We start from the raw sequence: 72,089 nt of genomic DNA on the forward strand, positions 1-72,089 counted from the left end.
CCAATCACATGACTTCCCATGAAGATTGGTTTCGGGAATTACGGAAGCCCGAACATCCCAGATATGTCGAAACAGGCGATGATACGACTCATCCAATACAGCATATCGGGAATGTCCCATTCAGAAACGACGGCGAACAGACCTACCTCAAGAACATACTACATGTTCCCACGATCATGAAAAATCCAGTCTCGGTAGGCCAAATTGTAGAACAAGGAATGCATGTACGCTTCAACGATGGGTGCTTCATTGAAAAAGGTGATCAAATCGTAGCTCACGGCAAACGAGAAGGTTGTATGTTCATTGTCGAGTCGAGCGAAGTAAAGTCGGCCATGTACGCAAAAGGCCAGAAAGTCGAAACCAACTTAAAGTTGTGGCACAAGAGAATCGGCCACATCAATCTCCAGAAGCTTCAGAACATGCAGACAAAAGGAGTCGTAATCGAACTCTCGAACTTTACAGCAAAGGGATCACGGGCGTGTGCGAAGCATGCCAATTCGGAAATCAATGCCGTCATCCATTCCCAAAAGAGAGGAATGTAAGAAAAGGGATCCTGGATGTCATACATTCAGACGTGTGGGGACCAGCCCAAACAGCTTATTTTGGTAGGTGTCGTTACTATGTCACGCTCATCGATGACTTCTCCAGAAATACCTGGATCTATCCGATGAAGCAAAAGAGTGAAGTGTTCAGCCACTTCCAGAAGTTCAAAGCCGAAGTGGAAAAAGCCACGGGCCAGCATGTACGTTGCCTTAGATCAGATGGAGGCAAAGAATATTTTTCGAATGAGTTCTCGGCGTATCTCCACAAGGAAGGAATCCGACGAGAGTTCTCGTGTCGACATACACCTCAACAAAATGGCGTAGCTGAGCGTAAAAACCGCCACATAGTAGAAGTCGCACGAGCCATGATGAATGAGAAGAACCTGCCAAAATTGTACTGGGCAGAAGCGGCGAACACGGCCATATACCTCATGAATAGGTGCACAACATCAGGATTACACGACATAACTCCTCATGAGAAGTTCTTTGGAAAGAAGCCGGACTTATCGCATGTCCGCATTTTCGGTTCTATCACCTACGTACATATTCCTAACGATACGTGGCAAAAGCTTGACCCAAAGTAGGAGAAATGTATCCTCATAGGATACTCAGTCAAACAGAAGGGGTACAAATGCTACAACCCATCTACCCGTAAGGTTCGAACAAGTCGAGATGTAGTCTTTGACGAATACACATCCTGGTACGCACCAGAGAACACTTCGACTCCAACCCCGCTCAACGCGGATGACACCAAAATAAGAATAGAAGCCGAAGATCGTCTCACGCATGTGCACGAAGAAAGTACAAACTCGACATGGCTAAGCGGACCACAAGAGGCCCCAAGTGATCAAAGCACATCTCGGCCAAGTCCACTGCTAGACAAAGGCAAGGCGAAAATGCAGGAGTATGAAGATCATTTCGATCTCGACAGTAGGGTCGAAGGCCTTGACATCCACACAGACGGCGTGAAGAAACCCCGAGAATCCGAAAATGACAAGCCACGCTGATCCACGCGCGAGAAGAACCCCATAAACCGCTACAACTACGACGAGTACATGGTGTATCATTACGTATTCATGATGAAGGTAGCGTCAGTACGGGAACCGGAAACGCCTTCCGAAGCCGCAAAGGATCCGCGATGGGTCAATGCAATGAATGAGGAGATGGAAGCGTTATGCAAAAACGAGACATGGGATCTCGTTCCTCATCCCCCGAACAAGAAACCAATTGGTTGCAGGTGGATTTACAAGGTGAAGCACAATGTTGATGGTTCCGTAAATTGCTTCAAAGCACGGCTCGTTGCAAAAGGCTACGCACAGACACAGCGTAGACTATGAAGAAACCTTTGCCCCGGTGGCAAAGATGATGACAGTATGAACCGTAATCTCGCTAGCAGCAGCAAAAGGGTGGCACCTCCATCAGATGGACGTGAAAAACGCTTTCCTCCAAGGAGAGCTAGAAGAAGAGGTGTATATAACACAACCACCCGGATTCAAATCGCGTACTCATCCGCACGTCGTATGCCGACTCAAGAAGCCACTTTACGGCCTCAAACAAGCATCGTGTGCTTGGCATTCGAAGATCACGCAGTATCTTCATCAAGTCAGATTTCAGATGTCAAAATCCAACACTTCCCTGTACATCCGAAACGAGTTGGATAGCCCGATAATCATCATCTTGTACATGGATGATTTGGTCATCGGAGGAACGGATCTCGCCGAGATTAACAAAGTTAAATCACTTCTTCCTGGTAGATTCGAAATGAAAGACTTGCACGAACTTCATTACTTCCTCTATATTGAAGTAATTCGGACACCAGTTGGGATAATGATATCGCAACGACACTACGTCCTCAACCTACTGTACAAATTCGGAATGACAGAGTGCAAACTTGTGACTACCCCTCTTGATCGCAATATCAAAATTGATGCTAGTTTCGGCACGACCAAGACTGAACCGACTCAGTATCGCCAACTAATCGGTAGCTTGATCTATCTCACCATTACGCGACCCGACCTAAGTTATTCAGTCGGCCTACTTAGCCAATCCATGCAGAATCCTCATAATCTTCATCTCGATTGTGCTAAGAGGATACTACAGTATGTCAATACGACAACGGATCATGGCATCTTGTATAAGTCGAATACGACCATTCGACTTGAAGGGTACACAGACGTGGACCGAGCAGGATACAAAGTGGATAGACGATCCACATCCGGATTTGTCTTCTCCCTCAGCAGCGGAGCGATCTCCTGGAGCAGTAAGAAACAACCAACAGTCGCATTGTCGAGCACGGAAGCCGAATACAGGGGCGCGGTAGTCGCCGCATGCGAAGCTGTATGGCTTAAGCGTATACTAAAAGATCTGGGCATACCCATCAAAGATCCAATACGCATGTACTGCGACAACATGAGCAGTATCTACCTCGTGCGTAACCCCGTATTTCACGCGCAGACTAAACACATCCAAGTGCACTACCACTTCATCCGTGAGCGCGTCCAGGCCAGAGAAATTGACCTCCAACACATCAACATGCACCTACAAGTCTCTGATATCTTTACGAAGGCCTTAGGCATTGACAAGCTCGGGAAATTTGCGTCGGATCTTGGTCTCACGTCATCCACATTGCCGAGCTTGAGGGGGAATAAGCAAAGTACGCATTGATATGCAGATATGTACGCCGAACTTCAAACCGAACAGATGGAAGTTGTGTTCAAAGGGGCGTGTTGAGAATCGAACTCAACTTCCCATAGATAGGTTTGACACTAGCTCGTGGACATTCCAAGCTAGTTTTGTAAATAGTAAAAAGGGTGCTTGCCCTAGCTTAGTTGATATATAAACCAACTCATTGTAACTTAGTCATGATTGGATGTATCTCGTTTTGTTAATATCATATATACTTTTTTCTATATCTGTCTCTCTCTCTCTCTCTCTCTCTCTCTCTCTCTCTCTCTCTCTCTCTCTCTCTCTGTTGTTACACACACACATAGATACGCTCACCTTCCGTTGCATTACAACCACTCTTGCCATTCCATTTCTTCACAGTGGGGTATGGAAGCCGGTGTTGCTTCCCGAGTTGGCAAGCTTCACATATGTGGACCTTCCGGCCACTAAACTTTGGCAAACCGAAAACAACTTGTTTCGTTTGCAGGTCTTGAAGCCTTTGTAATTGACGTGGTCGATCCGCTTGTGCCAGAGATCAATATCCGATTAAATCTTTTCTCCTTTGGCAAACAAAGCAGTGCCGACATCATTGGTTTCGAGGATGAACATCCTCCTATCTCTGCGCCCTTGTGCAATAATCAGGCCCTCTTCCTCGATGAAGCACCCAAGGTGCGTAAACCGCACTTGCATCCCCTGGTCAATGATCTGACCGATTGACACCAAGTTCTTCGTGATAGTCGGAACGTGTAATACGTTCATCAGCTTCCCCCTCTATCCGACATGGCTCAAAGGGACTTCTCCGACATGCACGATTGGGTGAGGAGTGTCATCTCTGGTTTCGACGACTCCCGGTTGTTCCGGTTTCTCGAAGAAAGAGAACCACTCCTTGTGGCTCGTCATGTGATTCGACGCACCGAAATCAAAGTAAACACTTCCTACAATTTGGAAGTGGTCTTCTTCATCGAGTTAGCCTCGTGTTTCATCACCAAGGATGGCCCCTTTACTGGCTTTTCCAATTTTGGATCCTCCCAATCCTTCTACGTAGTGCGAGTATTGCCGGTTCTCTTTGTCGGCCTTGCCACATCCAGATTTGTCCGAATCGGCGCGCTTCTTCTAGCACTCGCTTTCTCTGTGGCCCTTTGTACCACAGTACCAGCATTCTGTGCTAGCTTTTGTTTGTTAGCCTCCGGCGCCGCCTTGACTCCCCCTGCTTGTGGAGGGTCCGAAACTGCTACGGCACGTTCTCTGTGCCTTCGGTCCTGCTCTTGCCAGCCGCTACCATTGCGAGCCGACCCACCTCGTCCACCACACCCATGGGGCCGATCCACCTCCGTGTACAACATTCGGTTGTCGGTGGGTGCACTTGTTGATGAACCGGTGTGGTTCTCCTCTACAAGGAGCATCGATTTTAAGTCGAAAAATGACGACGTATTCTCCCTTATACATACCGCCGTTCAGAACGCTCTGAACTTAGATGCTAGGCCTCCAAGACAGATCTGCACCATCTCATTTTCCTCTACAATGACATTGATAGAGGCAAGTGAGTCACAGATCTCTTTGATTCGGGTTGTGTAATCGTCTACCGACATGTTCTTCTGTCGGACATTGCTCAACTCCTGTCGGAGTTGTAGCTTTCGGGCTGTATTGCTTGCCGCAAAAACCTTCTTCGGGTTTCCCCAAGCTTCTTTTGGCATCTTGGCATCTCGGACATGGCTTAGCAGCTGGTCTCCGACACTGGATGCAAAGCAGTACATCACTCTACTTGCCGCTTGTTCCCACACTAGGAATTCCTTGTGTGCCGCATCAGGTGTTGCATCGTTAGCTCCGTCGACATAGCTCTAGTAACCATGCCCAAGCAGGTACTGGTGCATCTTGTATGACCAACATGCGTAGTTGGATCGGTCGAGCTTCTCCACCGGGAGCGAGCTAGCCATTCCTTTGTCCATCACTTCTCTTTATGTTCTTACCGGGTCTTAGGGTTTGTGTTGAGATGCTGATGTTGGATGTAGAGGTTCTCAACCCTCTCACTCTGATACCATGTAAAACCGAAGGTGTGGAAGCGTTAGACAACCAGCTTAGCCGGATAGCAATAGAGAAAGAGATAGATTAACACACATAAGGTACGCAGAAGAGACAGAGAAAGAGATAGATTAACACACAGAAGAGACAGAGAAAGAGCAAAACAACTTAAATCTATTATCAACAACTTTGTAAAATTCTCTGTTCCTACAACGTGCTCAACAACACTATTTATACGAGTCCTAAGAGGACTAACAGAAGTATGATGTACTTCAATGCTCACACGAGCGTTTAACACTAACTACGTGACATCAACTACCTAGTAGTCTAGGCTGCTACTAGGCTTCTGATTACTGCTTGATCCGGCTAACCGGCTAACCGGCTAACTGGCTCACCGATCCGGCTCATCCTTCCAGATGACGATCCGGCTCAGGCTTATTCAGTCGATCCGGATCCGGTTGAGCTTATCGCTCAACTGTATGCCACAAGGCCCTAGGCTTATTTTTATATCTTGTGTAATGAACACCTAAACACACATCACACGTGCACATTAACGTGCTAACATACATGTGTAACCATCACTCCTTTCATATGTGTCCACATTACACCTTCTCGATTTTCCTTGTTCCACGCGATTTTCACACTATTGCCGAAAATCTTCACGACACCGTTGGTGTTCTAGTTCCCAGTGAGGACCTAACATGGTCGCTCATGTCCATTGGTGTTCCAATTCCCGGTGAGAATCACACATGGTCGATCACATCCGTTGGTGTTCCTATCTTCGGTGAGGACCACACATGGTCACTCACATTGGTGTTCCAGTTTCTGATGAGGACGGTACATGGTCGCTCATGCCCGTTGGTGTTCCAGTTCCCGGTGAGGACCGTACATTGTCGCTCACACTCATGTTGGTGTTCCAGTCTTCGGTGAGGACCAAACATGGTTGCTCACACTCACATTGGTGTTACAGTCTCCGATGAGGACTATACATGGTCGCTCACGCCCGTTGGTGTTCTAGTCTCCGGTGAGGGCCACACATGGTCGCTCATGTTCACCCGTGCTCCTATTTCTGGTGAGCATTTCTCATGGTCACTCACTCAACATACTTTGGTTTTCTCTTTTAGCTCACCCCTGGACCACGCTGTCGTGAAGATTTTCGGGAATGGTGTGAAAATAGCATAAAACATATGAAATCGAGTATTAATCATATAAAAAAATAATAGTGAAAATACTATTTTAAATAAGTTTAATATCTTAGTACAAAAAGATGGAGTTCTTCAAGAGCTTTCGAATGCACTTTACTACATAACAAAATGACATCTAAGTCTCAAGTTATGTGGGTAGGAAGTTTGCAAAGGAAAAGAGAAAGATAAAACTGTGAGATATCCCACATAGATAGGACAAATAAGGATCTCACCATATATAAGGCAGAGCAAAATCTATTATCTTTGTGTTTATGTGTGGATCATAGAGAGTTCAAGGTGACTTGAATTAAGGTAATTGGATGAGTGGTTGTGGCCTAGCTACTTGTAAAGATTTATGCCAACCAAAACCGGCGACAGTGACCGGCATTCGGGGACCTCGAGATGCGGACCAAACCGAATGGATGTAAATCAAATGGATCGGTCGGGTCGGTTGATCGCGGTGCATGGTGTTTTAAAGATATTTGGTCCAAAAGCCTAATAGTATTTTGTGCTTTAAAAGGAATGTAAATAAGACTTGAACCTTGCACCTCCAAGATAGAAGGCAATATACTCACCACTAAGCTATATCATTTCCTTAGAGATTCTTCCTATCATTATAGTTTTACATGTAAATTCTCATATTAGAGCTTGATTGAGTGACATGTGATGCATGAGCGCCAAATGGCAAACATGCATCACATGCATTCTAGGCATTGTATGCATGTCTTGTACCCTCACATGCATCATATGCATAGGAGCATCTATAAAAGGGTGGATGAAAAAGATCAAGGGGGAGCGATGTATTAATCAAGAAATTAAAAGTAAGAAACTCGTTATCCAATTGATGTATCAATCTTGTTCTTCAAATCTAAAGTCAAGAGTTCAATCTTAATCTCTCTCAATCTAAAGTGAAGTGTTCTATCTTATCTCAATATCTCTCTTTCAATCTATCTTAATTCCTTTCTCGCTAAAGCTTGTGCAAACTTCGAGTCCTTCCGGTTCAGAACCCCGGCGGTTCTGCCCCACGATCTGCACGTAGTGACGGATCTTCATGACATAATTAAGCGGTGAACCCGACGTGAAAGAGGTGGCAAGAAGGATCAAGTCGAGGATCAACCGATACTTGGAGATGGCATCCTCAAGCAATCAAGCGGGAGAATTCGAAAGGATGATGTTGATCGTCGAACAAATGATGAGATCTCGAGACAATGATGCGAGCAAGGAGAAGGCCGTTGACTTTGTCGTGGAGCCCGAGGGTCAATTTGACAGAAGGAACATTATGAAGTTCCTTGATGCATATAGAAGGGAGATGAATCAGAGGGACGTGTCTAAAGCGCATCAAATCACAAGTTTCAAGAGACTGGTCGCCAACAACATCCAAAGGCGTGTCATCTAGCTTCAACAAGGGAAGACAACGTGGTCGGAGTTCGAGAAAGCGATATTATCGGAGTTCTTGACGGAAGATTTGTCGAGGATGACTCGACATGCCTTGATGAAGTGGATAGCGAAGAAAAATAAGAAGATGAGCGCCTTGAGGGTGTACGACGAATTCAACCAAATGTTTCGTCATCTCCCTGCCACAGACCAAGTGCTACTTGAGGAGGACAAAACTTTGTACTTCCTAAAAGCTGTGGATATAAAGGATAGACGAGAACTGGGTACTCTCCTCGAAGATGATACCCAAGCAAACGGGCTTGTGGCGGGTTGGGTTACGGTGAAGCAAGCATGCAACAAGATCCACAGGCTTCATCAATGGCTTGATGAAATTTACTTGGTAAGGCCGAGCGTGGGGAAAACAAAACCATCTAAAAAAGTCGAGACACTTAAACAACGCATCCAACAGGAAAAGAAGATTGATGATGACTCAAGGATGATGATGGCCATTTCAAAGGAGGACAAATGTTTCGGAACATGCATCATGTTTGAAACAACGAATGATGGAGCAAGCCAAATCGAAGCTTGCATTAAGGGAGATAAAGAGTGTGAGATCAACATCATGAAGGATCTCGCCACTAAAATCAACATCGAGGAGGCGGGGGTGAGTCAACCGGAGTCAAATCCGGCAGAGCAGCTAATGGAGGAATCACCATAACAACCACCGGTACCGGGAGCCGAACAGACGCCATCTAAGGAGCAAAAGTCGGACGAGTCGAAGCCACAACAACAGCCACAACAACAGCCACAACAACAACAACATATTTCTGAAGAACCATTGGATACCTTGGAGCAGAGTATTCTCGATATCTTGGACAAAGGCTAAGGTCCGGATAGTGGGATTCGACGTACAAGGTATTGTCCCACGGGCGTGCCATGTGTTACCCGGCCGGCAAAGGAGTTAAAGACCAGAATGTGAAAGGGATTGTTATTCGGAATCTATTTTAATTAAGTAGAATAGTGGGACGTGAACGGACGGACCGGAATCGGTATGTTGATACGGATCTGGACCGGTTCCGAACAGGTGTCGGTTGGTACCATTTTGTACTCAACACCGGTGACCTATATAAAGGCCCGGTTACAATGTAAAACTTTGATGGATAATTAATAGAGCTTCTTGTTTTATCTTTAAGTGTTGATTACCATTCTGTAATAATTGTTCTATCATACGCGTGTATCGAATTTAATGCCATATTGCGAAGTAACCAATTAAGTCTGATTAATCATTGTGTCTTAAGTTATCTCGCTGTAACACCCCTTTGGTGAAGTGTCTTCCGTAGACACCCTGTGTTAGGCCATCGTCCGGCCCTAAGGATTAACATAGTTTTTGGCGACCACGATACCTGCACAATTGCAGCAAACATCGGCACGAATGGATGACTAGACCAACGAACGACCTAGTTACAGAGCGAGCAAGGAGACTTTCTGAACGGTTGAGGAAACGAGAGGCTTTCCAACAAGCGGCAGAAGAAATCAGAGTGGATCGCTCATTTTCCAAGGTGATCCGGAGAGTGGCCAAGGAGTCACTTCGGTTACGACAAAACGACTACCCGGACGAAGGAAGCAACCTAAGCAGCCTTCGGGAAGCAGAATCCCTTCTCCAGGCATTGGCAGCGGGCGAAGGTGAATCGAAAGCATTTTCGGCTTTTGAATCGGATTCAGAAGGGGAATACAGCGCGCATACGAACTACCGCAGCAGTAACGACACCCCAAACGGACCGGAGGACGACAAGTCGGATACCTTGCTGACACTGGAGCCAGAATTGACAAGGCTGGAACCTCCGGCACCGGAAGTCGAGCACACTCCAGAACCAGAAGTCGAGGAAGAGAGATCTCCAACACCGAAAGTCGAGGAGGAGAAGCCTCTAACACTGAAAGAGGAGCAAGAAAGACCTCCGACGGTGACAGAGGACCGGGAAAGACCTCTGACACCGACAGAGTAGGAGGAAAGACCACCGACACCACCAGCCCACGTACCGACACCAGATGACGATATGTCGTTCCAATATCCCAGATACCAGGATGATCCGGACGCGGAAGCTCATGTCCATGCGTTTCAGCAGACCTGGGAAGCAAACCATGTGTCCCAACGCTTAAATGCTGCCGAAGAGGAACGCTCAAAAAGGGCAGAGTTCGGCATGATCCTGGAGGGACCGACCGACACATGGCACCGAACACAAGATCCCAGCACCATCCCCATGTTTGAAACATTAAAGACAAAATTCTTGCATTTCTTTCACAAGGAGATGGACCAACGGGAAATGGTAGGCTTATTTTACAGTATCCGGTAGGAACCAACGGAGAACATTCAACAGTTTGTCATCCGGTTCCAGCGGATCCACAGTCAGCTCAGTCGAACAGCACCAGAGGAAGAAACAAAGGCCATATTCTTAGTAGCACTCTGGGAACCCTTACAAACGGTGTGCACCATCATTGATTTCCGCACCAGCAGCATAGATCAAGTGATCGACCTAGTTCGGGAAATGGAAAACTCAAGTTCATGGCTAACCATGGGCGCACTTCAGCGTGCACTACCGATAGATGAGGACCTCTGTTTCCGACAAGCAATTCAATGTACGACATGCCTGAATGCTAGACATTCGGCACTGGAATGCACCATGCGTTCCCAATGCTTGCTCTGCCACTCCAGAAGTCACACAATGGAACGGTGTGAGTATAACTTGTTAAATCGGCAAGCACCACCGGTCCGGCAAATTGAACCACGAAGCAACCGGGAGGAAGAAGAAGAACACTTGCGGCGAGAGGAGCGCTACCGGCCGGCACAAGATGTCCGGTACAACAATTGAAGAGACGCTTATGACCGGTATGACATACAGGATAGATACCGGGACTATAATGGATGGTACGAGAGATACAACCGAGATCACTCCCTTGGTTACAACCAACGACGGGACGACTATGGCAAGTATGATGACCAGCCCCGTCAAGGTTACCGAAACAAAAAGAATTTCAACTAGAAACATCATTTCAACAAAAAGGGGGGTCATCCACGGGAACCGGAAAAGGGTGCTCCAAGCAGCCAACCGGACCAAAACCAAGCACTTACCATAGGACCTCAATCGCGGGCGGGCACAAACGCCAAATCTAGCAACACTCGGAAGGCGTACTGCTATTATTGCCGACAATAAGGCCACTATAGTAACCAATGTTCGGCGAAGAGTGTTTGGCCCGGGGCAGCCCGAAAACCCAACAAGAATGCCAAATAACGCTGCCGTTAGGCCGGCTATTGCAACTGGTACCATGCTTCACGGAAGGACTGAAGACAGGAAGGACGGCAGCCGACACACAACCGGCTCTGGCATTCTTTTCAAATCCGGAGGAAGGATCGGCAGTGGTAGACACGAGCAGTCCGGCAATCACATCCATCGTGAAAGGAAAAGAGCTACCCGGCACGATTATCAATGGAGCATCCGGCGTGAACGTGATCAACCTCCAAACGGGTAACACTCTAGGATTCCATGACTGGGAACCATGCCCATTTTGGCTTTGGATGGCGGACACAAGCTCAGTACGGACGACTGGGTTAATACGTGATCTGGAAGTGACCATCGGGGGTCACACATTTCGCATTTCCGCAGTAGTTCTCCAGCTACAGGCTCAGGGAGCTTACCCTCTATTGTTGGGACGCCCTTGGTTAAAAACAATACACATCAAGCAAAACTGGAGGAAGAATATAATTACGTTCCCGCATGGAAAAGCGAAAGTATGAGTACCGACTCAACCACGGTCTGGTACCGGCAAGGAATTGACGCCGCTATATGAAGAATGTGTCAACATGCTGGAAGGATTGGCGGACGAAGAGGTCGATCAATACTTACAGGAAAATCCGAATATCGTACCGTTGTTCGAAATTGATGTAGCCGAAGCAATATCACCGTACATGCTGCAACCGGACGGAACCAACGAGGAACCGGATAAAGAAGCGATCCGGGAGTTACGGCAAGCACAGGAGGCACTGGAAAGGGAAATGGTGGTGTCACAGCGCGTAAAAGCATCCCAACTAGAAGAGGTAAACCTAGGTACCACAGAGGACACAAGACCGGTTCACATCGCCAAGGAAATGACCCCGGAGAACAAAACGACAATGATCACACTCCTAAAAGAATTTCGCGTTGTGTTCGCCTAGTCCTATGAGGACATGCGGGGACTCGATCCTCAGTTGTATCAACACCAGATACATCTGAGTAAAGACGCCAAACCGGTAGCACAACGACGTTACCGGATGAACCCGAATTACGCAGCAAAAGTCAAAGAAGAAATCGACAAGTTGCTAAGGGTTGGCTTCATCCGACTAGTAAAGAAAGCCACATGGCTCAGTCCGATAGTCGTAGTACCGAAAAAGAACGGTAAGATAAGAGTTTGCATCGACTACCGGAAATTGAATGCGGCTATGGTAACGGACACCTTACCACTTCCATTCACGGATGGAGTCCTGGATGCTGTCGCCGGTCATGAGGTGTACAGTTTTCTGGACGGTTTCAGCGGCTATAATCAGATCCGGATGCACCCCGACGACCAGGAGAAAACCGCTTTTGTCACCGAATGGGGAGTCTTTGTTGCCATAGTGATGATGTTGGGACTGAAAACGGCGTCGGCAACCTTTCAGCAGATCATCATGGAGATTTTCGGAGAATTCATTCCGGCATTCATGCAGGTGTTCTTGGACGACTTCGCTATTTATAGCCGAAAAGGGGATCACCTTCAGCACCTCCGACTATGTTTGGAGAAATGTAGGGTTTACCGACTAAGCCTGAACCCGGCAAACTGCGGGTTCGGAGTGGCCAGCAGAGCGTTACTTGGCCACATCGTGAGCAAGGACGGTATTGTAGTGGATCCGGACAAGGTCAAAGCTATTTTGGAGGCACCGACACCAACCACGGCAAAGGCATTAAGCCGGTTCTTAGAAAAAATCGGTGGCATAGCCGAATGCTCCGGTATCTGGCAGACCTGGCTACACCATTGCATGCCGCAGTACATCGTACACCATTCCAATGGACGGACACAGAAGACCAGGCTTACCGAGCATTAAAAGTACTGTTGTCACAAGCATCGGGGGTGCAACCCCCGGATTGGTCTAAAGAGTTCCATGTGTTCGTTGACGCGTCCAACATCACAATCGGGAGCGCGCTTATGCAACTTACAGGACCGACGTGGTACCGGCCAGTGTATTATGCCAGCCGGAAGTTGTCACAAGCAGAACATAATTATTACACAATGGAAAGGGAGGCCTTGGGGTATGATCTACAGTGTCACCAAGTTTAGACACTATTTGTTGGGAAGGAAATTTTCCTTTCACGTAGATCATTTGGCGCTCCTCTACTTGGTGTCCAAAGCATCACTCACTGGTAAGTTGGCCCGGTGGACGTTACTATTACAAGAATTTGAGTTCGAGATATTCCACCGACCCGGCATACAACATGCGGTAGCAGACTATTTGAGCCGATTAGATTCCGACGAAACTGGTGACGGCGTCCCAGACGACTTCCCGGATGCAGAGCTGTTTAGAGTCACATTAGAAATGGCAACGAATTGTACGATCGTAGAGGAAGACAAGTGGCTCACTAACATGCACCAATTTCTAATCACCAGTTTACCTCCAGAGGAGATGAATAGAGACGAAAGGAAACGCTTAGCGGTTCAAAACTGGCACTTCTATCTATTAAAGGACACCTTGTACCACAAAGGTGCAGATGGCATATGGCAGCGTGTAGTGCGCATCGACGAAAAGGAAATAATATTGCGCGAAGCACACTGCGGAGTGGCTAGAGGACATTATGCCGGAGACGCTACGGCAAGGAAAATATGGCAGAGTGGACTATGGTGGTCGACAACATTGAAGGATGCAGTCTGATACGCTAAAGAATGCGACCTATGTCAGCGAATGGGCCAACCAACTGAACAAGCCAGGATGCCTCACCAGCCTGTGCTACCGTTATAACCATTTCAGAAATGGGGGCTGGATTTTGTCGGTTCATTCAAACCACCGGCAATGAGAACCGGCAACCAGTATGTGATTGTCGCTACGGATTATTGCACAAAATGGGTGGAAGCCAAAGCACTACGCAACAACACCGCGGCATCCACGGCAAAAATTTTATATGAAAACATCTGGTGCCGGTATGGATGTCCGATAGAGCTAATAAGTGACCAAGGTGGGCACTTTTAAGGGAAAGTAGTGGAAAGTTTGACGACATTCTATGCGGTGGTGCACAAACGGAGCACTCCCTATTATCCACAAGCCAACGGATTAGCCGAGTCAACAAATAAAACACTACAGAACATCCTTCGAAAAATCGTCAATGAGAACCGGACGGATTGGGATACAAAGCTACACAATGCACTCTGGGCCTATCGAACGGCATATAAGACAAGTATCCGCACAACACCGTTTCTCCTAGCATTCGGATTGGAAGCAATGATGCCGGTCAAGTTCCAGGTACCGAGTTTACGAATATAGATTCGTGAATGCCTAAATGAGAAGGAATCGGAAGCGATCCGGTTAGCCGCGCTGTGCGAATTGGAAGAACACCAGCTAACCAGCATCATGCACCTAGAACTTGAGCAGCGGCGAAGGAAAGCGTTCGTGGACCGTCACCGAAAAGGGAACGAAAAGATGTTCGGAATCAGTAAGCGGGTATCAGTATTCCAGACCCGGATGGGCAAGATGCCGAGGAAGCTACGGTTTCGGTGGACCGGACCATACTGGATCACGCGTGAGTGCAACGGTTCCTACCAGTTAGGGACACTCGCCGGTGAGGTTCTGGGTAAATGGGTCAATGGGTTCCGACTCATATCATACAATGGACCCATGCCAAGAAACCCATTTGAACAAGTAAAGGCCGACACAGAACTAGACACCGGTAAGTCGGAAGAGACGGCAACACGTTTAGCAATCGGCAAGCGTGAAGCCAGTAAGAGGGAGCACGAGCCGGCAAACGGCAAGAACGTCGCAACGGCAAGCAGTCCAACGGCCGGCAAGTCCCACAATTCGGATAGGGGTCTAGTGGGACTGGATGCAAATTAACCAAACCAAAAATAAATAAAAATTTCAAATCAAATCAAATCAAATCACAGTAAATCATGCAAGGGCGAGGGGTGAACGGACACATGCAAGAACAAGGAGTTAACAGGCACTTTGAAAAGGTACGTAGTGGGCTATTAATAGGATATTAAACCGCCGCCACATGGCATGTCATTCTTTTTTAGTACACGACGTGCACACGTGCGAGTCAAAAAAAAGGTTCCAACATACATCAAGAAAACTCCCACCGCGTGGAAGCCTTCACATTTCACGAACAGAGGAGCACAAATGAGCACAGGGGATTGAAGATCATCAGATGCGAGGCCACGCACACAGAGCCTCCTCAAACACACCCCTCACCAGTGCTCACCGACCTCGAAGAAGCCATGGACTGCCAAGCACTCTCTGAAGGAGCCAAGAAGTGGCTAAGGCAACACGGGTTAGAAGGTTTCCTCACAATCATGGAGGTGCCACCGCACCGGGAGGCGGAGAAGATAGTAAAGGAAATCGACACGGAACTGATCACGGAGGAGGCCATCCATGCTTTGATTGGCCTTCCGGAGGGGGGCATCTTCATTATCGACAACCCTACACCGGAGCAGCTTCGAAAATATTTTGGGGAATACTCTCTGGCCAGCAAGGCTTACCGGACACAGGGCGACGAAGATTCACTATTTCGAGAGATTTGTCCGTGTGATTCATGAATTTGGACATGTATACCCTCGACCCCCGTGCATGCCTCAGAACCGAGCCGTCTTAATCATAGCAACATATGAAGGCGTGAAGGTGGATTGGCCAGTACTGATTGCGGATGGCCCCTATGCGGCCATCGACTCTATAAGAGGCAAGGAGGGTCAGAAGATATGGACGGCAGTGGCGCAATGACTCACCCTATTGCCGCCACCTATCGAGCCCGTCAAGACCACGAAGCGGGGAAGAACAACCGAACGCACCCCGAAAACAACCTCAAAACGGTAGCAGTTGTTGGCCTCTAAGGCAACCAAAGGGAAGGGGTCGACACAGACCAGGCAGCAAAGGAGCGCGCTTATAGGAAGCGGCAGGCGGAAACACAAGAGGAGCCACCGGCATGGCCAATCAAGATCAGACTTCACCGACCAGTTCAACAAGAGCCGGACCCCTTGGCAGCAAAAATCAACATTAGGACCCAAGAGGAGGAAGTAGAGGAGGAACCGTTAGAGCACCTCCAGAGGCGCCAGAAGGCAAGCACCTCCGAACAGGCTAGGGAGCGTTCGGACCCAAAGAAGGATGGAACGCCTCTACCCCGCACTGAGCATCCCGCACCAAGGGTGGAACCGAAATCAGTTCGGACAGAACCGGTCACAAAGCTCCCTGCACAACAAACTATACCGGCGGATCAGGATACGGCAAGCGTCGGAAGTACAGTTGCCTACCCCACCGGCAGGTCAAGAGCAATCAGAGGCGGAGCGGCCAACGGAGCCGCAACCGGAACCAGAACGGCAAAGTGGTCCCCAACCAGAGACAGAGTTGCAGCTCGACGCAACCGGACAAAACCGACCACTGGCCAGCGACACCAACAGCCAACCCTCCGGGCAGACGCAACAACAGGGCACTGGCAACCAATGGCTCGGGTGGATTGGAGAACAGATTACCAGAGTGGTGCACTACATAGAGGCGGAAGAGAAAGCGCAGATGGACCGGTTGCTCGTCACAACCGGAGAACTAGAGACGGCCCGGTCAAGGATCCGGAGCCTAGAACAAGACTTGGACCTGGCCACAGAAGAATTGGCCAAAATGTCCTTAACCGAACCACCGATCCAAGCACTAGTGAATCTGTTAGATGTATAGAATAAAGACACACCAACACATGTACATAGCAATAAGACCCCGGAGACGGAACCAGTCCCGCAGATAGTGGCGGCGCAAGCAAAAGAGCTTGCTGAATTGAAAGATGAACTGGCCGCGCAAGAAGCATTATGCACCCAAGAAAGGGACTTGAAGAAAGTGGCAGAAGAAGAACAAAGGAAGACTGCTAAGAACCTCCGCCGGGCAGAAAACAATCTGCTGAAAGGACATCAAGCATATGACCGGCTTAAGGAGGAGAAAGAGAAAGCGTTGCAAGAAAAGGAGAAGCTACGACGGATGGCAAAACGGAGATTGAAAGACTTAAAGAAGAACTCCATCAACAGAAGGATCGGGAAGACCGCGCTCGTCGGAAACTCAACCAGAAGCTAAAGCAGAAGATCGATGATTTTGAGCACCTGCATCGAGACTACAAGCACCTGGATACAGAGCATAAGAAACAGCAGGAGAAGATGGCAGAGCTCCGACAGGAGGTGCATCAAGCTGAGACGGCGCTAGCGGAGGAACGGGCTGAAAGAACCACGCTACTGAAGGAAGCCACGCAAGAACGTATGGAGCTCCATAAGCAGCATTATGAAGAGAAGGAAAGAGTGACAATGGTATTGCAGAGGTTGCAGAACACCTACCAACACCAATTGTCACATTACCGGGAGCATGAGGCGGACACGGTGGCGCTGATCAAGCAATTGAAGGAAGAACGGCAAGCCACAGAGGACAAATCGAAGATGGGATTGGAGCGGATCTAGTTCATTGTCTAGGCATGGAGGAACAAGACAAAACGCTTGATTGACGAAAGCTCCGCGCAATGGTGGGACAAATGGGCAAAACACACAGCCGAGCTCCAGTTGCTAAGGGCGGACGCGGAAAACTGGCAGAAGGATGGCAGCGACTGCTACATGCTAACAAAGGAGGACTTCACCGCCGTAACAGATGAGTTAGCAGAAGATTTTGTAACTCTGGCGGAGGAACAGTCAGCAGTGGTTTGGCAACTAGTAGCACAGCTGGACGATGATTGACTGGATGCTCAAATCCAGTTTGAAAGCTATGAGCGGACCAGGCTACGGAAAGAAGACACAAAGCAGGCGGCGACCGTCAACCTCAGCGATGAGGAGCCATCGCCGAAGCAAGGACCGGACGGAGACAAGGCCGGGGGTGAGTCAACCGGAGTCAAATCCGACAGAGTAGCTAACGGAGGAATCACCGCCACAAACGCCGGTACCGGGAGCTGAACAGACGCCATCTAAGGAGCAACAGTCGGACGAGCCGGAGCCACAACAGCAGCCACAACAACAACAACAACATATTTCTGAAGAACCATTGGATACCTTGGAGCAGAGTATTCTGGATATCTTGGACGAAAGCTAAGGGCCAGATAGTGGGATTCGATGTACAAGGTACTATCCCACGGACGTGCCATGTGTTACCCGGCCGACAAAGGAGTTAAAGACCAGAATGTGAAAGGGATTGTTATTCGGAATCTATTTTAATTAAGTAGAATAGTGGGACGTGAACGGACGGATCGGAATCGATATGCCGATATGGATCCGGACCGGTTCCGAACAGGTGCCGGTTGGTACCGTTTTGTACTCAGCACTGGTGACCTATATAAAGGCCCGGTTACAATGTAAAACTTTGACGGATAATTAATAGAGCTTCTTGTTTTATCTTTAAGTGTTGATTACTGTTCTGTACTAATTGTTCTATCATACACGTGTATCGAATTTAATGCCATATTGCTAAGTAACCAATTAAGTCTGATTAATCGTTGTGTCTTAAGTTATCTCGCCATAACACCCCTTTGGTGAAGTGTCTTCCATAGACACCCTGTGTTAGGCCATCATCCGGCCCTAAGGATTAACAGGGCAGTTGCATCAAAGAACCAACGTGACACCTAAGAGATGGAAGGTGTCAGCGAGGAGCTAAAGGTCGAAAAGAGTACATGCGATGAAGAGAGAAGGATAATCGAAGCTTGCTCGATCAAGAAAGTCAATGGGTGCGAGGCCCATGAGATTGAAGATATAGACACGAAAAAAAACATCGAGTTAGAGATGGCTATGGACGAGTCAATGGCGGATGGTCATGTGGAGACTTTCCTAACACTTCATCTAGAGACTTGGGCAATTGCGTCCGAGGACCGACATGGGACCCAAGAGATGGATGGTGGCGAAAAGGAAGAGAAGGACCAAGATAATACAGACATTGACAATGGCCAAATTTTCTCCAAACTTGTTCCAGAGACTTGGGCAATTGTGTCAGAGAACCGATGTAAGACCCAAGAGACAGGAGGTAATGGTGAAGAACCGAAGGTGGAAACTAATACATGCGGCGAAGAGAGAAGCATAATAAAGGATTGCTCAATAAAAAGGATCGATGGGTACGATGCCCATGAGTTTGAAGGAATAGCTATGGAAAATTACGTCAAGGTGAAGATAGTGAATGGTCATAAAGAGCTTTTCCCTGCACTAGTTCTAGAGATTTGGGCATTAACCGATGTAAGACACAAGAGATGGAAGCTAGTGTTACCGGCCGGCAAAGGAGTCCAGAGTGGGAAACGAAGAGCTAATTAAGTAGTAGGAATGTGGTTGTAATTAAGCTATGAGTGTGGACGGACGGACCGGAAACGGTATGCCGTTCCGGATCCGGACCGATTCCGAACAGGTGCGGATGGCACCGTTTTGTAATACAGACCGGGAACCTATTTAAAGGCCCGGATACAATGTAATAGTGAGCGATGAATTAATGAAAGCTTAAGTGTGGTTATCTCTCTGTGTTAATTGTCGTTCTGTCTTAATTGTTATATCTTACACGTGTGCTATGAAGACGATCATAATAAGTAACTTAACCAAGTAGGATTAAGCGTTGAAGTCTAATCCGGTGGCCGTAACACCCTTTGGTGAAGTGTCTCCCGTAGACACCCTGTGTTAGGCCATTGTCCGGCCCGAAGAGTTAACACAGTTTTTGGCGACCACGATTCCTGTTTTTGCAGTGAACGACGGCACGGATGGATGTCTAGATCAACGCACGACCTGGTTATAGATCGAACTCGACGCCTTCCCGAAAGGCAAAGGAGACGCGAGGCTTTCCAGCAAGCGGCGCAGGAAATTAGAGCGGATCGCTCGTTTTCCAACGTAATCCGGAGAGTAGCGAAGGACTCCCTCTGGTTACAGCAAACATCGCACCCTGACGACGGCAGCAGCCTAAGCAGCCTCCGGGAAACCGAATCCCTTCTCCACGCGTTGGCAAACGGAGAATGCGAAGCAGAAGCCTTTTCAACATATGAATCAGACTCCGAAGGGGAATACAGCGTGCACACGAACTACCGTAGCAGTAACGAAACCCCGGGCGGACCGGAGGACGAAGGATCGGATACTTTACCGACACCGGAACCGGAAGTGCTAACGCTAGAAACCCCGGAACCAGCTGAGGAAGAACGACCTCCGACACCGGAAGTCGAAGAGGAGAGGCCTCCGTCACCAAAGGAAGACAAAAAACAACCGACGCCGGAAACAAATCGGGAAAGACCACCGACGCCGGAGAAAATTCCGGAACGAGCACCAACATTACCAGCCCACGCACCAATACCGAACGACGACATGTCGTTCCAGTACTCCAAGTATAGAGATGATCCGGACGCGGAAGCTCATGTGCACGCCTTTGAACACACATGGGAAGCCAACCATGTGTCCTAGCGATTGACACCGGAGGAAGAAGAACGCTCTAAGGTAGCGGAATTTGGTGTCACATTGGAGGGACCCGCAGCAAGATGGCGCCGGACGCAGGACCCGTCTACCATCAACACCTTTGCAGATTTAAAAACTAAATTCTTGCATTTTTTTCAAAAGGAGGTGGACCAGACCGTAATGGTAGGCTTATTTTATACCATCCGGCAAGAGGTAGGGGAGAGCATTCCCCAATTTGTCATCCGGTTTCAACGGATGCATAGTCAACTTGCCCGCGCACCTCCGGAAGAGGAATTACGGACTATATTCCTAAACGCGCTCCGGGAACCCCTACGCACGGTTTGCATGGTAATCGACTTCCGCACAAGTACCATCGACCAGGTCATTGACCGGGTGAGAGAGATGGAAAAGACAAGCTCCTGGCTCACACTGGGAGCACTTCAACAGGCGTTACCGTCCGATGAAGACCTCCGGTTTCGGCAAGCAATACAGTGCACAACCTGCTTGAATTCCGGACACTCGGCTCTAGAATGCACTATGAGGACGCAATGTGTAATCTGTCAATCCAAGAGCCATACGACGGATAGGTGCGAGTATAATCTGTTGAATCGGCAAGCACCGCCCGTCCGACCAATTGAGCCACGCAGCAGCCGGGATGAAGAAGACGAACGCTGGCGGCGAATGGACCGTGACCGACCGTCACAGGATGTCCGGTATGGCGAGCGACGGGAAAATGATGTCCGGTATGGCGATCGACGGGAAAATGATGTCCGGTACGGTGATCGGCGGGATAACTATGACCGGCATGATCGGTACCAGGATTACAATAGACGATACGAACATTACGACCGGGAGCACTCCCCCGGGTATCGTCAGCAACGGGAGGAATACGGCAGATATAACGGGCAACCCCATCAAGAGTACCGTAATAAGAAGAGCTATAACAAAAAACGGCATTTTAAAATAGGCGGCTACCCCCGGGATCCGGAACAAGGAGCTCCAAGTAGCCAACCGGTACAAAACCCCGCGCGTGCCGTAGGACCTTCCCCGGGTACAACAGACAATGCCGAATCTAGCAATACCCGGAAGGCCTACTGCTACTACTGCCGACAGGAAGGCCATTATAGTAACCAATGCCCGGTGAAGAGCATGGTAGTCCCTGAGGTGGTAAATATGGTAAATATGGTAGTCCCTGAGGTGGCGGATCTGCAGCAGGTGACCACAAGGTCGAAGGGCATGGCCAAAGAATGGGAGACACAGGAGACCATCCAGAAACAAGCAATGGAATGGGTAAAGAAAGCAAACGAGCAGAATGTCATAGAATTACAGCAGCAAAAGGAGAACACCACAGGGCTTGCCGGCGGTAGTCAGTCCGAGAACGAGACATGGCAGGCGTTGCAAGAATGCCAGATTACGTTACCACTAGGAAGACTCCTACAACTCGTGCCAAGATTCACGGAAGGACTGAAGATGGCCATGACGGCAGGAGAACCATCACCGGCACCGGTACTCTTCTCGAATCCGGAGGAGGGACCAATGGTGGTGGACACCAGCAATCCGGTAATCACTGCCATTGTGAAAGGGAAAGAACTCCCCGGCACAGTTATAGACGGAGGCTCTGGGGTGAATGTAATAAGCCTCCGGATGTGTGATGACCTAGGAATCCACGAGTGGGAGCCGTGTCCGTTTTGGTTGCGGATGGCCGATACAAGCTCAGTGCGGCCGACAGGATTAATACAGAAATTAGAAGTCACCGTCGGCGGTCATACATTTCACATCTCGGCCGGAGTGCTACAATTACAGGCACAAGGCGCATACCCGCTATTGCTGGGGCGGCCATGGTTGAAAACGGCACATATCAAACAGAATTGGCGAAAACATATAATTACCTTCCGGCGAGGAAAAGCCAAGGTACGGGTACCAACACAGCCAAGGACGAGCACTGGCAAGGAATGTACACCGTTGTATGCGGAATGCGTCAACATGCTAGAAGGGTTAGCGAACGAAGAAGAAGCTCAATACCTGCAGGAAAACCCGAAGATCATACCCCTCTTCGAAATTGACATTGCCGAAGCAGTAGCACCATACTTACCGCAACCGGAAGAGGCGGAAGCAGAACCGGATAAAGACGCAATCCGGGAGTTACGGCAAGCGCAGGAAGCGTTGGAACGGGAAATGGCCGTTTCACAGCGCGTAAAAGCATCGCAACTAGAAGAGGTGAATTTAGGCACCACAGACGAAGCAAAACCGGTGCACATCGCCAAGGAGATGAAGTCCGGAGACAAAACGGCGATGATAACACTTCTCACGGAATTTCGCGACGTATTCGCCTGGTCATACGAAGACATGCGAGGACTCGACCCTCAGTTATACCAGCATCAAGTGCACTTGAGCAAGGACGCAAAACCAGTGGCACAAAGACGGTACCGGATGAATCCCAATTATGCCGCCAAGGTCAAGGAAGAAATCGACAAACTGCTAAGAGTTGGCTTTATCCGTCCGGTAAAGAAAGCGATATGGCTGAGCCCGATCGTAGTCGTACCAAAGAAGAAAGGGAAAATTCGAGTTTGCGTGGACTACCGGAAACTCAATGCGGCTACGGTAACGGATGCGTTTCCACTTCCGTTCACAGATGGAGTGTTGGATGCCGTCGCCGGCCATGAGTTCTATAGCTTCTTAGACGGATTCAGCGGGTATAATCAGATCCGGATGCACCCCGACGACCAAGAGAAAACGGCATTCGTCACTGAATGGGGGGTCTTTGTGGCCGTGGTGATGATGTTCAGACTCAAAACGGCACCGGCAACATTTCAACGAATCATCATGGAAATCTTAGGTGAATATATACCGGCTTTTATGCAGGTTTTCCTTGACGATTTCGCCGTCTATAGCCGGGAGGAGGACCATTTTCAGCACCTCCGTCTTTGTCTAGAAAAGTGTAGAGCGTACCGGCTAAGCTTGAATCCGGCAAAGTGTGTATTTGGCGTGTCCAGTGGAACTTTATTAGGACATATTGTGTGCCAGGAAGGTATTGCAGTCGACCCGGACAAAGTGAAAGCCATATTAGAAGCACCGGCGCCGGCAATGGCAAAGGCATTAAGCCGGTTCTTAGGCCAGATCCGGTGGCACAGCCGGATGCTCCGATACTTGGCCGACCTGGCTACACCGTTGCATGTCGTCGTACATCGGACACCATTCCAGTGGACCGACACTGAGGATAGGGCGTATAAGGCCCTCAAGGTACTATTGTCGCAGGCACCGGTAGTACAACCTCTGGATTGGAGTAAAGAATTTCACGTGTTCGTGGACGCCTCCGACATCGCAATCGGAAGCGTACTTATGAAACTTACGGAGCCAAAGTGGTACCGGCCAGTGTACTATGGCAGCTGAAAGCTATCCCAAGCAGAACGAAACTACTCTACCATGGAACGGGAAGCTCTAGGGATGATCTACAGTGTGACAAAGTTTCGTCACTATTTATTGGGAAGGAAGTTTTCCTTCCATGTAGATCATTCGTCACTCCTTTACCTGGTGTCCAAGGCGTCACTCACCGGCAAATTGGCCCGGTGGACCTTATTGTTACAGGAGTTCGAGTTTGAAATATTCCACCGACCTGGTATACAACATGCCGTAGCGGATTACTTAAGCCGATTGGAGTCCGGAGAGACAAGTGACGGAGTACCGGATGCGGAGCTATTTCGAGTCACTACGGAGACGGCAGCAGATCAGACGGTGGCCCAGGAAGACAAGTGGCTCACAAATATGCACCAGTTTCTGAGCACAGGACTGCCTCCGGAAGAGCTGAATCGGGACGAACAGAAACACCTGGCGGTGCAAAGCCGACATTTCTGCTTACTACAAGACACACTGTACCACAAGGGCGCGGACGGCATATGGAGACGGGCGGTGCGCAGCGATGAAAAGGAACTGATCTTGAGGGAAGCCCACTGTGGAGTTGCCGGAGGTCACTATGCCGGAGATGCGACGGCCAGAAAAATATGGCAAAGTGGCCTATGGTGGCCAACGACATTAAGAGATGCGGTACGGTACGCAAAAGAATGTGACCTATGCCAGAGAATGGGCCAGCCAACGGAGCAGGCTCGTATGTCACACCAGTCGGTACTACCACTCGAGCCATTCCAAAAGTGGGGGCTGGACTTTGTAGGAACGTTCAAGCCACCGGCAATGAGAACGGGTAATCGGTACGTTATCGTTGCTACAGATTACTGCACGAAATGGGTGGAGGCCAAAGCTTTACGGGATAACACCGTTGCATCAACGGCAAAGTTTCTATATGAGTACATCTGGTGTCGTTACGGATGCCCCATAGAATTGATAAGTGACCAAGGGGGGCACTTTCTCGGCCAAGTAGTGGAAAGCCTGACGACATTCTATGCCGTTGTACACAAACGGAGCACACCTTACTATCCACAGGCGAACGGTTTAGCGGAATCAACAAACAAGACGCTCCAGAATATCCTCCGGAAGATCGTCAACGAAAACCGGACGGATTGGGACACAAAGCTACATAGCGTGCTTTGGGCATACCGGACGGCATACAAAACAAGCATCCGAACAACACCGTTCCGGTTGGCGTTCGGACTCGAGGTGGTCATGCCGGTAGAATTCCAAGTACCTAGCTTACGGATCCAGCTACGGGAAAGGCTGAACGAGAAGGAGTCGGAGGCAATAAGGTTGACAGCGTTGTGTGAGCTCGAGGAACAACGACTGGCCAGCATTCAACATTTAGAATTGGAGCAACGCAGATGGAAAGCATTTGTCAACCGACACAGGAAAGGTAACGAAAAAATGTTCGCAATCAGCAAACCAGTGTTAGTATTCCAAACTTGGATGGGGAAGATGCCAGGTAAACTACGGTTTAGATGGACCGGACCATATTGGCTAACACGGGAGTATAATGGTTCCTACCAGTTAGGGACACTTGCCGGCGAAGTGCTAGGCAAATGGGTCAACGGATTCCGGTTAAAGGCATATAGAGGACCGATGCCTAAGAACCCGTTTGAGCAAAGGACCGACGGCAACCACCAAGACGGCAGAGACGGCAAGCTGGGAACCGGAGAGAATGAGGCTGGTAAGGGTTCGAGAGGACCAACGGACAAGTAACGTCACACTAATAATAATAATAACGAAAAAAGAAAAAAAAGAAAAAAAAAACAATCATGCAAAAGCGAGGAATGAATGGATGAAAGAGCGTGGAGCGAAAAGGTACGTAGTGGGCATTTAAAGCACCACCACAGGACATAATGCTATTTTAAGTACGCGACATGCACACACTCGAAAAAGGCGCCAGAATGCACAGACAAAAACCATTGCGCGTAGAGACCCTCTACTTTCGCGAACCCAGGAGCACAGAAGCACCAAGACGTTGCAAGATCATCAGACGAGAACCTGCGCACATAGAACCCCCGCCTTCTGAACTCTCTCTTTCTCAACCCCACTCTCATCACCATCCATCCTCGCCACCGCAATCTGACCATGACACAGAGATGGACCCGCAAACGCTGTCGGAAGCCGCCAAGACATGGCTGAAGCAACACGGGCTCGAGGGCTTCTTGATGATGATGGAAGTACCGCCACACAAAGAAGCCGACAAAGTGATCAAGGAAATCGATACAGAGGTCATAACGGCAGAGGCGATTCGAGCGTTAACAGGCCTTCCGGAGGGAGGCATACTCACGATCGACAATCCAACCCCGGAGAAACTCATCAGGTATTTTGGTGAGTACTCACTAGGCAGCAAGGGCTACCGGACACAGGGCGGCGGAGATATGTTGTTCCGCGAGATTGCTCGTGTGCTCCACGAATACGGCCACGTGTACCCTAGACCCCGGAATCCACAACCGACCCTTGCTATTCTTCGTCCAAAATGTCCAGAATGCTTTGTTCGAGAGGCTCCAATGGTTCATCTGGAAGTGGTTGTTGTTGTTGTTGTTGTTGCTGCTCTGTTGCTGTCTGCTGCGGTGTGTCCGTTGGTGGTTGTTGCGGCTGCTCCTCCGTTTGTGGCTCTGACACCGGCGTCTCCGTCGTTGCTCCCTGCGTCGTAGTGGTTTCCGGTTGACTGGTTCCTGACAGGCCCTCAGCCGGCGACGGTTCCTCATCACTAAGGTTAATCGTTGCCGCTTCCCGTGCTTTTTCTTCCCGCACCCGGGACCGCTCGTAGCTTTCAAACTGGATTTGAGTGTCCAGCCTATCATCGTCCAGCTGAGCTACGAGCTGCCTGACCTGGGCCAGCTGTTCATCTGCCAGGACTTGGAAGTTGTCGGCCAGCTCGTCCCGTATGGCGGTGAAGTCTTCGGAAGTCAACGTATAACAATCATCTCCTTCCTTCCGCCGGTTTGCCACATCCGCCCGTAGCAACTGGAGTTCCGCCGCGTTTTGTGCCCACTTTGTCCACCATTTTACGGAGCTTTCATCAATCAAGTGTTTTGTCTGATTCAGCCATGCCCAGAGGATGGACTGAATCCGGCTCGTTCCCAATTGCGATTTGGTTTCCGCCGCTTGCCGTTCCTCCTTCAGTTGTTTGATGATTTTGACGTTGTCCTCCGCCTGAGCCTTGTAATGCGTCAATTGCCTTTGATATGTGCTTTGTAATTTCTGCAATACTATTGACGCTCTCTCTTTGTCTTCCTGCTGCTACCTCTGGAGCTCCATCCGGACCTTCTCCGCCTCGTCCAAGCGTCTTGTATTTTCTGCCCGTTCGTCGGCAATTGCCGTCGCGGCCCGATCAACTGCCTGCTGGAGCTCGGCCATCCGTTCTGTATGCTCCGTTTCCAGCCGTTTGTAGTCCCGGTGCAAGTGCTCAAAATCATCCGTCTTTTGCTTGAGCCGTGCGTTGATCTGACGACGGGCCCGGTCCTCGCGGTCCTTCTGCTAGCGGAGCTCTTCCTTTAGCCATTCAATCTCTGTTTCCGCCGTTTTCCGCAGCTTGTCCTTTTCTTGCAGCACTTTGTCTTTCTCCTCCTTTAGCCGGTCGTACGCTTGATGGCCTTTCCGGAGGCTCTCCTCTGCCCGACGGAGGTTCTCAGCAGTCTTCTTTAATTCGGCTTCGGCTGCCGTCTTCAATTCTCGTTCACGGCTCCTTAGCGCCTCTTGGGCGACAAGTTCATCTCTCAATTCCGCAAGCTCCTGGGCTTGCGCCGCATCTCTCGCCGGAACGGTTTCCGTTGCCGGGGTCTTATTGCTATGTACAGGTCGTTCCGTTTCTTTATTCTGTACACTTACCGGAGTCATCGGTGATTGGATCCGTATTTTGGCCATCTCTATCGTGACCTGATCCAAGTCTTTTTCAAGGCACCGGATTCTGGACCGGGCCGTCTCTAGTTGTTCGGTTGTGACGAGCAATTGTTCGCTTTACGCTCTTTCTTCCGCCTCAATATACCCCACTACTCCGACTATCTGTTCGCCTATCCACCGGAGCCACAGGCTACCGGTGCCTTGTTGTGCTTGAACGGAGGTATGACAGATGGGCTCACTTGTAGAGGGGTGGTCCTGCCTGGTCGCGCCGAGTTGCAGTTCCGTTTCTGCCCGTGGACCATCCTACTGTCCTGGTTCCCCTTGCGCTTCTTCTTGGCTGACCGAGGGAGGCTGCAGTGACCTTTCCGGCTCTGGCGGGATGGGACTCGCCGGTGTTGTCGGTGGTGCCGGGGCTTCTGTTTCCGGTTCCTTCCTTGGCGTGGGAGTCTCAGTATGGGGAGCCGGTGTTCCCTCCGTCAGAGGGTCCGAACGTTTCCCGGCTGTCTCAACGGTCCTTGCCGACGACCGTCGCTGGAGGTGCTCCGTAGGCTCCTCCTCTATTTCCTCCTCCTGAGCTCCGGCATTGAGTTTTGCCGCCAAGGGGTCCGCTTCTCGATTCACCGGTCGGCGGAGTGTGACCTTTATGGGCCGTGCCGGTGGTTCCTCCTGCGCCTCCGTTGGGCGCTTCCGGCTGCCGCTTCCTGCTGCCGCCTGTTCTGTATCCGCTGCCTTTCCCTTAGTGGCCTTAGAGGCCAATAGCTGTTGCCGTTTGGAAGCCGTCCTTGGGGTGCCGTCCGCCACTCTTCCTCGCTTCTTGGGTTGGATGGTCTGAACGGGTGGCACCAGCAAGGTGAGCCACTGCGTTACGGCGTGCCATATCCTTCGTCCGTCTCGGCCTTCTTTGCCGTCTTTGCCTCTGACGATCTCGATCGCGATTGCGTATGTGCATGTGCCGAAAGAGAAATGGAGGAAGTTGGACGCGAAAGCCGAGAAGTGTATCTTGGTCAGCTATGCATCCTGGTACTTGCCTCCGACTCCGGACCTCATCTCCAATCCGAGTTCTAACAATGAGGTCAGTGAGGCCGAGATGCCTCCGGATGAGCCTGAAATCGGGACCCGCGAAGAGAGTCCGATTTTGTTTTTGTTAAGCGGGCCGGATGGACGAATAAATCGGTTCAACCAGTTCGATGAAGAGCCAGCGAGTAGTGGAGACTCGGTCGTGCATTCCCCGCGTAGGCAGCCAAGGAGCCTTGGTGGTCTTGACTGGAATGTAGCTCTGTTATGCTTTCTGACCAAGCAGTCGAGACACTCAGATAATGGATGAAAAAGAAGCTCTACAGAAAATATAGGTCTTGCTTTTGCAAATAGTCTTGAGAAAATAAAAGCCTTAAGGTCTCTAATAATTCCTTCTATAATGGGTTCTCTAATCCCTTCATGCTACTTGGACTCAACCTTTTAATAGCTCTCAAAAGTGAAGGTAATAACAACTTGATAGCATACTCTCTATTAGCATCTTCATTTGCATCTGAAATGGCTGTCAACACGGGATGAAAAAATAGTGTAACAACATTTGCACAGAACATTTCTCCTGAGGTTGTAGCAACTCTTTCATTTCACAAGTTTACATTTGTGTTACTTGATGCATTCGACAAAAGAATAGAAACAATTTGACAAGCTATACAGAAATCTAATGGTTCCTTTGACACATGTCTTGTATTCCTCCCAGACTTTGTCATTGTCACAAACACACCAACCGCGGATTCGGATGGAGCAAGGATGATGGGTCTAAGAGTGCAGAACTTGAGAAGCTGGGAATGACACAAGAGCATGAAGACAGAGATGAAGAATGAGACAAGATGGAATGGAACAAGAATACTAGATTGATATGTCAATGACTGACGTTGAATCCCTTGAAAGGGATCAAGGAGGTTACAAGTATTTATACAAGTTCTGAGATTCAGTATCTCTAGAATATACTTGACAAATATCTCTAGAATATACCCGTCTAGAATACACCATAGAATATTTCTAGAATACACTAAAGGCTCTAGAATATTCTAGAATGTATATATACTAGAATATACAATAAAATACTTTACTATATTATACATGATCATATCTAGATGGTTGAGCATGATGTCTTGTAGATGTGAGGTTGCAGGTTCAATCTTCACTAACTACGCATTTGACGTCACTGTGTTGTGACATTATCCTCCCCTTTACAACCGCCTTTTCGAAAGCGTGGTGTAGGGGTGGACGGGGATTGGAGCAATGAGGGGCATGAGGAAGCATATGTTGTCCTCCTTAGCTGACTCTGGACCGTTGGAGTGTCTCTTCACTCTCAAGGTGAGTTCACACACTAGACCAAGTTGAGCTTGATTCTCAACAGTCGGCATACCGCCGACTTGTTCATATCCGACTAGAAACCGGGGGGTTGGGTCATAAAGACCTCTTCTTCAAGATCGCCTTGAAGAAATGCATTCTTCACGTCCATCTGGTGAAGATGCCACTCCCTTGCCGCAACAACTACCAGCACCACACGAACCATCGTCATCTTCGCTACCGGAGCGAAGGTCTCATCATAGTTGATTCCATGGGTATGTGCGTATCCCTTCGCCACTATCCGGGCCTTGTACCGGTTAACCGAACCGTCAACATTGTACTTTACCTTGTACACCCACTTACATCCGATCGGTTTATAGTGTCGGGGAGGGTCAACTAGGTCCCATGTGTCGTTGGCATCGCGTGCCCGCATTTCTTCCTTCATAGCGGTGTCGTGGCGTGGCTCGCCTAGAAGCGTAGCGTTGCGTAGACAAAAGATATCGTGAAAGTGAGGAAGGAATCACTGGGATTATGGACGGAAGAGACGAAAGAGTAGAGATAGATAAATAGTGATCAACAAGATATGACAAGATAGGATATAGAATGATATTTGAAGCAATAAAAGAGATTTATAATTATTTGATGAAAGAGTTACAAAAGTGGTTGTACACGTCGTTGAACCTCCGAACTTTGTCTTGCAAGGTAATCACTCTTCTCTTTCTTGATCGTAGACCACTACAATCTTCACTTCAATATTTTGATGAAGATAAGGCTCGAACTGCCTCCTTCTTGTTGAGAGTTGACCACCACGACCGCCAAGCTAGAGCTCCACCTTTATGTTAAACTTCTTCCCTTCTTTATCTATTTTTATGGTATCTCTTATGTAATACATAATTTGATTGATATCTCATACATATCTCCCTTTGATCTTCTCTTTCACCATTTAAATAGGTGCCCCCATGCATATGATGCATTGGAGGGTACAAGTCATGCATGTAGTGCATGTGATGCATGATCGCCATTTGGCGTTCATGCATTACATGTGATGCATGATAAACATCTCGCTCATTTAAGCTTTTATGTATGAAACAATATATGCAATAACAATAAACATGAAAATATAATCTTAAAGAGAAAGGGCCTAGCCTAATGGTAGGTGTGTTGACTTTGGTGTATGAGGTTGTGGGTTTGAGTCTCAAAATACTATTGAATATGACATACAACTTTATTTTTATATCATGAAGCAAATCCTTTATGTAATATAAAGTATGCTTTATTTTATGTATATTACTAGTATAGAGTAAATGGTAAGATTCGAGAGTCATAGGGTGGGGTTATTGGTTCAAGTCCTCTCTTGTTCGTGTAATATAATATAATATAATATATTTATATATATATATATATTATTTTTCTTTACATATATATCTAATATTATCATATGTGTTGTTAATATTATCTTTATATATAAAACATTATCAAATGTTATTTTAGTTACGTATTTATCTTATTGTAGATTTTTAATGTGAAGCTTTCGTACTTCACGACAGCGGCACGCCAATTTGTGTCCTTTGCCGCTTCTATGTAGCTCTTCGGCTCACGCACTTCTGCCACCTTGGTCATGTACGCATAGTGATGCGCCATGTACTCATTGTACCCGTACCGCCTCACGGGGGTTCTTCTGGCGGGAAGATCGGCGTAATCTATCGTTACCCGGTTTGAGGCCCTTCTTGGCCGGTTCGGACTTCGTTCCCAAAGATCCGCCTTCTTCCTTACCGGAGTCGGATTCGCTTCGATCTGAGTCAACATTGCCGGTTTCGTATTCTGGCATCTTCTTCTTCCCCTTCTCTTTGCACGTGAACCGTCTCCTCGGTTCCTTGCGCGGGGAGAGCACGGTAGAGTCTCCACTACTCGTCGGTTCCTCATCCCAACTTAGCTGCTCATTCAGTCCACTCAACCAAAACGATTCCGGACTCTCATCTAGAGTTTCGAACCCTTTGTCTTCTAACTGGATCGGTTCAAGCTCACTAGCCTCATCCTCCGGTATCGGGTCGGGGTCGGAAGTCGGAGCCGGTAAGGCATACCATGATGCCGTCTCATCAAACTCAACATCCCAGCTAACTCGGACTTGCTTCGTCCGGGGGTTATAACACTTATACCCCTTTTGCTCATGTGAGTACCCGACCAAGATGCATTTCTCTGACTTTGCATCCAACTTCCTCCGCTTCTCATCCGGCATATGCACATATGCAATGCTATCGAATATCTGAAGGTGTCTCAAATTCGGCTTGCGCCCGAAATATAGCTCATGCGAGGACACCTTGTCACCGATCCGGTTTTGGATGTAGACGGCCGTCCAGACCGCCTCCGCCTAGTAGAAATGGGGCATGCTCTTCTCCTCCAGCATTGCCCTTGCCGCGTCGACAATCGACCGGTTCTTCCTTTCGGCCACACCGTTTTTCTCCGGTGTGTATCTGCAGTTGAACTCTCTCCGAATTCCTTTTTGCTGCAAACTTAGAAAGACTTAGAAACTGTGCATCAGAGACGAATCCACAACCGACCCTTGCTATTCTTCGTCCAAAATGTCCAGAATGCTTCGACCATTATGTCACCACTTTGTATTCTAGCATTTAGTATGAGTCATAGAATCATATTCTATGACACATAACTTATGAGCTTTCACATTCCCCATGCTCCATGAGTCTTGTAGTTAATGAAGAGAGAGGGTAACTACATAAAGCACCCTCCTCCCACCTTGTATAATGTTGATTCTTTCTCCTTTGTTAATATACTTAACCTTGCGTATACTCTGTGTCTCTCTCTCTCTATCTCATTCACACACACAGTTCACACCTATTCCGCTTCACAAGGATTTATCTCTTGATTCTTTACATGGTATCAGAGCAATTTGGTAGCTCGATCTAGCCCATTCGCCTCATCGTGATCGTGTGTTGTGCTCCACGTCGACGACCAAGAACCGGCTCATCGCTATCGTAGCTTCACTACATAGCTCGCATTCGAAGAGAGAAGAAGAAGAAGAAGAAGAATTGACATAATGAATACTCAAATGGGAAGCGCTCTCCCTACCGAGAAGTTGGATCAAAACAACTTCACATCTTGGGAGTACAAGATGCACCAATACCTTGTCAGACAAGGTTATTGGAGCTACATCAAAGGAGCGCATGAAGACCGACCCGTTGAAGCGGCTCCCGCATACGCGACATGGGAGCAAGCCACAAGCCGCGTGATGTATTGCTTGGCGACATGTGTTCATGATCACATGCTCGGCTACATTCGCGAAGCCAAGATGCCGAAGGAAGCGTGGGAAAATCTACGAAAGATTTTCGCCGCCAACACGACCGCGAGGAAGCTTCAACTCCGCCAAGAGTTGAACAACATTCAACAAAGGGACATGTCCATCACGACATACACCTTGAAGATCAAGGAGCTTTGCGATTCGCTCGGCTCAATAAGCGTAAGTATAGATGATGATGAGATGGTGCAAATATGCCTCGGCGGCCTCGCACCACGGTTCGGCACGATGCGAACCGCCGTTCTAGCACGGGAGAAATCTCCCTCCTTCTTCGAGCTCCAATCAATGCTATTGGTCGAAGAAAACCACGTGCATACAAGGAGCAATGAGTCGGAAGGCCACATGCTCTACACGCACTCGAACGGAGGAAGAGGACGCGGACGATCGAGAGGAAGATTCGGCCAAGGACAAGGCGGACGAGGTCCGACCTACGATAACAACTCCCAATTTTGGCCGCAAAATGGAAGCCAACGAGGAACCTTTGCAAGAAGGGGGAGCTTCCACTCCGGCCCGAGCCGTCAAAACGCAACCGAATGCGGATATTGCGGAAAGCTCGGCCACCACGAAGAAGAGTGCCGAAAGAAGATGCGTGAATCGACTTCCACAAGCTGACAACTCACAAATTACGCGCACAATTCCGACTACGAAGAGTATAGCGGAAGGCACAACTCCGACTACGAGGATCGTGGCGGAATGTGCGCATACAACTCCGACCGTGGCGGAATGTTCATGATGAAACATAGAGCAAACTCTATGTCGGCCTCTACCTCAACTAGTGCCCTCAATCCGGAGGACGTATGGTTTGTTGACTCCGGAGCCTCAAACCATATGGCATCCCATAAAGAATGGTTTCTCGAACTTCGAGAGCCGGAGCGACCCGGTTATGTCGAAACCGGAGATGACACTACGCACCCGATTCGGCACATCAACAATGTTTCGTTCGGCAAAAGAGGTAAGCAAACATACATTAAAAATGTCTTGCATGTTCCCACCATCACGAAGAATTTGGTCTCGGTCGGCCAAATGGTTGAGCAAGGGATGCAAGTACGATTCGACCAAGAAGGGTGCTTCATCGAAAAAGAAGGCCGAATCATCGCACGTGGAAGAAGAGAGGGCCGGATGTTCATTCTCGATTCGCATGAGATGAAATCCGCCATGTTCGCGAAAAGCACGAAAGCCGACTCCGACATATGGCATAAGCGAATCGGCCACATCAATCTCAACAAACTCAAAGCAATGAAATCGAAAGGAGTCGTCGTCGGACTCCCGACATTCAAAGAGAAGGAGATTGAAGGTGTATGCGAAGCGTGCCAATTCGGCAAGCAACACCGACACCCATTTCCGAAGGAGCGGAACGTGAGCAAAGGCGTACTCGACGTAATTCATTCCGATGTATGGGGTCCGGCTCAAACGGCGACATTCGGTGGATGCCGCTATTACGTGCTCTTCATCGACGACTTTTCTAAGCACACTTGGATTTATCCGATGCGGCAAAAGAGCGAAGTGTTCGGACACTTCCAAAAATTCAAGAATGAAGTCGAGAAAGCCACGGGCCGACATGTACGTTGTCTTCGATCGGATGGCGGCAAGGAGTAATTCTCAGACGATTTCACAGCGTATCTCCGAAAGGAAGGAATTCGGCGAGAATTCACTTGCCGACACACTCCACAACAAAACGGGGTAGCCGAGTGCAAAAATCGGCACATCCTCGAAGTAGCGCAAGCAATGATGAATGAGAAGCATATGCCCAATTCAAATTGGGCCGAAGCTGCAAATACGGTCGTCTACCTAATGAACCAGTGCACAACATCCGACGTGCACGAGGTCACTCCGCACGAAAAAATCTTCGGAAAGAAGCCGAACCTATCACATGTTCGGATATTCGGCTCCATTGCGTACATGCACATACCCGACGAGAAGCGTCAAAATCTCGACCCGAAGTCGGAGAAATGTATCCTCGTAGGATACTCACTGGAGCAAAAGGGGTACAAGTGCTACAACCCCTCAACTCGAAAATCTCGAGTAAGTCGAGACGTCATTTTTTACGAGTCCGCATCATGGTACGCACTAAAGACAACTTCAACTCCGACTCCGCTCGACCCGGAATCCACCGAACAAGAGATAGAGGATGAAGATCGCCTTACGCGCATGTTCGAAGAAAGTCCGATCACGACCCGACTGAGCGGACCACAAGAGCCTTTGAGCAATCAAAGCACATCACGGCCTAGCCCGAAGATGGACAAAGGCAAGTCAAAAATGGCGGAATACGTAGACGATCACTTCGACGACGATGCATCGACTCACTCACTCGACTGTGAGTTCGGTAGCTTCGATGTACCAATTGGAGCTAAGAAAGCCCTCATCTCTGCAAATGAAAAGCTCCGTCGCTCCACCCGAGAAAAGAATCCGGTTAGCCGATTCGGCTACAATGACTACATGGCATCTCACTATGCCTTTATGATGAAGGTGGCGACAATACGTGAGCTGGAAACATTCTTCGAAGCAGCCAAGGATCCGCAATGGATTGAAGCCATGAACGAGGAGATGCAGGCACTACGCAAGAACGAGACGTGGGATCTCGTTCCCACCTCACCACACAAAAAGGCGATCGGATGCAGATGGATTTACAAAGTGAAGTACAACGTTGACGGCTTCGTCAACCGCTACAAAGCGCGACTCATAGCGAAAGGCTACGCCCAAACGCACGGAGTTGACTACGAGGAGACCTTTTCCCCGGTGGCAAAGATGATGACGGTACAGACCGTAATTGCGCTTGCCGCGGCGAAAGGGTGGCACCTCCATCAAATGGACGTCAAGAACGCCTTTCTACAAGGCGAATTAGAAGAGGAGGTGTACATGATACAACCACCCAGCTTCAAATCGCGCATTCATCCAAAAGCCGTATGCCAACTCAAGAAGCCACTCTACGGCCTCAAGCAAGCACCACGTGCTTGGCATTCAAAGATAATGCAATATCTTCGTCAAATTGGCTTTCGAATGTCGAAATCCGACAACACTCCCTCTACATACAAAACGATTCTAGAACCCGATTGTCAGCATCCTATACGTGGATGATCTGGTTATTCGAGGTGAGCATCTCGTCGAAATCAATAAAGTCAAATCCCTCCTTTCCGACAAGTTCGAGATGACGGACATGAAGGAGCTCCGCTACTTCCTCGGCATCGAGGTAATTCGGACTCCGGCCGGAATCATGATCTCTCAACGGCACTACATCCTCAACTTGTTATACAAGTTCGGCATGGCTGAGTGCAAATCCGTGGCAACCCCGCTCGATCGTAATCTCAAGCTAGATGCGAACTCCGGCACCAAAGCGTGTGAGCCGACTCAGTATCGGCAACTCCTCAGGAGTCTCATTTACCTCACGATCACTCGACCCGATCTCAGTTATCCGGTCGGTCTCCTTAGTCAATTCATGCAAACACCATGTGATACTCACTTGGATTGCGCTAAGTGAGTTCTACGGTACGTTGACGGGAACCCAACGTTCCTTATGCGCGACGCCCAGCCACAACCGAGCGTAGAATGATACACAGAAAACAGGGAATGAAACACGACACAAAGGAGAGGAAGATACACAGGAGGTTTACGTGGAAAACCCAAAGGGGGAAAAACCACGGCAGCCCACAGGCTGCAAACGGTCACTATGTGAGAATGTACAACAGTGAGTTCACTGAGGCAACGACCTCGTGCTCACAGATCTTCGCCACACGCGGCGGTTACAACAGAGGCAACGACCTCTTTCTCTCTCTCTCTCTGTACAACGTTACATACTCTCTCTTCTTCTTGCACCAACAAGAAAATGACAACAACCACAACTAAAAGTTTGCCCTAAGTCATATTTATACTAATATGACTTTTCGGCTATTTACAAATGTAGCCTCGATGGGCTCTCAGAAACATATTTACGAATATGTCTCTTCATCCGGTTCTCACCGGGTCTGTACCATCCGGCTCTCCGTAGCCGGGTACTCCTCATCTGGTTCATATCGGGCCTGCACCATCCGGCTCTCCGTAGCCGAGTACTCCTCATCCGGTTCATACCGGGTCTGCACCATCCGGCTCTCCGTAGCCGAGTACTCCTCATCCGGTTCATATCGGGCCTGCACCATCCGGCTCTCCGTAGCCGGGTACTCCTCATCCGGTTCATACCGGGCCTGCACCATCCGGCTCTCCGTAGCCGAGTACTCCTCATCCGGTTCATACTGGGCCTGCACCATCCGGCTCTCCGTAGCTGGGTCCTCCTCATACGGTTTCGGCCTCGGCCGAGTTTGTTCATCGGCACTGTTCTTCTTCCTTCCCATCCGGAGGGACCTGTCTCCCAACATACGTAAGCGGCACAATGGATTGAGGCATCCTCTACAAGTCCGCGATGCCAATACGCCTCGAGGGGTACACAGATGCCGATAGAAGATCAACCTCCGGATTTGTTTTCTCCCTCGGCAGCGGAGCAATATCTTGGAGTAGCAAGAAGCAGCCTATCGTCGCTCTTTCGAGCACGGAGGCGGAATACAGGGGCGCAGCCGTAGCTGTGTGTGAAGCCGTATGGCTCAAGAGGATTTTGAAGGATCTGGGCGTACCCATCAAGGATCCGACTTCCCTTTATTGCGACAACATGAACAGTATCTATCTGGCTCGGAACCCGGTGTTCCACGCGCGGACAAAGCACATCGAAGTGCACTATCACTTCATCCGAGAGCGCGTTCTGGCTGGCGATGTCGACCTACAACACATTAGCACCAATCTTCAAACGGCCGACATCTTCACTAAAGCCTTAGGATCCGACAAGCTATGGTAATTCATGACCGATCTCGGATTGACAATCCCTGTCCTACCAAGCTTGAGGGGGAGTACTGAAGACACTACGCAATAACGCATAGATTCCACAACTGCGCACTACGCAATAAGCAACGAAGAGCCGATCTACCGTGCAAAGCCGCGAAGAAAGACACAAGACGAAGCACAGACTTCGCAACTACGCACGCAAACTGAAGCACAGACTTCGTAACTATGCACAACGCAAGCTGGAGCACGGATTCCGCAACTCCGCATAAAGCGAGTCGACGCGGACTCCGGAACGCGAGCTGAAGAGGATTTCGGATACCGTCTGAAACCGACCTGACTTGAGCTTGAGGGGGCGTGTTGAGAATCAAGCTCAACTTGGTCTAGTGTGTGAACTCACCTTGAGAGTGAAGAGACACTCCAATGGTCAAGAGTCACCATTATGTCACCACTTTGTATTCTAGCATTTAGTATGAGTCATAGAATCATATTCTATGACACATAACTTATGAGCTTTCACATTCCCCATGCTCCATGAGTCTTGTAGTTAATGAAGAGAGAGGGTGACTACATAAAGCACCCTCCTCCCACCTTGTATAATGTTGAGTCTTTCTCCTTTGTTAATATACTTAACCTTGCGTATACTGTGTGTGTGTGTCTCTCTCTCTCTCTCTCATACACACACACACACACACAGTTCACACCTATTCCGCTTCACAAGAATCTATCTCTTGATTCTTTACACCGGCTAAAGAAGTTACTTTATGGCCTAAAGCAAGCCCCCCGAGCTTGGAATGCGAAGATCACGCACCAGTTGCATAAGATGGGGTTTGCGGCCTCCAAGTCCGACTCTTCGTTGTTCATCCGGCAAGGTCCGGACGGTCCGGTTTGCATCTTGATGTATGTTGATGATCTAGTCATCACCAGACCCAGACTTGATGAAATCGGTTGAGTCAAGTCCCAGCTGTCGGATGCATTTGAAATGAAGGACTTGGGGGACCTTCACTACTTCCTTGGGATCGAGGTGATCCAAACCCCCGACGGTATATTGCTCTCAAAGAGACACTATGTGTTGAATATGTTGTACAAGTTCGGCATGACAGAATGCCGACCAATCTCCACACCCCTGGACCGGAATCAGAAACTCCATCCCACCTCCGGACCGGCTTGCGATGAGAAATGGTTCCGACAAATCGTCGGAAGCCTTATATATTTGACAATCACCCGACCCAACATCAGTTATCTAGTCGGCGTGATCAGCCAATATATGCAAAAGCCGACCGTGGAGCACCTTCTATGCGCGCATCACATTTTGCGATATGTGAGCGGCACGAAGGAACGAGGACTGTTATACCAGCATGGTATAACCGAAGAGCTAGTCGGCTACATCGATGCCGATTGGGCCAGCGATGCATTGGATCGTTGATCCACCTCCGGCTATATGTTTTCCCTTGGTAGCGCGGTTGTTGCGTGGAGCAGCAAAAAGCAGCCAACAGTGGCCCTTTCAAGCACTGAGGCTGAATACCGGGGCGCTATCGTTGCCACTTGTGAAGCCATTTGGCTTCGACGACTGTTGCAAGACCTGCAGATTGAGGTGCCAACCCCGATCCTGATCTACTGCGACAACATAAGCAGCATGCAGCTCGCCAAGAACCCGTATTCCATGCTCGCACAAAGCACATAGAAGTGCACTACCACTTCGTGCGTGAGCGTGTCCTAAGCGGTGAAGTTGAACTTCAATATGTTCATACGGATTGGCAAGTTGCAAACATCTTCACCAAACCGCTCGGATCAGACAAGTTGTAGCACTTCACCGAAATGCTTGGTGTTCAGCATCTCGACGTGCCACACTTGAGGGGGAGAATGGGCAAAGACACCGGAACGGGCAAAGGCAAAGAAACTGTCGATTGCGCTGGTAAGGGAAAAAACCGACAAGGGGAGAGACACGAAGAAGAAAGGAGCTGAGTCAACAGAGGAAGTTGACACATCCGAACAAGTCGGAACAAGCGGCAACGGCGGTAGAGTCAAGAAGGACAGAGCCACCAAGACCCAGACATGGTCCGATGTGATAAAGGACCTGGAACTGGGAAACGAATCGGGAGCGACCGATTTGGACAAGAGCTGGAATGAATTGGAGACAGCCGATTCGGTTCAACAGGCAGATTCGGAAGAATCGGATCAATTCAAGACCAAGAGGACGAGAAGGCAGTGAAAGTCGATGCCAACACAAAGGAATCGGCGAATCGGCAAGAGCCGAAGTCACAACAGCGAGGGAGCTGAATTGGGCATGTTGAGCAAACAAGCCGACCAAGGAAGTCAAGGTGCGTAGAATCAAAAGGGTCGAGGTAAACGGGACCGGACCGGATGAGGAGCGCGATCGAGGCGGAGTGACACCCGAAGGAGCCGGGTGGAAGGACCGACTGCCATGGAGACTGACACTACGATCCGACCTCAAGTTGAGCTTGAGGGGGAGTGTTGAGCAGCAAGCTCAACCGGATCCGGATCGGCTGAATAAGCTTGAGCCGGATCGGCATCCGGAAGAATGAAGCCGGATCGGTGGACGGATCAGCGAGCCGGTGAGCCAGGGAGCCAGGGAGCCGATTAGCTGGATCAAACAGTAATCGGAAGCCTAGTAGTAGCCTAGATTACTAGATAATTAATAGTCTCGTAGTTAGTGTCAAACGCTCGAGTGAGCATTGAAGTATACCGTACTTCTATCAGTCCTCTTGGGACTTGTATAAGTAGTGCTGTTGAGCACGTTTTATGTACAGAGAACGATTATTGTTTTGTAATAGATCTAACTTGTTCTGCTCTTTCTTTGTCTCTCCTACGTACTGTAAAGCTTTCCAGTAAACTTGTGTTTCTGTGTTCGGTTTTATACTTGCTTCCGCACGCTATTCTTTACACCTCCCGTATCAACGATTCTAGGTCGCACTCCTCCATATCATTACGCATCGAGCTCTCTTCCGGCGATAGTGCGTAGTCACTCACCACTCTCCCTTCTCCACCACTCGCGGGCCGTGTTATGGCCAACCGCCTCACATCATGTTGCCGACACACCCACTGTACTTCGGACCACTCCTTAGTGAGACCGTGTGCTCCGTAATCATCTTGAAGCTCGAATAGGAGGTCCATTCTTTTCTCTTGATGAACCGTCTTAAAAAATAGGAGGACTTTGTTCGCCCCCACCGATCTCCGATTTCGCTTCGAGAGTTGAGAGAAACAACGCTCAAACTCTCAGAATGCCTCAATCGCGCTCCGATGGGGCTTCGCCGACGCCACCCACCAATCGAACTCTTGCTGACTTCGCCCCTTCAGTTTCTCGTACTCGTACGCCTCCAATAGAGCTCCCTCGAAGGACTCCCATGATTCGTGAGCTTCTCGAAGCTCCTTGACCTCTTTGTGCGTCGATACGGCCGCCACTCGACAAAAAAAATCTAGTCGTATCGCTTCGTCCACACCCCTCTCCGTCATTTCAGCATTATAAGCCCCCAAAAATTTTGGGGCATCATCCACGTTGAACCAGACGACTCGACCGACCACCCTTTCGACGGCTTGTTGAGCCGCATCTCACTTCGCCTTCTTCCGTTCGGCATCCATCACGATCTTTGCCATTATCTCCGCAAAGTCGAAGTCTTCGTCTTCCATCTCCGTCCTCCCTTGCCGCCTCTTCACATCGAGTTCACCAAATTAATGTCGCGAGAGTACGTGTAGGATCCGAGGCGGGACCATGAGGGTCTTGGATTAGGGAGTAGAGGAGAAGGAATAAGACACAAAATGGACGCTTAGCTCAAGAGGAGAAGAGGAAGAATAACACATAAACATAGAATAGAATAGATGGAGGCAAGATACACCCACAAGACAAGAAAATCAACATGCTATATTAAGAGTTCACAAAAGACTACAACCAAGGCCGCCTAGGCTGCACCAAAACGACTACAAGAAAACCCTCACCGGATGAGTAAGTAAAGAAGTATAGTAAAACCCTAAAGGAAACCCAAGAAGAAACCCTAAAACCGAATAGGACCCCTCGACCTAAGTGGTATACCTCTCTCACTCAAAATAGGCAACAACTTCACAAATGACCCCTCCCTTCCTTTTATAGCCCAAGGAGGGAGGGGCCTTACAATGTGGGATAAATTTCCCCTCTTTATTCTATACACCATTTTACATTGTAAATGTGCACATGTTGCACACCGCCAACTTGCCCATTCCATCCCGGTTTCACACCGTAGCCGGAAATCTTCACGACAGCGTGAGCCTCCACAATTTTCCCATTGGCATGATACATTGGCATTGCAAAAGGCCTCATTTACAGAGGAATCTAGTGATGCATCATGAAGCAAATGTGTTGCATCCCATCTACTGAACCACTTTTTTTTTTCATATTTTGCATCCAACAGGAACACAAAAATTTGTTTTTATGAGTCTTTTGGATTTTTATGCTCGCTTCCCATGCGATTCTAGGAAGTTGATGTGAGGGACTTTTTTGAACCTTAAGCATGTATTCAACAGCCCTTTCCATGGCCAAGATCTCAATTGGAAGTGATACTGTGTCAAGGAGGAGGAGGATGTACGACATTTATTTCTTAACTTGTAGAAACTTTGTAAGAAAATGTTTTTGGACATTTTCAAACTCTTTCCAAGTAGATTTAGGGATGCTACCACCCCATAGAAAAGCATTGGTGTCACCAAAGTGTTGAAAATGTATTTCTTGAGGACCCAACACTTAATATCTCCACGATTGCACGTGTTCTCAAATGCATAATATGCTCGCTTTCCTGTCTCTAAGCGGTGTGAGAGAGAGAGAGAGAGAGAATGGTGATGTCACCATTTCATGCATTGTGATTGAATTTGTGCTATCTCATTGCCTTAATCTTGGCAGTATTTGACTTCTTTTCTATAGTTGTGGTGTGAGATTTTAAGGCATGGAGGAGGGATTAGGTCAAACATTGGGTTATCCTAAATCCAACAATATTTTCATAAGAAGTGCTGACATGGAGTAAGACTGCTCTAGTTTGATAGGGAGGAATATGTCAAGCATTTTGAATGTACAACTTTTCATAAATTGGCCATCGCCAGATACATGTAAGGTTTATCTAGGAGGAGTATGGCTTACATCATCTTCGCCCATACATTTGGAAACCAATTGGAAGATGGACATTACATAGAAATATCTTTAGATATAAGGGATCAGGAATTTTTGTGGATTTTGAGTTTACATAGAAATATGGTCAAATGTTAATTTGTTGACATTTGTGCTCATCGGGAACATTTTGGTGGGTGTCATTGTCTCGTATCTATCAAGCTTGTTCTTGTGCATATGATTAATTACCGCCATATTGTCAGCATAATGACCATTTTCCAAGGCGTTTGTGTGAGTCAAAGGAAAGGTCACGTCGATTACATGCAAGTATCAATGCACACAGACTCTTTGAAGGAATGATGAAATCAATCTTTGATGCAAGTGTGAAGTCGACGGAAAGATAAGTTACGAGGATGCTACAAAGGAAGGTCAATCAAATGCACAGGTAGGTGTGATACATAGTGTTCTGGAGTGGAACAAAGAGGTGTGACGAGTGCTCTAGAATGGCCTGTTGTGGGTGGATGGAATGGACCGAACCGGACCAACCAAACTGGTCAGCGGTGCGGCGTTGCTGCTTGGCTCCTCCTCTTGCTTTCCTAGGAGCAGGAGCAAGAGGAGGAGGAGGCAACAAGCAGGAAAACTAGTGGGTGGGTGGGTGGGCAGGCAGGCAAGCATTAATATGTAGTGGGAGGAGGATATATGTATGTATACTGTATACAATATGGTATATGTATGTAAATATATGATATGTGTGTGTGTGTGTGTGTGTGTGCGCGCGCGCGTGTAGAAGCAGCTGAGTGGAAAAAGGGAGAGGAGCTTGCCCCCCCTCCCCCTTTTGTTTCTTCTCTCCCATGTTTTGATGGCGTCAATGGAAACGTCGAGGTCCCATACTTGTTCTTGTTGTTGATGGAGATGAAGACGGAAATCTCTTCTGTTTCTCCTCTGCACAACATCATCATCATCATCATCATCCATGGCCAAATCTCATGATCCTCCCCTTCCCCCTCACAGTCACTGCAACACTTCTTCTTCTTCTTCCTCCTCCTCCTCTTCTGCACCACCTCCACCTCCACCTCCTCCTCCTCCTTCCGCCCCTTCTTCAAAACATTCAAAAAACAGTCGCAGAAGAGGAGTGAACAAAGGCTCTCGGAACGATAAACAGGGACGCCAACAAGAACAGCAAGAAGCAGACGATGAAGAAGGAAGAAAGAATGTCGAAACTTCCTCAAGAAGTTCCTTCAAATCCTCATCTGATGCCTCATCTTCATCCTCATCCTCATCCTCATCTCCTTCTTCATCATCATCATCATCTTCTTCTTCAAGATTTACCAACGGCTTTCATCCTGCAGAGAGACCTATCAAAGAGGAAGAAGAAGAAGGAAAAGAAGCTAGAACCCCCAGAGCAGAGGCTTCTTCTTCTAGAACAGGAGGACTTTATCTTGAAGAAAGATTCTCTTTTTGCAAAAATTATGTGATTTCTTTATACAATGATCAGAAACCTCACGTGGATGCGTTCATAGAAAGAATTATTGAATGGAAAACTCGAAGTCAATCTCTCATGGAAAGAGCATGGCCTCCGTTACAAAGGATTTTGATCACAATCGGAAGTATTGCATTAACTCTCTTCCTGGCTTGGTTGAATTGCTTCATTCAAGGATTCAAATCTCTTGTTCAGCTCGGATCAGCTGCTATTTTCATGATTATTTGCTGTAGTGTAATGAACCTTGGCTTTCTTGGCGGTTTTATCAAGCTTCTAGTAGCCCTGGTAAGTTCTTTTTAGATTGTTATGGTGCTAGTTAATGGTTAATTTTTCTTCCCCAGGACAAATAGTCATTGATGAAAGAAGAATAGTCATGGACAAATAGTTACTGTGCGTCTTCTAATAATCAATGCCTCTCTTATAAGGATTTAATATCAATTATATCATTCAAGGATAAGTACAATTACCATGTTTTCAACCATAAGCGGTCACATTCATGAACATTGGATGAAAGAAACAGATCTGCATGCTTGGTATAATCAGTCAGCCAGGTTCCAAAGCAGCAATATAAATTGCTATATTAGTAACTAAATCAGCCATCTTCACTCTATTCCTTCCCTGCTCCCTTTGGATCCCTCAATTCAGAGGAATCATAATAACTAGAGCCATTACTCTTTGTTGTGGACGTCACGGATGCCAGCCTTGATCACAACCTCAATTTGCATAGCTTCGTGAGGTCAACACCATCATTACATGATAGCAGTGATGCCTTCCTTGTCCCATCTACTGTTCCATATTGGTACCCTGGCATTGATGTGTTAACATAAACAGTTGGATTCTTTGTCGTGTCTCATAGGCCATTATGCTCTTTAGAGATGTTTATCTTTCTTTTGGCCACCATGCCGTCCTCAAAGGAAGCCTAGAGGTACAATATTGCCGACTGGCATTTCTATTATTTTTGTCTTGTGTTCAATTAGATGACACATGTCTAGCCCTGATAAAAAATAGTGTTTGAAATTTATTCTTTCTTTTCATAGGATCTGAAGAGTTTCAGAACTAGCTTGAGAAATAGATTTGGCTACTGTGGTTGGATTGGACACGTCTACAATATTTTCTTGTTTAATGCTCAATTTTATTTCCCAAGTAAATTTAGCTGATTATGATTTATTGTTGTGAAAGTTGAAATCGTACATGAAAACTGTTTTCGTGTTTCTTTGTTCTATACACACTTTTAATATTATGTCTTATGATTTTATTCCTCAAATTTTTTATATGCCTAATATCTTCCTTGGTCCTTCTAAAATTTTCCTTCACTATGTAGAATTGTTTTACATACATCCAGCAGAAAGTAGCACGATATGCATGGATGGTGGAGGCAGCAGATGTTTAATGTTTTATGCAATGTTTTGAAAGTAATTTCCCATGACAATGTAAAATTTGATGTGAACATTTCGATCTTTGATGTTCTCTTCTATGTTTCTCTAGCATTTCTCTTTTACTTTGTAGCTTGACCACTCACTGTGAAGTTCATCCATTGGGTTACATCATTTGTTGAGAAAAAGTAAACATGTGGATTGGTGATGTTGGATTACTATTTTTTGCTTGGCAATTATTACGTGTACTCTGATATCTAAGCTCAATTGAAGAAAAGCATTGGGAAAAAGAAGTTATTTAGCAGTATTTAAATTGATGAAGTTTTGTTTCCTCTGTTTCTCTCTTTTCATGATTTGATTGTAAAAGTTGTAAACTATTTCTAATAGAAAATCTAACCTAGACTAAGTTGCAAGTGTTTCAGGTTTTCTTTTACCATTATATTGGCAACCTTTAGTGTTGTCTTATAAGAAGCATGTGTGCAGGTTATTCTAACACGTGATTACTTCTGTCTCAAGGTGTAATCCACCTTAATTAAATAGGCTAATGATTGAGAATTACGCAGAAACTCCCCCTGACATGAGTGCTCTAAATAAATAAGAGTGTAGGTTGTGGATATCTCTGACTCAGAACAGAATATAGCTCGCCATTTAATGATCTTTTTCACTTACTACAAAGCATATGTATAAGAGGAATGAAGTCTAGATACATGCAAGATATATCACAATTAGGTCATTTTGGTTAAAATATCCTTGGCCACATACCTATGATGCTCTTTTTCATTATTATTTCTTAATTTTTATGATTCCTTTTTGTACAGGGTTTTTCTGGCGCTGCAGCCTTTTTCCTTGGATATATGTATGCACTTTGGATTTTTGGCATCTTTGGTGGGGCCATTCTCTTGTTATATGGTAGTGTTTGGCTTACTGGAGGCGTATTGCTGATAGGAGGTAAGTCCTCGTTTGATTGTGTTTCAGGAAATCAGGATTAAGGTATTAGAGTAGAGCAGTTGAGATGGGATGATATCTCCTCAAAAAAATCATAGTCTGAAAGTGCCCCTAGAAAATGTTTGATGCAGAGGCAAACAGGAGGGAAATCATGATTAAGGTATTAGAGTAGAGCAGTTTGAGATGGGATGATATCTCCTCCAAAAAAATCATAGTCTGAAAGTGCTCCTAGAAAATGTTTGATACAGAGGCAAACAGGAAAGGTAAAGAACCCCAAGGCTCTGTAATTGGTCAACGGGGCACAGTAATATTGGGAAACATCATACTTGGAGGATTGTGATGGGAAGATCAGGAGATAGAAAACAACATATATAGCTACCTCATGATATATATAGGATAGATACAGTTAGTATATGATAATGTGAGTTGTATCATGTCTCAATCTATACACTTATCCACTTATCCACTTATCCACTTATCCATGTCCAGAATCCATCTTTAATGTTTGTCAAGAAAATCGTGTATCTTCATTCATTTTCGTTTCAAATGGATGATCATGTTGAATGTGCATTCTGATTTCTTTCATAGTGACATTATTTTATGATTCCCTGTATAAATTATTTCAATAAACCTGATCCATGTTATAGGCTGCTCAGTAATATTCATGGAAGCATTTATTACCTTTTGGATTTCTGATTTTTCCTCGTTTCGTTTCTCTGCAGTGGTACTTTTTATTATGGATCAACCACGCTTGTCAGTGCTGGTTGGGTTATTGTACTCCACATATTCAGCTATAACCATTGGCGGGGGTTTTGCATTTACCATATGCCTCAATTTGGCATTCATATTTAGCAACTTTATGATCTACTTACTACACACAAATGCTCGTAATAGTAGCACCCAAGATGCTTTTAGCCAAGAAAATAAATCCAAACATAAAAAAGAGAAAGGCTCCAAGCATGCAGATTCTAAAGGTGCATTTAAAGCTGAGGTTTCAGGTATTTCTGGAAGTGCTTCAACCAGTGAAGTTGAAGCTAGCATGGGTGATGGGGAAGTAGAACGAGTTTTAAACTGCAAGGACCATTATGCTGTTCTAGAGTTGTCACGCTTTGCTGAAGTCGATCTTTCTGCTCTGAAGCGAGATTACAGGAAGAAGGTATGATTGCTTCTTATGATGATAACTTTGAAGGATTAAATGCATGATTAGACTATCTATTGGATGCACCTTATTCCTTTCTTGTGCATACTATTGAAACATTAGGCAATGCTGCTACACCCAGACAAGAACTTAGGAAATACAGTTGCAGAGGAAGCGTTTAAACGCCTGCAGAATGCATATGAGGTAATTAATTTCTGATGGTTATTCAGGATGATTAAATATTGCAAAATGATATGATATTCCATGTTTTGATGAATTTTTTGATGATTTATGAGAGTAGATCTTATTAGATCCATCGAAAAAACTTGGTTATGATGAAGAGCTAAAAAGAGAGGAGATGGTTTTGGCTTTCAAACATTTTCAGCAAGAACTGTTTCAGGTATTCTTTTTCTCTTAATATGCATCATATTTCTAAAATAACTGACATTATCATGCCCGTCTAACAAGTCATTGTACTTCTCGCGAATTAGCTAATATTCATCCTTCACTAGGTTTTCATTGCATACCTTGCACGCCTTCATACCTAGGTTATCATGCTACCTCAACACCTAAGTTGTGTGAGCAAGTTTGAAGAAGTGTTAAAGAGCCAAGGCTTATGAGGGATAGTAAAATGTGGTTAGATACATTCACGCATATTTACCATAAGGAGTAAAGGACATTATGTGTGAATCAAGGGTCATTCTACTCACCAGGATTATGATCACTAACGTATATTAGGAGGACCAAATTGCAAAAAGGATGTCAGCATAGAGATTGTTCTACCTCCTAACAACTGCCAAGCTTTGCTGCAATATTCCCTTAGTAGGGCCAACACAATAAATGCCGTGAAAATCAATCGACTTTCCTTGTTCCTTAGAAAATCACCTACTCCAAGAAATAATCATATGTGAATTACATGACCAATTTTGTTATTGTCAAATATCATTTTTGTTAGGTTGTGGACCGTAAATCAACAAGCAAAATAGACTTTGATGATACACAGAACAGAGAAAAGATTGAAAGACAGCAAAATACACAGTACACAAGTTTTACGTGGAAACCTTATAACAAGGGAAAACCACGGACCAACAGACTTTCACTATGAAGAGAGGGAAGTACAAGAGAAAGGTTACAAATCTCTGAAAACAGAGAATACTGCCTTAGGGTTTTGGCAAGTTCCACTAAACTTTGCCGTCTCTCACTCACTTTCACTCTTGTGTCCTACCTTCTCTCTGTAGCTCTACAATACTCACTCTACACAGTTCTGCCACTTCATCTACACACTCCTACAAAGTTTACCCTAGCTCTACATATAATTGTTGGAGGGTGGCAGTTCCAAACCTGCACTCTCTTTAATCTTTATTATCTGTGTACTACATTCTCTCTCTTCCTAGATTCTTCTCTCTCTAGATCTGCAACGCTTTAAATGCCCTTTGTCTCTTCCACTTTTTCCAAGATATTCCCTTTTTTTTATTCCTAGTTTATTGTACCTGTTTGGTAGTACAAGAGTCTCTTAACTACCAAACAACCATTCACAATTTTGTATAAATAGGCTTATACCAGCCTCTTTTGTAAGAAGATTATTTTCTGCTGCTACTTAGAAACAAGCACAACTCTTTGGCTGTGTCTCTACTCTTTGCAACCATTTTTTCTACTGCTGTCTAACAGCCTTCTCACAGCTTGGCTGTGTCTATTTTGTTCTAACTCTTCCGCTGTTGCTATTAACAGCTTTTCTCACAATAATATACATGGGAATAAGGTATTATTAACTGATAACAATAGTAGTTAATCAGTCGACCAATCGACTCGATTGCCCGACCCACAAGTTGACAGTCCAATCGATTCAACTAGCCAACTCTTGTGTCGGCTATCCAGTCGGTTTGACTGGTAGACTTTGTCATCGATCATCAGGTTGGCCCGACCAGTCGGCCTAGTCTTTCACTTGGATCATCCATCCAATATAGTCGACCTCCAACTCGTCTCTCTCTGGTCAATCCGGCCGACCTACCAAATAGCAATGGGCACGGTTTCAGCTCAAACCGAACTGAACTGTTAAGCCATGGTTTAACGGTTTATTGGCTCTAAAATAATTTAATGGTTTGATTTGGTTTGGATTTTTGATAAACGGTTTGGTTTCGGTTCAATTCGGTTCTAAAACTCAGGTTTATAGGTTTGGTTTAAAGATTTATAGGTTTTTGGTTAACGTTTTGTTTACCTTAATAGTTTATTAATTTAATGGTTTAATTCATGGTTTTTTATTGATTTAATTAATTTAACTTAAATGTTTATTTAATTTAATGGTTCAATTAAAGTTTCTTTTATTGATTTAATAAATTTAACTTAAATGCTTATTTAATTTAATGTATTTTTGTTTAGTTAGATGTTTAATTAGTTTGATTTAAATGGTTAGGTTTAAATTTTTTATTAAATGGTTCGGTTTGGTTACAACTTTTCCCTAAACGGTTTGGTTTGGTTTTTGTTTTATATAAACAATTCGTTTTTTGTTTGGTTCGGTTTCTTTGCCTTGAAACCGAACTGAACCATGCCCATTGCTACTACTAGATTTCGACTACCGATTCTCTCAATCGACATCTGACTTCTCCCATTAGGAGGGACAAAATCCTAACAAACTCCCCCTTCACTCCTGTAGGGAGAGTCGGCCAATCTTGTCTTCTGTTGACAAGCTCTGAGTTTGTCCATAGGTAGGATTTTCGTGAGCATGTTAGATCCATTATCATCAATATGGATCTTCACAAGGGTAAACTCTTCCTCTTTCACTTTCTCTCGTAACCAGTGATACCTTCTTTGTATATGCTTGGTTCGAGAGTGGTAAGCAGCGTTCTTGGCTAGATGTATGGCACTCTTATTATCATAGTGGAATAGGAATTTTTCTTGTTTCATTCTAATTCACTGAGAAAATTCTTTATCCATATAAACTCCTTTCCAACCTCTACTACAACCATATATTCTACCTCCGTGGTCGACAAAGCCACAACCTTTTGCAATCTCGACTGCCATGACATTGCTCCCCTTGCATAGGTCATCACATAACCTGATGTGGATCGACTATAGTCTACATCTCTCGACATGTCTGAGTCGGTAAAACCGTCGAGCATAGGTTTTTCGTGCGTAGCCTACTGGTTTTGTTTCCGACATGTTAAAACTTTCTAAAACCTTTGTCACATATTTCTCTTGTGACAACCATAACACATTCTTAGTTCCCCAAGATTTGTTTGGCCGGTCCAAGTTTCCTGTAAGAGAATGGAGATTAGCTTATCAAAGCTGAAGCTCTCTTTACCTCTTGTAAGAAGCCTTATTGTTGTGGCGAAGCCTTGATATTCCGGAATCGCGGCAAGAACTTTAGAAACTAGCTGCTTGTCTGAAATCACTTCATCAATGTTGAGTAGTTGTTCCTTGAAGTCCTTGATTATTGTTAAGAATGTGTCCATGGATTCACCTTCTTGCATCCTTGTTTCTTCAAGTTGCCGCTTAAGCATAGCGACTCTTGATTCATTCCTTTGAGCATACAAGTTCTTTAACACATCCCATGCACTTTTTGAGGTTGTGCAAGATCGGATATGTGGAACAATGTGACATTTGACCGATAATGTGATGAGAGCACGGGTTTGAGCGTCCTTACCATCCCACTTAAGTTGTGAAGAAGTGGATTGTTGAGTGGAGCTTGAAGCATTGTTTGCGTCCGTTGTTCCTGAAGGGGAGGGAGAGTTTAGAGAAGAACTTGCAGCTGGACGTGCATCGGATCCGATGACAATGTCCCATAGCTGCTTTGCTACCAGTACATGTCTCATCATGTATGCCCACATAGGATAGTTAGTACCATCCAACTTGTCTTCAGCATTAAGCATACCAAAAATATTAGTTTTCTCAGCCATTGCAGAAGCGAGAAATATGGATGAGATATTGCAGTACTTGGTGGTTATATTCACCAAAATGTTCTAAAGCAATATAATATTGAAGAAATAGATGAGAGATAAGAGTTGCTCTGCTCTGCTGAAAACTTACTTTGTTGTCGTAAAAATTGGTTGCTGCAGTTGCTGTGCAATTAGGGTTTGAGACTGCTACAAAACTTGTTTTGTCTGTACCTCCAAAGCCAAAAATCCGATTTGGGCGTGCAAGTAGTCAGAAGAATCAGCTCGTAATCTACTTTTTGAAAATGTGAAAGTAGGGAAAGTTCGCCTCTGCTGCAGTTTGCTATTCGAACTTTTGTTGCTGTAGATGGAGAGGTTTGATGTCTTCTTAGGTGGGAAGAGATAAACAGAAAGATCTATGTATGCCTATTTTGAAGTATAGGATAGAGAAAGTAACCTAAACCTGTTTTGATACCATATGTAGAAAATGCAGGGATCTTAGACTAACTATCACACAACAAGATCACTTAGAAGACTTAAGGAAATATCAGTAGATTAGGGAAAACGAGCATTGATTACAAAGATGTGGAATGGTTAATATAACCAGTTTCTATAGGTAGGTGGAAAACTACTCAAACTTTTGCTGTTTCCAGTCTTCAATCGTCTTGTCTTCCATAAATACTATGTCTCGACTCCCCGCCACTTTCTTGTCGAGTATATCCCACAGCCTGAAGCCGGATTCATTCTTTGCGTACCCCAGGAATATGCATGGTTTCTACTCGATGTCGAGTTTCGAACTTTGATACTTGGCAACATGCATATATGACAAGCATCCGAACACATTTAAGTGTTGATAAGAGACATCTTTACCTGTCCATACCCATTGTGGGACATCACCTTTCAGGGGCACTGAGGGAGACCTGTTGATCAGATAGACTCCCTTCAACATAGCTTCAGCCCAATATGACTTTGGAAGATTTGCATGTGACAGCATGCTCCTCACTCTTTGCATTATTGTTCGATTCATCCTCTCTGCAAGACCATTCAGTTCAGGGGTCTTAGGCACTGTATACTCGAGTTTTATGCCTTGGGTCTTGCAATATTCCTCGAACTGTTCTTTGTATTCGCCACCATTGTCGGTCCGGGCAGCCTTCAATATTCTTCCATACTCTCTTTCAGCTCTAGCCTGACAATCCTTAAAGACCGACAACACTTGATCTTTCGACTTTAGCACGAAAGCCCACAACTTTCTGCTATAGTCATCAATAAATGTCACAAAATATTGTCCACCATGGTGTGATGGAGCATCCACGTAGCATACATCCGTGTGGACTAGTTCTAGTGCACATTCTTTTCTCTTTGGTAGTCTTGAGTGAAACGCAGCTCTGTTTTGCTTTCCGACCAGGCAGTCAACACCCTTCTCCAAGTGTATTCCTTTTACTTTTGGAAGAGGTTTCTTGTCGGCCAGAATATGCATGCCTCTCTCGCTCATGTGACCAAGCCTCTTATGCCATAGCTCTCCACTTGAGTCGGCTGCCACGTTTGCTTCATCCTTGCACAACTTGGCATGCATCACATACAGTGTGCCCTGTTTCTGTGTGCGGGCCACTATGAGACTTCCTTTACAGAACTTCCACTTGCCATTTTGAAAACAACCACTCACATCAATATACTTTGTGCCGGCATGAAACATTGCATTCTTTGCCAAACATATGGCACTCTGGCTATCACATCCAAGAATAGGTGCCTTTTCAAGCATCCCAAATTCACTGCATAAGCGGGCTAACCAAATGGTTTCTTTGGAAGCTTCTGTCGCTGAAGTATATTCAGTATCTATAGTAGATAGTGCAACTATCCTTTGACGTCTAGAGTACCATGAAATAGCTCCACCTGCAAGGGTGTATACATAGCCACTTGCCGATTTGCTTGTATCCACATCACCTGCCATATGTGAATGACAAAATCCTTTTAATTCTAATGGACCCTTTCCATAACAGAGGCATTTACCTTTGGTCCCATTCAAATATCTCAAGATAGATTTGATTGCCTCCTAATGAACTCTACCAAAATTAGCCATGAACCTACTAACAACTCTGACTGCATGAGCAATGTCTGGCTGAGTGGCAACCATAGCATACATAAGTGAACCACACGCTGATGCATATGGAACATTCTTCATGTGATTACCTGCATCATCATCTTTGGGACAATTGTCCTTGGAAAGCTTAACATGTGGCTGCAGTGGAACTCCAAGAGGCTTAACATCAGCCACATTAAAGCTGTCCAGCACTTTTTCAATGTACTTTTCTTGGGATAAATGCAAAGTATACTGCTGACTATCCCTTTTTATTCGCATACCAAGAATATGCTGCCTATCCCTTTTGACACTATGCCACGTGCTCGGCTTATGCAACGGCTAGAAACCCTTTATGGTCCTATAGATATGCAATGTGGAACCTATGCAGTCTATGAATCCGTGTTAGGAAACATGTGGTCTTCCAATGGTTTGTTAGAGGTGATGGCTAGCACAATCAAAGTGAAGCAAGGATGCCCACTGTCACCCACTCTCTCAGTCTCTATACAGATGAGGTATCACATTACATAGAGAGATTCAGGGGTTCGGGAGCATGCCTAGCAGGTATAGCTATACAAATATTACTATATGTTGATGATATTGTGCTGATTTCTGACTCTCCGGAGGGACTACAAAGGCATCTAAATGCATTAAAACTATTTTGTATGGACAAAGGTTTGTCAATAAACATGGATAAAACTCAAACATGGGTAACAAGATCAGAACTGGAATTCTTCTTGGGAGAGGAAAAGGTGGAATACCCACGCTCCTACACATACCTAGGAGTAACATTTATAGGGCCTAGGTTCTCCTTACAGGAGGCTGCTTGTGCCCGACTTTCTCGTGGATATGCAACCCTTAATGCTCTTGAGAGACAATGTGCACATTTGCAGTTCCAAGAGGCACAAACTAAGCTGTGGTTATTTGATACACTTATCACACCAACACTTCTCTATGGAGTAGAAATGTGGGGACCAAGTCTTACCAACGCTGATCATTGGAAAGATTTAGAGAGACCTTTAGTGTCAATGATTGTCTGCATGTTCCCACGTGTCATAGGTAATTATGGGTTTTTCCAAAGTCCTAGGATAAGTAGTTTCCCACCATTTATCTTAACCTTAAATCATTGAAACTAGCTTGAATTATAAAGGTATAAATGTCCAAGATCTCTCCATTTGCTCATTTAAAAAGGCTATTTTACTCTATAGCTCTCTTAAGATCCTCTAGCACATATTTGAGTCACTTTTCTAGTGTGAACTAGCTCAAGTGCCCTAAAATGCTATTCTATTGAAACAATATACTTTTGGACCTTGAAATAGATTATTAGGGGCTCTAAATACCCGTGTACCTTTTCTCTTTCCTCCTATGTTTTCTCTGTATCTAAACCATTGTCTCTCTATTATAGTTATCATTCTTTTGCTATATGTAGATGATGTGGTGAAGATTTTAAACACTTTGTAGGATGCCTGAAACCTTATGAATATATTTGGAAAACTTTTGTATGTATAAATATCTGAAATAACTCCAAAACAGAGGTCATGCTTATGAAGACTCAAAATAAGTTAAACCCTTGTGTAATAACTATCCACTTGAAACTATATCTTGACTTGGGCTTGAGGTTCCCACCAATCATAGATGAAATCAATTTGCGACCCGCAGCTTAAAAGAAAGAATGAGAGCTTAGTATGCATCGAAGAACATATGGAAAGATTGAGAAATTAAATGTTGGGTTGATGTGGTGAAGATTTTAAACACTTTGTAGGATGCCTGAAACCTTATGAATATATTTGGAAAACTTTTGTATGTATAAATATCTGAAATAACTCCAAAACAGAGGTCATGCTTATGAAGACTCAAAATAAGTTAAACCCTTGTGTAATAACTATCCACTTGAAACTATATCTTGACTTGGGCTTGAGGTTCCCACCAATCATAGATGAAATCAATTTGCGACCCGCAGCTTAAAAGAAAGAATGAGAGCTTAGTATGCATCGAAGAACATATGGAAAGATTGAGAAATTAAATGTTGGGTTCTTAAGAAATACCTCTTTGACACATTGACAACATCCCCAAGTCTACTTAGAAAGAGTTTGAGAATGTCCAAAAGCAATTTCTTATGAAGTTTCTTCAAATGAAGCCACAAGCACCATATATACTTGTATTACTTGAGGCCGAATCACTTCCTATTGGGATCATAGCCATAGAAAGGGTTTCAAAAAACCCCCCACATTGCTTCCTTTGGTTTCATAGGAAGTGAGTAAAAGGATTCAAAAGACACACAAAAGCAAAAGTTTTGGTTTCGGATAGATAGAAGATATGAAGAAATGGTTTGGAAAATGGATGCATTACTTTTGCTTCATGATGTGTCAGTAGGCTACTCATGAATGAGGTTTTTTTCCAACACTAGTGTACCACAGTTTGGGAAAGATGCGTAAGGTCACATTTCACACATTATATCATGATGTATTAACATTGAGATTTGGAAAATAAAATCTTGCATATTTTAGGTTCAGGCTGCATACTACTCATGTATTCCAATCTCGAGTTAATGCAATCGGTATTAATTACTGTCTTGGCTTGTGAACTGTCTAAGAGTGTGCTATCCATGTTTCTGGCTTCCATGTCATTTCTTCACATTATAAGCAGCATTGTGAAATATGGTATTTTCAGAATGGAGAAGTGAGAGAGTATGTGTTGTAATGGTAGGATGGAAGACCTGGAACATCAAGTAATTGGCACCCCAATTCTGAAGATGAGATTGATGACTCTGTTCGAAGAGTAATGTGTAAGAAATGTAATAGAACACATCGCTGGGTTTGCACTGATAGGAGCAAATTACGTGCGAGATGGTGTCAGGTATATATTCTACGGCGTGCCACTTTTGTAACTATAGTGTAGACTGTGATGGGATGCAAATATTGTGTTAAGGAATCCTGACATGAAATGTGGCACATGGAATTATGGGTACTTGATTTTGACTAGGAAGGCTTTTGATGCATATATAGGAATGCCAAGACCATCATCAAGCTAAAGATGGTGATGGATGGGTAGAGCAACAAGCACAAGCCTTCTTCTTTGGTGTGTTTCAGAAGGTGGGTCTTAGTGTTATTGTAATAGGAGTTCATTTTCAAATATTACTTTCTACATTTATTTGTTTGAGATTTCCAGGTGGATGCGCCTCAAGCATTTGCATGTGCTGAAAGCAAGATTTATGAAGTGACCGAGTGGGTACAATGCCAGGTGACTTGAATCTTTCCTTGATAAATTATTATTAAAATAATACTGCTAGTAACCATATTTTTTAAAAATTGCTATTACATTAGACATAAAAGAACTCAAAATTTATGCATAAATGTACCTTCAATATTGATTATGAACAATACCACCTAATCTTACAGTGGACATAGGTTCCTTTCAATATTGATTAATAAGCAATACTCTCAAATCTTATGTTAGATAAAAGGATTTTCATAAAATGATAATCTCTAATCTCATGTTAGACATAGAAGCACTTCTGATATTGACTAGTAACAATACTCTCATTTTACAGTAGACTCAAAGTCCCATCCAGTGTTGATTAGCTAGCAATATTCTTTCATCTTACATAAGTCATAGAAGCCCTTTTCATAAGATGCTCTCTAATGCCACATTAGACAGAAACATCCCATATTGCTAACTAGTAACAGTACTCTACATTATTAGACATGCAAGCACTTTTACCTCTTTAATTTTACATCAGGAATAAATGCACTTTCAAAAAATATTTACTTGTAGCAATACTCTCTAATATTTTTAATTCCCAGGGAATGAAGTGTATACCTAACACTCATAAACCCTCCTTCCATGTGAGTACTACTGGTATGTTTAGAAGTTCGTCGAAGGCCCCACGGGCTAATAAAACAGCAGCCGATAACTTCCCTTTTGCACAAATGAATGAAAAGATGACCGAAGAAGAGTTTATGAGGTGGTTGGAAAATGCAATGGCATCAGGCATGTTCGGTGATACAACAACAAATGCTTCAGAGCAACCTGATCAGAAGGTTGGTTCGTGTACAAAACCTAGTCGGAAGAAGCGGAAGGGCAAGAACAAGTGGTAGAATGCCTTGTATTAAATAATCTTTATTTCTTCAAAGAAAATCATCTTCCTGAATTTTGTAATTTCACGAGTTCCTTTTGTGATTTATATTCTGGAAATGGTAAAATGGCATTTCCTCTACGATCAAATTTATTGCCAGAGGTAAAAGTTCTAGATATAGGTGATTCCAAAATGGTATAGAATTTAAATTCAAATTCATGATTTTCGATTTCCACACTTCAGTGGTTAAAAATATCTCGAAAATGCTTCAACATTGTAGATTGATTTCAAAATTTGCCACTTTATAATCAAAATTCTTTTCTTCCATAACTCTAATTTGTTGGTTTCAAATTCATCGTGCACATCCTAATGTGAGATTGGACTTTCTCTGTCAAGCACGACAAACATTCTATTTGAAATCAAGTCTAAGATGTCTTCTCATCATCATATTAAAAAGTACTGTTAAAAAGAAGGCTTCTGTAGTGTTCAAAAGTAATGCAGGCTGCAGCATTATTTATTTATTTAGGTAGAAAAGAAGTCCCAAAGCATGATACCAACAATATTGTGCTTTCCCAGACATAAATCCAATAAAATCAATTTGATGTTTCTTTTCAAATTCTGAAAAGTGGAAGATTTGTTAGAAATTGCATAAATAGGACATCTTTCCAAATTCTGAAAGTGACTTGTTAGAAGTTTGAGGATGGAAGCATGAAATTAAAATTTGATGCAAGTTCTTCTCTTCAGATCTTTTGATCGATCATATTTCTATTGTTCATAAGTAGATTCTTCTATGTGAATAGCATCAATTAAAATATAAAACAGAAGAAAAATCAAGTTGATTTTGTCGAACAAAGCAACCAAAACTTTTTCTTCTGATGGCTATTGTATAATTTAAAGAGTGCTTAAAGCTGGGTCTAATTTGTGATTGGATTTGGGAGAGCTTTAGAGATGGAAATGTTATATTTGTTTTTGGAAATCTCACATCCTTTTAATGTTGTGATATGTGCTGTATTAGTGTTTATATTTCACTTTAATTCTAAGATAAAGTTTGATGTTTGGCGTAGGATGAATGAGGATGAATGAGCAAAGGATAATGAGCCACATTTATGCCCTTTACAAAGGATATAAATAAGCTAGCATTCCCCTTCAAATATGATAAAAAAAAGTTTACATTACCATAAAATAATAATTACATTTCCTTGCAATATCTGACTTTGGCGACCCACTTGGTCATGAAAAGAGGAAAACACAATGTAGAGAGAGACCACATTGTGATAATAAAGCTATCAAGAATGACAATATAAGAGGAAGAGCCTTAAAACATTGTGTCTATATGTTCACGCTTAGAGAGAAATGAAGGGACTAAAATCAAATGCTATCTTCACTTGAAAATTACAAGTATCTCTTATAACTACTAGATGCATACATGCATCATACTTTTTCTACTCTTCTCATCATTTAGATTTTCAATTAATTCAATTGCACAACTTATTTTTTAAAAAATTTAAATTCACAACAGATTTAGGAATAAATCAAGAAAAATCTGGAGCTTGATTGCCTTTTGATCCTCGTTATTGATTGATGTACCAGCAGGGAGGAATTTGGTCAAGGGGATTTGGGAACTTTCCCTTGATTTCTTTGAATGATTTGTGAACAAAAATATCTATGCATGGTAATCCACAAAGTATGATGGTTTGGACTATGTTAGTATTTCATGAAAGAAGGATGTGATATCTATTGTTGATCATGATGGCAAATCAAACCATGGGATCACAACATAAGATTTAAGGTATTCTCCCATCCTTAAAAAGCATTGCAATGGAGGTTGTGGATTAAGTTTTTTTGCTTGATGACTCATAACAAGGTCTTCAACTAGTTTTTGTGGAACATTATTGAAACTTCATCCTTCTTTAAAAGAAACAATGGATATGTTCTAATGCATTTATATCTCAGATTTAAGTAGTACATGTGCTTCATCTTCCACGAATTCCATATGATAAAAAGTGACATACCCTTTCATGTTATGTGAGACCAAACCCCCTGCTCTATTCCTATCCTATGTGCTCTTCTAAAGCGATTCATATAAAATCACTAGAGCTTAAGCTCTAGTCAAGGGCCATCTGCCATAAGAGTAATTGGTGACCATATGTGAAATTGCTAATATTGCATCTAATATATGCTATCATAAGAGAGAAAATGTAAATGTATATCTTTGCTTATAGTTTAATATACCCCCCCCCCCCCCCCCCCCCCCTCCCTTTTTGAGTTAAATAATACTCACAATATCTTCAACTCATACCCACATGCCCATTCACAACCATTCATTCAACAAACACATACATACATTCATAAAAGTGTTCATTAATACACACATAAATATATATTCATACAACAATCCATTCACTCACTACATTCATACAGTCATTGTTGACGTACACATACATGCATTCATCCTAGCCATTAGCAATGGGCCCGGTTTTGGCTCAAATCGAACCGAACCGTTAAGCCATGGTTTCAAGGTTTATAAGTTTCCAAAAAATTAAATGGTTTAGAGTTTTAATTATTAATAAACGGTTCGGTTTTAGTTTGGTTTGGTTATGAAACAAGGGTTTATCGGTTTAAGTAGTTTGGTTTAAAGGTTTTTGGGTTAACCTTTTTTATCCCTTAAATGTTTATGTAATTTAATGGTTTAATTAATGTTTTTTATTCATTTAATTCACTTAGCTTAAATGTTTATTTAATCTAATGGCTTAATTAATGCTTATTTATTTATTTAATTACTTTAACATAGATGCTTATTCAGTTTAGTTTATTTTTATTTATTTAATTTTTTAATTAGTTTGGCTTAAATGTGGTTAGGTTTAAACCTTTTATTAAATGGCTCGGTTTGGTTTTAACTTTTCCCTAAACGGTTTTGGTTTACCTTTTCTTATATGGTTTGGTTTAATGGCTTGAAAGTTCATAAATGGCTCGGTTTGGTTTTTGTTTTATATAAATGGTTTGGTTCAGTTCGGTTTGGTTTCAAGGCAAAGAAATCGAACCGAACCGGGCCCATCGCTACTAGCCATGATCTTTGAGGATCAAACCACTTTAATGCACACATCAATTTCTCTACCCAAAACATCCAGTGAATGCTCACTACAACAAGTTCAATCTATGGGTGAAAGCATGCGAGTGAAAACAATTAGCTATGTCCTTGACATAGCTAATTAGCTATGCAAAAAGCTAGCAGTGATAAATAGCCATTTTTGCACCATGAATGAACACATTAGAATGTTTTAATTATAAAAATGAGCACCATAAATGTGCAACATAAACGTGTAACATAAATGGATATGTGCACCATAAATGTGTACCATAAATTATATACCAAATTCCTAGGTCCATTATGCATGATCCATTGCCACATCTCGTTGGCCATTACTTTGTGACTATTTCAGTCTTAGATTACTGCCATTGTTCCTAAACCCTATTGAGTCCACTATGACATTGCCGTTATTCTACACTAAGTTGCCGCCACGTCCAATCATCATTTGCCACTATTCGATCCGACGGAGTTCACTCCTCCATTGTCACCATTCTACACTGAGTTGATGCCACTGTTCGGTCTAAGCATCATTTGCCACTGTTCGCTCCTGTTGAATTCACTCCTCCATTGCCGCTATTTTACACTTAGTTGCCGCTACTGTTCGGTTGTGGATTGCTGCCACTCTCTGATCCAACGAAGTTCACTCTTCCTCCACTACCGCCATTCTACACTCAGTTGCCGCCACTGTGCATTCCAAGCATCATCTGCCACAGTTTGATCTAATGTAGTTCACTCTTCCATTGCCACCATTCTACACTCAATTGCCTCCACTGTTCGGTCCAAGCATCATTGTCACTGTTCGCTCCTATTGAGTTCACTCTTCTAGTCAGTTGCCACCACTATTTGGTCCAAGCATCATCTACCACTGTTCGCTCCTATTGAGTTCACTCCTGCATTGCCACCATTCAACACTCAGTTGCTGCCACAGTTCAGTCCTGGATTGCATAACTGTTCTATTTGTTGATTACCTTGTGTATTGTTGTGTATAATCTTGTGTATTGCGGAATAATTTTGTGTATTGTTGTTGCTCATAGTCATCTTAGCTCGTTCCCAACGGTGGTTCAGTAGCTTTCAGTCTGTTGCAACAAACATAAACTTACCAATGGTGGGATCGCTCCTGTGAATAACCGGTTTGCATGCGGTTTAGTAACTAGCTACGTATCTTTTTTTGTGGAAATTTACTAATGAGTATGTCAAGCCAAATGGAAGGGGATGGAGGGTGCTTACCAATACCCCTCATGGATCATCAGGATAGAGATGACGCTATCAGGACACAATAAGCGATATGAAAGTATTGGGCAGAAAAAAAGGAAACATCGTCAATTGTTGAGGGATACAAAAGTCACATTCACTAAAGGTAAGGATAGCATTGGTTGCGATATAGTTCTGAATACCACCGAGAATGGAAGTAAGGAGACTACTATCATAGAGAGAAAGGTTGTAGACTATTTCAATGTTCAGACGAAGCACATCAGCCTTGAATACAAGAAGGTAGTACTTTATGGAATATTAAATGATCCATCGATAAAGGAGTTAGTTGATTTTGATGGTCTTAATGCAAACATAACATATGTACTAGTAAATAATCTCCGTAATAGTTTCGTATCCATGAACAGGTCAGACGATGATCTTGTCTTAAAAAGGTCTAGTATAATGATGTTACTTAATAGTGATGTTGATGATCTTAACATAAGTGTGCAATCTAAGGTAATTGGTGTTAGTAGAAAAAGTGTGTACAATACAATGAACAAGATAATTTCAAGTGGTGAAGGAACTAGTCTGCTATAGCTAACAACAAGATGTAAGCCAATGACACACATAATATCAGAAATCAACGTTATAATCACCATATTTTGGACTAATGAGAGTAGGGTTTCACCCAATAAGAAGGATTTATGCAGGAAACGTGTTGGAAGGAGTCAATACCAGGAGCATCCCATTCATCTTCTTGATGTACCTCAAGTATTTACATTTATCTCTACTTTTGTTTTGATTTTTAAACTTACTTAGCTAATTAGCTACCTCAGAATATGATCATAGCTGACTAGCTATTGGTAATAGCTAAATAGCGATATCAGCTAATTAGCTACCGCCATAGCTAATTAGGTATCTCAGAATATGAGCATAGCTAACTAGCTACTCATAATAGCAAAATAACTATTGCCAATACTAAACTTAGTTATTATCAGCTAATTTGCTACCACAATAGCTAATTAGGTACCTTAGAAGATGACCATACCTAACTAGCTAGTTACCAGTAGCTAGTTAGTTAATAATAGCTAACTAGCTACCACATTAGCTAATTAGGTACCTTAGAAGATGACCATACCTAACTAGCTAGTTACCAGTAGCTAGTTAGTTAATAATAGCTAACTAGCTACCACATTAGCTAATTAGCTACTCAGAATAGCTAGTTAGCCATGTCAAGAGCTAATTAGCTATTAAGGTAGCTAATTAGCTATTGGCAATAGATAGTTAGCTATGTGAGGAGCTAATTAGCTACTATCAATAGCTAACTAGCTACTCTAAATAGCTAATTAGCTACTCGCAATAGCTAGTTAGCTATGTCAAGAGCTAATTAGCTATTAAGGTAGCTAATTTGCAACTCTTAATAGCTAATTAGCTACTCGCAACAACTAGTTACCTATGTCAAGAGCTAATTAGCAGCTATTGTCAATAGCTAATTAGTTAATTAGCTACTCACAACAACTAGTTAGCTATGTGAAGAGCTAATTAGCTACTCGCATTAGCTAGTTAGCTATGTCAAGAGCTAATTAGCTATTAAGGTAGCTAATTAGCTACTCGCAACAACTAGTTACCTATGTCAAGAGCTAATTAGCAGCTATTGTCAATAACTAATTAGTTAATTAGCTACTCACAACAACTAGTTAGCTATGTGAAGAGCTAATTAGCTACTCGCATTAGCTAGTTAGCTATGTCGAGAGCTAATTAGCTATTAAGGTAGCTAATTAGCAATTTTCAATAACTAATTAGCTACTCGCAATAGCTAGTTAGCTATGTCAAGAGCTAATTAGCTATTAAGGTAGCTAATTAGCAACTATCAATAGCTAATTAGCTACTCTTAATAGCTAATTAGCTACTATGAGTAGCTAATTAGCTATGGCAAGAGCTAATTAGCTATTAAGGTAGCTAATTACCTACTCTTAATAGCTAAGTAGCTACTCGCAACAACTAGTTAGCTATGTCAAGAGCTAATAAGCTATTAAGGTAGCTAGTTAGCTACTCTTAATAGTTAATTAACTACTTGCAATAGCTAGTTGGCTATGTCAAGAGCTAATTAGCTATGTCAATAGCTAGTTAGTTACTCTTAATAGCTAATTAGCTACTATGAGAGTATGATCATAGCTAATCAGCTACCACACTATATCTAACTAGCTACATCAGGGCACATTTTTGCTACTCACTGGACTCCCTTTTTATTACGCCGGTTGATTTATTTATTAGGTTCAAGCGAATGCATCCAAATATCAAAGTTCAACTACGAACATTTAAGTCTCTTAAGCCACACTTTGTGAGATGCTTAAAGGATCAATACACATGCTGTTGCATTTACCATGTACACATGGGTTTTCTCAAGGACTCCGTTAATCTACTACGTCACTATAGCTCCTCCCTAGAGGATGTAATCTACACTTGTGAGTGCCCTATTTGTCAATCTAGCTTGCAAGAGCATTGTAAATCATCATAGCATGTTATCTCTTCCATGAGTGGTCTTTTAGATTCAGTATTGTGTCCGAGAGAATTTGAGGCTATCTTCCACAGTCATAAATGTGTCATGGGTTTATGTCAAGATTGTGGCCCCTAGTAGGTTTAGGTGGTGTCCAAAACAGTGGAGTAGTGAAATTTTAACCTCTGTCAAGTTATTTGAGTCTGTGGACACCAATTTTGGAATGAATGGTGTGTAAAAGAAAGGATCTAGTTAGGAAGTCTCATAAACCAAGGGATTTAGCGTCTCTATTTGTAGTATCTCTAGGAAAGTTCATTAAACACAACTTCATTTATTTATGGCAGGCCCATCAGTTTAAGATTTGCATATCTGATTTTCCAAATGATGTAGTAGTCTCAATAGTAGATTTTGCAGAGAATTATACTTTCAACCATTAGAATGAAATTCAATCCATGCATTGGTGTTCAGTGCAAGTAACCATTTTTGTGCACATAACATATTTTCGAGTTTCAGGTGATGTTAAGAAAGTAATTCATTTTTTTATTTCTGATGATAAGAAGCATGATACCTTGTTTGTCCAACATTGTTTTAAGTTACATTGGCAATGGTTATTGAGTCAATGTTTGGAGCTTACTCAACATTGGGTCTGGTTTGACGGAGTTGCGCCACAATTCAAGGCTAGACATCCATTTTATTTTGTTGGCAGGTATCCTTCTGTAATAGGTTTGGAGATGAGATGGAATTTTTTTTGGGTCTAGCCATGGTAAAGGTGAACATGATGGAGCAGGTGCAGTTATAAAGCGGGCACTTACCCATGAACAACTAAAGGCAGATGGTGTGCATATGAATTGTGCAGCACATGTAGTCAAATGTTTAAGAGCTAATATGTCAACGAGTGCAACTGGTGTTTATTCCTCACAGGTTTGAGATATCAAACGCAAATTTTGGGAAGTGAAGATAGATGAAGTAAATAGGGAGAAGACCTGGGAGTGCCAAGGAATTCCCGAATTGCGATCTCTCCATACTGTTCGGGGTTATTCTAGGTTAGAGAATTAACTTGTTTTTGCTTCCATTGTGTGCAAGGAAATTGGAGGTATTGTTTAAACAAAGCATATATTCGGAATTCGAGTACCATACATTGAAGGATAAGGACCGAGCGGATGGAGAAACACAAAACAATGTTGACTTCACATATCAGGGCTATGGAGATACTCTGAATGATGTCATAAATGTTGGAGAAAATTTCGCTGTAAATGTAGAAGAAGACAATTTAGAGGGTGTTGATTTCTATATATTGAAGTGCAAGGTTTGCAAACAATGTGCAACGCAGAATATTGTAGATTCTTGGGGAAATTTTGTATCTGTAGGGACATTCTACATCGAAGGTATTTTTTATGCATGACTAGATGATTACGATTATGTGTATAGGCTTTTAGAAGACAAACCAGTAGTGTACATGTACTCTCATTTGGTCAGGTGTATCAATGTCCCGATGTCGCAATATAATAGCTGCTCAAGTTTATACACAGTTAGTGCTAATGTGTATGAATGTATTTACAATAGTATGCCAAGGAATTTGTAGCTACAAGGAGGTCATACTAGTTTTCTTGTAAAATGAACAAAGTAGTTGTATTGCAAAAAAATAGTTTAATAAAATCATTTGGGAGACTGTCTTCTTTCTAATATAGAGTTTTCTTTCTATTCTTGTTTGTTAATAAAATCATTTGGGAGTCTTCTTTTTGATATTTTATGTTCTTCTTTCTTAATAAAATCATGTATGTTTAATAAAAAACAGTTTAATAAAATTGTGTATCTTTTTTATATACAATCTTCTTTGTGTTCTTCTATCTGAAAGAAAAGTTTAATAAAATCGTTTGGGGGTCTTCTTTCTGTTCTTGTTTCTTAATAAAATCAACTCTGTTAAATGTGTAGTGATTGTCAGTTTTACTTATTGCAACTTTCGGTTTTAGTTTGTTCAATGTGCATAATGACGATTATACCGTCTATACTACATTTTTACTCTCAAGTGAACCATGTACAAGTTCAAACAACTTGTCATTCTAATAACAACCAACAGGATTAAATCAGAAATCAATTACCTATTTTAAAATTACACAGTAGATAATTTACTCAAAACAAGCGATTTAATTCTTCATTGATTCATCTGTCATCGAATTACATATTTATAATACACCATTGGCAATGTCTACAAAGCGCCTATAAATAGCTAAGCTCTTGTTGGTCAGTGGAACTTCTCTACATATGTGATCTGCATACCGAGCTCGGTATGGTGTCCACAACCATGCAGTTAGTTGACAACTCAATATTTTCACCAAGTAGTTATCAAGCATTTCGTTAGGTACAATGAGACAACATCTGTGAAGGTTCTAGTAATGCCATAAATGTTTTGTATCCACAATCAACGTATTGTCGATATTATATTCGGGCCAAGCATGCCAAAAATCAGAAAGTCTTTTGAATCTTGCAACATCCTGCTGCTCACATCTTTCTCGCGTCCACTGACCCTTGAAGTGTTGTCACCGCTTTGGGAAGAATCTTTCTACACACTTCCACACATCTGAACGTGGTTTTTCACTCCAAATAAACAAATCAAAGTATTGCACAACCCACTCTAGAAATTGATTCACGTCCCTCCTTGGTGTCATATATCGCACACTCATCAGGACTTTATCACGCTCCAAGATCAAGGCTCTTCTTTCATCTTCTAATGGTTTACGTTTCCATTCCTACAACTGAGCCTCTGTTACACCAAGTATTGGTAGCACACGATCAATTTCCATCAACTCAGGTTCTGTTGACACAATTGGTGTCCTTTTCCTCTTCAAACCCCTAGTCGATTGTGTCTTTGGGTCTGACTTCACTTTGTTTTGCTCTTGTGTAGTCATTGGGCTTGGCTTCACATTGTTTTGCTCTTGTATAGTCGACTATGTCATCGGTCCTGGCATTACCTCTGTGCATGTAGATACTTCTCTGGTCGATATCGGCCCACTGGTATCACATGCTACATCTACTTGCAAAATCAGATCATTTGTGCAACATGCTTGATCTACTTGCGTGACCAGATCATTTTGTTGGTCGTTTGCGGCCAAGTATGTAATGAGGAAGGGGCGAGCCGGTTTCCGGATATATAATAATATTATTAGTTATAGGAACAAACAGATCCGGAATAGGTATGCCGATCCACGAAACAGACCGAATTCATAGCTGGTTGCCGGTTAGGCACCGTTTTGTAACATAGAACCGGATGCCTATAAAAGGATCTGGGTATTGATGTATTAGACGAAGGAATATTGATATAAGAAAGTTTTGTTATTGTGTCTTGTGGATCTTTATGTTCTTATTCCGTTCTGCGCTCAATGTATGGATCTTACGTGTGGAGTTGATGTGTGCTGTGAATCTGGATACCGAACCAGAACCTAACCAGTTATGGTTGTTAGTGCTAAATCCCTTATAGTAACCACCCTTTGGTGAAGTGTTCGGAAGGGACACCATGTGTTAGAGGCAAGTCTGGCCCAGGAATAACACATATTTTGGCGACCACGGTTACTACAGCAAGCAGCGAACAACGGGGGGATGGACAACTAGGCCTACAAACGACCCAGTTGCCGAACGAGCAAGAAGACTAGCCGAGAGATTGCGGAGGCGAGAGGCTTACCAGCAGGCGGCTGAGGAGATCCAATCGGATCGATCTTTTTCCAACGTGATTCGGCGGGTCGCAGAGGAGTCACTCCGGTTACAACACAATCCATACCTAGACGAAGGAAGCAGTTTGAGCATTTTGTGGAACGCAAAATCCATCTTGCAGACCCTCACGGTGGGTGATGTGTGATTCTTCACACACTATGTAAAAAAAAATGAAATAATTATTTTAGATTCGATTAGTGGCTTGATATGAAAAGATAGATGTCTTCAAGAGCTTCATAACACATTTTACTACACATGAAACAGATAAATAAGTATTAAGTTATGTGAATATGAAGTTTGAGAGGATAAGAAAAATAGAATTATGAAATATCCCACATAGATAGGAAACTTTAGGATCCATCTATATAAGTAGATTGAGAACTAGAAGTTTTCATCTATGTGTTGAGAGCACAAAAGGAATGGTTGGACTTGGACCAATTTGTCTACATGGACAAATGTGGCTTAGGAAACCGGAAACTAAAAACCGGATGCAGCTGGCAACTGGCAATCGGAAACCGGGAACTAGATGGAGCCGACAACCGAAAACCGGAAACTGGAGACCGGACGGAGCTAGCGACGAAGTTGGGACCCAGAATCGGATGACGATGGAACCGGCGACCAATTGGACAGAGCCGACAACCGGCAATTGGATAGAACCGGAAACTGGACAATGACGGACTGGAAACCGGACGGATCTGACGACGAAGTTGAGAACCGGAACTGGACGATGATGGAACCGGCGATCAGCAACCAGCAACCGGCAACCAATCGAACGGAGCTGACAACCAACAATCAGACAGAGCCGATAATTGGCAACCGAACAGCGATGGACTAGAAACCGGACAGAGCCGGCAACAAAGTTGGGAACCGAAACCAGATGACGATGGAACTGGCAACCAGTGACCAATCGGACAGAGTCGGCAACCGGCAATCGGACGGAGCTGGAAATTGACAACCGGACAGAACCGGCAACCGGACGCGGACCAAACAGATTGGATGGGCGACGGTCGAGATGGATGGATGATAGGATCATGTGGCGAATTAAAGTAAAGAAAAGAAAAGAAAAGAAAAGAAAAGCAAAGGCGAAGCAACTAAAAAAGGAGGCCATGCAACTAAAAATAAAGGCCAAGCAACTAAAAATGGAGGCCATGCAACTAAAAGTAAAGGCGAAGCAACTAAAAAAGGAGGCCATACAACTAAAAATAAAGGCCGAGCAACTAAAAATGGAGGCCATGCAACTAAAAGGGAACGCATGCAAAGGAACATGGGAGATGATGATCAAGAAGGAACTCGGTATATGTACCACTCTTTTTTCTCTAGCTTCTTGTTCTTCTTTTTTGGGCCCATTCTCTTCTGCTCTCTCCCATTCCTAGGGGAGAAAAACTCTAAGCTTAATTATCTTAGAGAAGAAAATCCTAATTTTCCTATGAAATCCATATCTCCATTTCTTTTAATCTATTATTCTATTAATCTCCGTATGCTTAAACTTTTGTAATCCCAATCTTGGGATAGATTGTAATCTTTCTTCCCCTTTGTTAATGAAATTTGTTAATCTTTCTCATTTCCACTAATTCTTTAATATAAACATACGAATGTGATATGCTTTGGTCAAAGGCCCCGGGGTCCTGCCTCAAGTTCATGTATCCTTGTCGTATTTTCGTGACAACATTGGTGAACCCAACGTGAAATGAGGTGGCAGGAGGATATCAAGTGCGACGATAGCTTCGATAAGCGGAACTCAAGGAGAGGAATTAACGAAAGGCATAGTGTCCGTTGTGGAATACATGCTGAGGGCGAGAGATCGAGAGGCTTTAATCGACAAAGCTATTGATCGAACGGTGGAGATATCTGGACGATTTGGTGGAAAGAATATCACAGATTTCCTTGCTACCTATTGGAACGAGATGCAATAGAGGGATTTCCATGATTTGAAACAAATTTCTAGTTTCAAGCGTGTGGTGGAACCAGGAATCCATGAGTGTGTCATAGAGATCCAAAACGAGCACGCAACTTGGGCGGAGTTCAAGAAGGCACTTCTTGCTGAATACATGCTTGAAGACGCATCACGAATGACTCGACATACACTAATGACTCGGCATACACTAATGATTTGGATCGAGAAGAAAGGAAAGAATCTGTGTGCATCGGGAGTATATGAGGAATTCGACCAGAAGTACAACCGATTTCCGAGTGCTGATCAACGAGTTCTCGATGGAGATAAAGTCCTGCTATTCCTGAAGGCGGTGGATACAAAAGACCGACGAGAATTGGGTGGTTTTTTGGAGGAAGAAACGCAACCAAATGTCTTGGTAGCGGACTGGGCGACGGTGAAGAAGGCTTGTAGCCGTCTTGATAAGCGTCGACAATGGCAAGAGGAAACTGATATGGAGAATCTACGAACATGGAGGAGGAAGGCACCTGTGATGGTCGAGCCTAACAAGCCGATCAACATTTTCGACAAGAAAGCGATGGAGGACTCTATAATCGAAGAGCTCTCCAAGAAATTTGAAGCGGTATCGCTGGCCAACTTAGGTCGACGTGAGCCCAAGGGAAAAGAAGCGTATAGATGTGTGTGGTGTGACAACTTCGAGCACCCACGAAGGGAATGCGCTGACTTGCAAGACGCGATTCTCAAGAATGTTGTCTATTTGGATGGCAACATGATCCACTCGAGCGAGACCCAGAAGCCACTACGAGTGAACTTCGGAAGAGGCAGGTTGAAAAAGATTGTAGAAGAGGAAGATGCAAGGCACGTGGAAGCTATGCACTATGCCGCATCGACCGGGATACGAGTTGGAAAAGAGAATCTAAAGATGATCAAGCCAGAAGCTGGGTTTTGGCCGACAGTCTTCGAGTGCGAGAAAAAAGGCAAAATCGATTTGGAGGATTTAAAACTTGCTGATCGGAATGTTCGACGAGTTACCGGATGGTTAGATCCAGTTGATGATAACACAAGCTTTGCGGAGGTAGTGTGCAACAACTATGAAGCTCTTGTCGAAGAGAAGAGGAAAAGAACCGGTGAAGAAGATGGCACATCAAAGCGTCCCAACACGAGGAACTTAGGGAAAGAAGGGCAAGTCCAACCTATGCCACGAAAAGAGGTTGGAGAAACAAGCATGAAGCCCGGTGGATCGAGCCAACCTGCTCGGATGGAAGTCGAAGAATCAACGAAGAAAGGAAAAGAACGAGCGGCACCGACTTACAAGCTAAGGTCGGACATAGACCAAACAACTGATTTGCGGAAGGTCCTTGAGGAGAAGGTTTTAGACAGTCATGTCGACCTTATTTTGAGAGAATTTCTTGGGATTGCGAAGAAGGAGTTCCATGATACTATCGTGGACCTTATTAAGCGGAAGCGGCAACAATCTGATGAAGAGGAGGTGAAAACAAGTGCCATAACCATGGCAAGATCGGAAGAGGAGGAAGAAGAAGTGGTGGCGGATAGTCATTATTATCGACCTCATTGGGCAAGAGC

At 44.6% G+C, this 72,089-nt stretch overlaps 1 protein-coding gene across 2 annotated transcripts; it reads left to right on the forward strand.

The window, feature by feature from the left end:
- Positions 1-44,088: 44,088 nt before the first annotated feature.
- On the forward strand, positions 44,089-58,463 carry LOC147869147 (uncharacterized). 2 transcript variants are annotated; one of them, XM_087326809.1, is made up of 10 exons: positions 44,090-44,213; positions 44,247-44,944; positions 46,851-46,980; positions 47,700-48,133; positions 48,239-48,319; positions 48,417-48,515; positions 56,765-56,914; positions 57,064-57,150; positions 57,227-57,298; positions 57,862-58,463. In XM_087326809.1, the coding sequence occupies exons 1-10, from the start codon at positions 44,153-44,155 to the stop codon at positions 58,153-58,155; spliced, it is 2,106 nt and encodes a 701-aa protein (XP_087182935.1). In that variant the 5' UTR covers positions 44,090-44,152; the 3' UTR covers positions 58,156-58,463. The 2 variants fall into 2 exon arrangements, with proteins under 2 accessions (XP_087182926.1, XP_087182935.1); XM_087326800.1 differs by having other exon boundaries at positions 44,089-44,944.
- Positions 58,464-72,089: the final 13,626 nt, after the last annotated feature.

The sequence above is a fragment of the Azolla caroliniana genome, unplaced genomic scaffold (genome assembly GCF_043228905.1).
Source record: "Azolla caroliniana isolate FFs.n. ecotype wild unplaced genomic scaffold, voAzoCaro1.0.p SCAF_1, whole genome shotgun sequence".
NCBI lineage: Eukaryota > Viridiplantae > Streptophyta > Polypodiopsida > Salviniales > Salviniaceae > Azolla > Azolla caroliniana.

What these genes read in the sequence shown, in the direction of transcription:
- LOC147869147 (XM_087326800.1), top strand. Translation starts at nt 44,153, where the DNA reads ATGGCCAAATCTCATGATCCTCCCCTTCCCCCTCACAGTCACTGCAAC. An exon ending in AGGCGTATTGCTGATAGGAG is followed by an intron (nt 46,981 to 47,699) that starts GTAAGTCCTCGT and finishes GTTTCTCTGCAG; the next exon opens with TGGTACTTTTTATTATGGAT. An exon ending in TTCAGCAAGAACTGTTTCAG is followed by an intron (nt 48,516 to 56,764) that starts GTATTCTTTTTC and finishes TTGTAATGGTAG; the next exon opens with GATGGAAGACCTGGAACATC.